Source organism: Camellia sinensis, chromosome 6, assembly GCF_055761805.1.
Source record: "Camellia sinensis isolate YWXY chromosome 6, ASM5576180v1, whole genome shotgun sequence".
In the NCBI taxonomy this organism is placed as follows: Eukaryota; Viridiplantae; Streptophyta; class Magnoliopsida; order Ericales; family Theaceae; genus Camellia; species Camellia sinensis.
In genome coordinates, this window is record NC_138966.1 from 67864442 (window position 1) to 67936530 (window position 72089).

General features: G+C 40.5%; 2 protein-coding genes across 2 annotated transcripts; both read right to left on the bottom strand.

Moving 5' to 3' along the window:
- Positions 1–24678: 24678 nt before the first annotated feature.
- Positions 24679–32432, bottom strand: LOC145793339 (uncharacterized). The gene is made up of 4 exons (XM_082876145.1): positions 32418–32432; positions 29125–29641; positions 25893–26260; positions 24679–25803 (listed from the first exon to the last, which is right to left on the bottom strand). The coding sequence occupies exons 1-4, from the start codon at positions 32430–32432 to the stop codon at positions 24679–24681; spliced, it is 2025 nt and encodes a 674-aa protein (XP_082732271.1).
- A 4437-nt stretch (positions 32433–36869) lies between these two features.
- Positions 36870–58488, bottom strand: LOC145793340 (uncharacterized). Its single transcript, XM_082876146.1, has 6 exons — positions 58299–58488; positions 57997–58062; positions 38749–40080; positions 38572–38684; positions 37632–38276; positions 36870–37406 (listed from the first exon to the last, which is right to left on the bottom strand). Exons 1-6 carry the CDS (start codon positions 58486–58488, stop codon positions 36870–36872), a joined length of 2883 nt encoding a protein of 960 aa, XP_082732272.1.
- Between the last annotated feature and the right edge of the window lie 13601 nt (positions 58489–72089).

Genomic DNA, 72089 nt, shown 5'->3' on the forward strand with positions numbered 1-72089 from the left:
AAAATACCCCTGAAGGCTCCCATTAATACAAACCGAAAAAGAAGGGCTCGTGATACAAGCCTTTATCCGAGTAATCATGCAAGGAGGGAAAGCCATAGCTGTAAGAGTATCAATAATAAATTCCCACCTCACAGTATCATAAGCCTTCATAATGTCCACTTTCATGGCACACTTAGGAGTAAGGGACTTCCTATAAGCTCTTGGGACAGGAAAATATTGTCCGAGATCCTTCTACCTTGGACAAAAGCAGATTGCACAGGATCAATCAGACCAGGGAGGGCCAATTTAAGTCTATTAGCTATGATCTTAGCAATGCATTTGTAGATGGTGTTACAACAAGAAATGGGTCTATAGTCACCAACATGCATAGGATTGGGAACTTTAGGAATGAGAGCAATGATGGTACTATTGACCTCAGAAAGAAGTTTACCAGTGTCAAAGAATGACTTGATGGCTAATGTGACATCCTTACCAGCGGAATACCCATCAGGACCGGGGGCTTTATTGGCTTTTAAAGACCAAAAAACCTCCTTGATTTCAGTCTCAGAAACAGGTTTAGACATCAAGTCATATTGAGAAGGAGAGACTTTTTTATGCACCAAAGATTGAATTCTCTCAAAGCCATTATACTGGTCCACAAAGGGAGTGCTAAATAACTTGGTATAGAAATTGACAAAGGAGGTGTGGATATCAGAACTGTTAGTAGACCTAGTACCATCACCCATGTCAACACTCAAAATTTTCCCTCTGTTGATATTGCTCTTCACAGACCTAAAAAAGAATTTGCTGTTTCTGTCCCCAAGCCCAAGCCATTGCACCCTGGATTTTTGAAGGGCAAGACTTTCTTCTAACTTACTAAGCTCAATGTATTTTTTCAGCTCCTCTCTCTCCTGAACTTGCAGCCCATTGTTCACAGGATCTTTATCCAGCTTATACTGGATCAGATCCAAATTAGCCTTAGCATTCTGAACACGAGTAGATATATCACTAAAATCCTTTTTGTTCAAAAGCTTAAGGCTAATTTTAAGATGCCTAAGTTTTTGACAGACTCTAAACATAGGAACGCCCCGGATATACTGCCCCCAAGTGTTAGACACCGTACTCAGAAAATCTGGGTGTTGAGACCAGAAATCAAAATATTTGAAGGGTTTCTTGAAGGAGCTCTTAGAATCATTTATATTGACCACAGCAGGGGAATGGTCAGATATGCCAGATGGAAGAAAGTTAGCAGTAGCCTCAGGAAATTTGTCCAGCCAAGTCTCATTAACCAGGACTCTATCAATTTTAGTAGCAATGTAAGCCCCTTCACTCCTTTTGTTAGCCCATGTGAATTAGCAACCACCATAAGATAAGTCAGCCAACTCAGAGGCATTCACATAAGAGTTAAATTCCTCATTTTCATTTGTCCAGTTAGAAGTCCCCCCAATTTTTTCCTGCTGGTATCTAATAGCATTAAAATCACCCAGAAAAACATAAGGAGCTTTGGATTTAACACGGGAAATATCATACATAGATTCAAAAAAAACCTTTCTCAGAGTGTGCTTATTTTCAGCATAGACAAAAGTTGCATAAAATATTTCATTGGAAGCCAATTCAACAACTTTACACAAAATATGCTGATCAGACATAGAAAGCATTTGAACATCACAAAAAACATTGTTCCAGCACACCCAGACTCTACCAGTTTTAGTTGGTTGTGAATTAGAGAGCATGGACCATTGACCAAAACATTTAACACAAATACTGCTCTCATTTAACTGTTTTATTTTAGTTTCCAAAACCCCCATGACATGAATATTTTCTTTAAGCACAAAGTTTTTAACTTCTTTTTGTTTAGAAGGATCATTCAATCCTCTAACATTCCAGGAAGCAATTTTGACATGCATAGGGACACAAAAAGAGAGAGTGACATAACCCACAACCAACTAAAACTGAATTACCTCTTCTTCTTCCTCTGGCTGCTACTACCTTTGCCAGAGGATTTATTCACCTGTTGGGATGGGGTAGCAGAACTAGCATGCACCTTTCCAGCCTTAGTTTCCTTTATTACTGTGTCCACCACTTCACCAGGAATTGGAGCCACTATTTTTGCAATCTCAAAGATCCTCTTTTGAAACATATCCACATCGCTGCTTTCAGAACTATGCTCTTCCCCGGATAAACTCTTATCACCCGAAGTCTCCTGAGTATCAAGGGATTGATCAGATGAGTCCACCCTTATAGTTGCAGGTTCAGTAGTTGGAATTTCTTGATTTGCCACCACTGCAGACAAAGGTACAGAAACTGGGTCTGGGTCTGCCTCCACTTCTGGAATAGTTTCCAACTCAGGTTCACCCACCTTCCTCTTCCCCTTAGCTTGAACAGTGGTCCAGCCTTCTTCCTGAACAGTGATGTTTTCCTCAGATGTCTTCTGGAGGGATATCAAATGAGCCACTTGTTTAGACACGCATTTTTCAGTGCTACGTCCAAATATTTGACAGTGTTGACACCGGGATGGAAGTCCCTGATATTCAGCTCTGATTAGAACAGCATCATCAGCATGCCTAATTTGGAAGTAGGTTGGCAGTTTTGAGGTGGCCTCAATTTCCACGCAGACTCTAGCAAATGCCACCCTACTACCCCGTGCCATAAGCTGGTCCATGAAAAGGGGGTTACCAATAGCACTGGCAATCCTACTCAAACCATCAGGATCCCAATATTCCAAAGGAATATTAAAAAATTTCACCCAGACAGGGATTTTGGTTGATTTATCTTTGGTTAGTTTCATCATCCTTTTCCACTGTTTCAGAATAAGGAGATAGCCACCTATATACCACGGGCCTCCTTCAAGAACTTCTCTGCAACAGTCAGGAGTGTCAAAAATGAAGAACATAAATCCATCCCCATTAGTTAAAACCTCCTTGAGGCCCTTAGCTTTCCACAGTCCAAAGGCACTATTACGCAGATAGTTGTAACCCACCCCTTTGTCAACAAAATAACCCACAAGGCAGGAGTCTCATTTCTCAAGCGGATCAGTACGCGAAGGCATATCACAACAACACTATCCTCAACAGTAGTAGGAGGGATATACCTGAGCTTGATATTTGAGCGGGTTGATGCAGCCGTGATATTTGCCCAAGAGCGTTGTTCTGGGCCCACATGCTCGATGGTCCTGTTCCCAGCGGCACCACCGCGACCTCCTCTCCCCCCACGATAACTTCCGCCCCCCCGAACGGCTCCTCCTTGGGAAGAAGAGGAATCCCTAATCAGAATTTGAACATCAGTAGCAAAAGCCTCTGGATCTGCTGATTCAACAAAGTTCTTGTTTTCCCCACGATTACGCGCTACAATCACACTATCTGGAAGATTTAGGAAGCTATTATACTCTTCCTCCACGATATCAGACCAGTTTGTGCTGATAGCATTTCCAATCGGCGTCGAAGGCTCACAGCTCAGAACAGGAGGCATCGCCTCTTTCAGTTTCTCCGCGGGCTCAGGAAAACGTATATCCTCTGCTACCAAATCAACCCCCAAACCATGCCGATTTGCCGCAGAAGCAGCAACCTGCGTTTGGATCTCCACATCGGACGGATTTTCCAACGTATTACCCATACCTGCACCATCACTAGGGTTTGATGGAACTTCCATCGCTATTTCGCTCAAAATCGCAAATCTATTTTCGGATAGCCCTAGATTTGGATCGATGACTCTAGGAATATTACCTCCCACGCCCTCACCAGTAGCACCCTTATTAATCTCACCCAGGTTAGCATTAACTCCAGACATCTGTAATCAATGAGGTATTGAACCCTAGAAAACCAGGTTTCCTAGAGAGATGTCAGAGCTTCTCTCACTAACCCATCAGAAAACTGAATAAACTAACATCGTTATGCTACAATTACTCAGAAAATTCTCTTTCCTAGAAGCTATTCAAGGTTAGTTTGAGTTAAACTTCCCAACTAAGCTAATGAATCAGTTGGTGAGCTAATCTAGTTAGTTCCTAGAACAAAATAGAGAAGTACGGCATGGACGAAGAAGGTCAGATAGAAACATTCTTCATGAGAGCTAGAAGAGAAAGTTAGAGAAAAGAAAGAGAAATAGGAAGAAAATCAAAGGGAATTCAAATTCATCCTTTTGGACTTGAGAATTGAACACTTTGGTGATTTAGAAAACCTTAAATGGTGTGGTTATATTAAATAGAGAAAGATGTAGAAGGACAGAGAAAGCTAGAGAGAAACGTTCTTCTTGAGATCTTGAAGAGAAAGTTAGAGAAAAGAAGGAGAAATAGGAAGGAAATCAAAGGGCATTCAAATTCATCCTTTTGTGCATGAGATTTGAACACTTAAGTAATTTAGAAAACCTTAAATGAGGTGCTTATGTTAAACTAATATCGTTAAGCTACAGTTACTGAGAAAATTATTTTTCCTAAACGCTGAGCAAGGGTAGTTTGAGTTAAACTTCCCACTTAAGCTAATGAATCATTTAGTGGCCTAAGCTAATTACTTCACAGAACAAAATAGAGAAGGATGGACAAGGACAGAGAAGGTTATCGTGAAACATTCTTCATGAGAGCTAGAAAAGAAAGTTCGAGAAAAGAAAGAGAAATGGGATGAAAATCAAAGGGAATTCAAATTCATCATTTTTGACTTGAGAATTGAACACTTTGGTGATTTTAGAACACATTAAACAATGTGCTTAAGTTAAACTAATGTCATTAAGCTCTAGTTAATCCGAAAATTCTCGTTCTAAGAGGAAAAGCAAGGTTGTTTTGAGTTAAACTTGGCCACCTAAGCTAATGAAACAATTAGTGGCCTAAGCTAATTAGTTCCTAGAACAAAATAGGGAAGGATTGAGAAGTATGGAGAAAGTTAGAGAGAAATATTCTTCTCGAGAGCAAGAAGAGAAACTTGGGGAAAGGAAAGAGATATAGGAAAAAAATCAAAGGGAATTGAAGTTTTTTTTTTGGGTGAATAAGAATAAATAAAACAAAACAAAAATTACACGATTACAAGGGGCATACCCCAGGCCCTACCACTACTACAACAAAAAACACCAAAAGGTGCAGCAACCAAGCTACATCAACAGCCACTTGACGAGCCAAAGAAACACCTCACAAGAACCCAATCGAACAGCCTAAACAAATAAACAGACCGCATAAAACCTGTTCAGGCGCCATGTCCATGATAAACAGGGGGCCTGCACAAGGCCACCATGAAAGGCAACGAGCAAGACCAAACAACATAAAAAAATAAAATAAAACTGCCCAATATGGGGCCCACACTAAATGGACTACAAACAACCAGGAAGTGTACAAATTACAACCAAAAGCAATACACCAAGAGGACACAAAATAATTTATACAGCCATAAGTAGACCAATTCTTTTACTTTTTGAGGACTCTAGACAAGGCGCATTTAGCTGCCATCGCCGAAACGGAATTCCAATCATCACGAAGCCACCAAGAAGGGCGCAAAATGCTGCCACCTCTCCACCACCAGTAAAACATTTTGGAAACAAAACTGCATCTTCCAGATTTGCACAGCTTGATGTCACAGAAACTCCCCCTGTACATGGAACTGTAATCATGAGCCAAAAATAGCCACATATAGAAGTTGAAACTGTTTTTATGATCAAATAGGAGCAAAAAAAGAACATAAATTATATAAATTCTCACTACACTCGGCCCACAATAAAATATGTCTCTCCTCTCCATATAGTGTCTCACATCACTCAACCCACCACTCGCAGATATAGACTCCATCTGGAATAGTAGCTGAGTTGAAAGAGCATCCCTGTCCTGCAAAATAGAAAATATACAACATATATACAAACTCATTAGAAAGCCAGCTTTGGTACTACTCACATCTCTCAACCCACATTTAGAGTGTATAATGTATTGGCTCACTTCACTCAACCCACAGTGAGTCTTGACCTGTCCATTCCTTAGATTAAACAACATAAAGAATCTGATTGTCAACTGTACCTGCAAAATAATAACCATTTAAGAAACACTCACTATATGCTACTTTCACTCAACCCTCAAAATATAGGTGAACTCACATCCCTCGTGCCTCTTCCAGCAGTAGGCAAACTCATGATTGTTGTTGGCAGATTCCATTGTGACAAGTACCAGCTATCACCTGTAGACAACATCACATTACTCAAAGAAATAATCCTACCCCTCACCATTTGGATAATTTGTTTGGTGACAATCTCAGCAGGAATACTAGTTTGACTAAAAACTCTACTATGACTCCCTCCAGATGTGATACACCGTACACATAAAGGACAACTTAGTAATAGCAGACTTCAGAGATCTACCTTTAGTAGAAGTCACAGCCAGCTCAACATTGTCAGCCCAGTTGAGGTTAGGCCAACTCACATTACATTTACCCTGAATAGCAGCCCAAATCTGTGATGAATAGGCACACCTAAAGAAAAGATGAGAATGACTCTCCGTAGGATCATCGCAGAGGGGACAACTAGGGTGAGTAACAAGCCCCAAAACTTGCAATCTATCCCTATTGTTCAATCTCTCATGAATAGCCAACCAAACAATGAAGCTAACCCTAGGAATATAGGGATGCCCCCAGAGCAATTTACTCCAAGAGACTTTAGGACCCTTATCCCTCCAGCAGTCCCAAGTAGACTGAATAGTGAAAAGACCATCACCAATTAGACTCCACCAAGGACAATCATGAGTGTTCACAGAGGGTTTAAAAGTGGAGGGAGTAGATGCAATCCACTCCCGGATCTCCCAAGAATTAGGGAAAGGCCACTTCCAAGCACCACTAGAGATGATGGAGCTAACTTTAGAGTTACAGTCAAAGACCAGAAGCATAGGCAATTCTGGGCCCAAACCTGCTCCACAACGGTCCAAGGGGATGCCAGTTATCAAACCATAGAAAAGCTTGCTCCCCATTACCAATTTTAAGCTTAATAAGGGGGATAAGGAGATGTCTAAGCTTCAGAATTTTCCTCCAGACCCAAGAGGGGTCACTAGGGACTTTAACATACCAGAAACTCCTACCTTTGAGTAAGTAGGACTTGACCCATTGGCACCACATAGAGCCCTCTCCACCAGAGAAGAGGAACCAAACATGTTTAGCTACAGCAGCCATATAGAGCTCCAAGCAATCTTAGCACTATGCTTCTTCAAATCAGACCCAGACCAAAGAAAGGCTCTAAGCAGGGTCTCAATATCTCTAATAACCTTCCTAGGAAGGATGAACATAGAGGACCAATACACTTGCATCGAAAAGAGGATGGTTTGAATGAGTTGAGCTCCCCCCGCATAGGATAGAAGTTTATTAGTCCAACTCCTAATACACTTCGTTATCCTATCGATCAGAATTTGGCAATCAAAAGCCTTGAGCTTAGTGGTAATTAAAGGAACTCCCAAGTATTTGGGAGAGTCCCCTCATTGAACTTAGCAATATGAAGAATCTCCTCTCTGAGGTGCCTGTTACAGCCAGAGAATAAAATATTACTCTTGTTAGGACTCGGAGTAAGGCCTGATAGCCTTCTGAATTCATCCAATCCTTGCATAATAAGGTTCACAGTCCCAGGATCACCTTTACTGAAAATCATCAGATCATCAGCAAAACAAAGGTTCACAATTTTGGTCTTATCGCACCTCCAATGGAACTTAAACATAGGACTCTTGGCTTTTTCAGCAAGGATTCTAGCAAGGATTTCCATAGCTAGCACAAACAGGTAAGGGGACATAGGGTCTCCCTGTCTAAGTCCTCTAGCACCTTTGAAGTACCCATGAAGACTACCATTAATGCAAATAGAGAAAGAGGGACTGGTCATACACGCCTTGATCCAATTAATCATATTTAGAGGGAAGTCCATAGCTTTGAGGATATCAAGGATAAACTCCCATCTAACATTGTCGTAGGCTTTCATGATGTCCACTTTCATAGCACACCTAGGGACCTTGGAGTCTCTATGGTAACCTCTCATGATCTCTTGGGACAGAAATATATTATCCGAGATCCTTCTACCAGGAACAAAGGCAGATTGAACAGGATCAATCAAACTCGGCAACACATGCTTAACTCTATTCGCTATGATTTTGGCAATACACTTATAAATAGTGTTACAACAGGAAATGGGTCTGTAATCACCCACCTTCATGGGATTGGGAATCTTGGGGATAAGGGCAATGATAGTGCTATTGACTTCCGAGAGAAGCTTGCCAGACTCAAAGAAAGACCTGATAGCAGTAGTCACCTCCTTACCCACAATATCCCAAGAGCTCTTAAAGAAGTCCGCTGAGTAGCCATCAGGGCCAGGGGCCTTATTGGCCTTGAGGGACCAAAAGACCTCCTTAATTTCACCATCAGTAACAGGCCTACTCAGCATAGCAGATTGATCATCAGAGACCTTGGAATGCACCAGGGATCTGATTCTCTCAAAGCCATGATACTCATCCTCAAAAGGGGAACCAAAAAGATTAGTGAAGTACTGAATGAAAGCACTGTGAATGTCACCACTTTCAGTGGATCTAAGGCCATTACCCATATCAACACTCAGAATCTTCCCCCTATTTATATTACTTTTGACAGTTCTAAAAAAGAAGCTACTATTCCTATCCCCAAGCCCGAGCCATTGGATTCTAGATTTCTGAAGGGCAAGACTCCCTTCCACCTGGCTAAGATCTAAATACTTCTTATGCTCCTCCCTCTCCTGACCTTGAAGCACAAAATTCAACGGGTCCTTATCTAATTTAAATTGGAGAAGGTCCAAATTGGTCTTAGATACTTGAACACGGAGCGATATATCGCTAAAGTCCTTTTTGTTTAAGAGTTTGAGTTTGACCTTGAGTTGCCTCAGTTTTTGATACACCCGAAACATAGGGACACCTCTAATATATTGATTCCAAGTAGAGGACACAGTAGAGATAAACTCCGGATGTTTAGACCAACAATCAAAGAACTTAAAAGGTTTTTTGAAAGAGGTCTTAGCAATAGAGGTGTTGACCACAGCAGGGGAGTGATCAGAGACCCCTGAAAGAAGACCTTAAATAAGGTGCTTAGGTTAAACTAATATCATTAAGCTACGATTGCTCATAAAATTCTCGTTCCTAGTGGCTATGCAAGGCTAGCTTGAGTTAAACTTTGCCACTTAAGCTTTTTTTTTTGGGTGAATATTTGCCACTTAAGCTAATGAAACAATTAGTGGCCTAGGCTAATTAGTTCCTAGAACAAAATAGAGAACGATGAAAAAGGACGAAGAAAGTTAGAGAGAAACATTCTTCTTGAGAGCAACAAGAGAAAGTTAGAGAAACAAAAGAGAAATAGGAAGAAAATTAAAGGGAAATCAAATTCATTCATTTGGACTTGAGAATTGAACACTTGGTGGTTTCGAAAACCTTAAATAAGGTGTTTAAGCTAAACTAAGATCGTTAAGCTTATATTACATTGAAAATTCTCCTTCTTAGAGTGTAAAGATGGTTAGTTTATTCACCCCAAAAAAAAAAGATGGTTAGTTTGAGCTAAACTTGGCCACTTAAGTTAATGAAACCATTAGTGGCCTATGCTAATTAGTTCCTAGAATAAAATAGAGAAGGATGTAGAAGGACGAAGAAAGTAACGGAGAAACTTTCTTCTTCAGAGCTAAAAAAGACAGTTATAGAAATAAAAGAGAATTATGAATAAGATCGAAGGGAATTCAAATTCATCCTTGCAGACTTAAGAATTCAACACTTTTTTGGGCAAATAAGAATTCAACAGTTAGGTGATTAAGAAACCTTGAATCTGGTTCATAAGTTAAACTCAAATTGTTAAGCTACAACTACACAGAAAATTCTCTTTCCTAGAGGCTGTTCAAGGTTAGTTTGAGTTAAACTTCCCACTTAAACTTCCCCAATTAATCCAGAAATTCTCGTTCTTAGAGGCTAAAGAAGGTTAGTTTGAGTTAAACAATGCCACTAAAGCTTACTACAGAAGCAATTAGTTGTCTAAGTTAATTAGTGCCTAAAACAAAATGGAGGATGGAGAAGGATGGAAAAAGTTAGATAGAAACTTTCTTCTTGAGAGCTAGAAGAGAAAGCTACAAAAAAGTATAAAATAAATAAATAAAGAGTAGAAAATCAAATGGAATTCAAATTCATCCTTATGGAGTTGAGAGTTCAACACTTAGGTGAGTGAGAAACCTTGAATGAGGTGCTTAAGTTAAACTAACATCGTTAAGCTACAATTACTCAGAAAATTCTCTTTCCTAGAAGCTATTCAAGGTTAGTTTGAGTTAAACTTCCCAACTAAGCTAATGAATCAGTTGGTGAGCTAATCTAGTTAGTTCCTAGAACAAAATAGAGAAGTACGGCATGGACGAAGAAGGTCAGATAGAAACATTCTTCATGAAAGCTAGAAGAGAAAGTTAGAGAAAAGAAAGAGAAATAGGAAGAAAATCAAAGGGAATTCAAATTCATCCTTTTGGACTTGAGAATTGAACACTTTGGTGATTTAGAAAACCTTAAATGGTGTGGTTATATTAAATAGAGAAAGATGTAGAAGGACAGAGAAAGCTAGAGAGAAACGTTCTTCTTGAGATCTTGAAGAGAAAGTTAGAGAAAAGAAGGAGAAATAGGAAAGAAATCAATGGGAATTCAAATTCATCCTTTTCTGCCTGAGATTTGAACACTTAAGTAATTTAGAAAACCTTAAATGAGGTGCTTATGTTAAACTAATATCGTTAAGCTACAGTTACTGAGAAAATTATTTTTCCTAAACGCTGAGCAAGGGTAGTTTGAGTTAAACTTCCCACTTAAGCTAATGAATCATTTTAGTGGCCTAAGCTAATTACTTCACAGAACAAAATAGAGAAGGATGGACAAGGACAGAGAAGGTTATCGTGAAACATTCTTCATGAGAGCTAGAAAAGAAAGTTCGAGAAAAGAAATAGAAATGGGATGAAAATCAAAGGGAATTCAAATTCATCATTTTTGACTTGAGAATTGAACACTTTGGTGATTTAGAACACATTAAACAATGTGCTTAAGTTAAACTAATGTCATTAAGCTCCAGTTAATCCGAAAATTCTTATTCTAAGAGGAAAAGCAAGGTTGTTTTGAGTTAAACTTGGCCACCTAAGCTAATGAAACAATTAGTGGCCTAAGCTAATTAGTTCCTAGAACAAAATAGGGAAGGATTGAGAAGTATGGAGAAAGTTAGAGAGAAACATTCTTCTCGAGAGCAAGAAGAGAAACTTGGGGAAAGGAAAGAGATATAGGAAAAAAATCAAAGGGAATTGAAGTTCATCCTTTTGGAATTTAGAATTGAACACTTGGGTGTTTAAGAAGACCTTAAATAAGGTGCTTAGGTTAAACTAATTTCATTAAGCTACGATTGCTCATAAAATTCTCGTTCCTAGTGGCAATGCAAGGCTAGCTTGAGTTAAACTTTGCCACTTCAGCTAATGAAACAATTAGTGGCCTAGGCTAATTAGTTCCTAGAACAAAATAGAGAACGATGAAGAAGGACGAAGAAAGTTAGAGAGAAACATTCTTCTTGAGAGCAACAAGAGAAAGTTAGAGAAAGAAAAGAGAAATAGGAAGAAAATTAAAGGGAAATCAAATTCATTCGTTTGGACTTGAGAATTGAACACTTGGTGGTTTCGAAAACCTTAAATAAGGTGTTTAAGCTAAACTAAGATCGATAAGCTTATATTACATCGAAAATTCTCCTTCTTAGAGTGTAAAGATGGTTAGTTTATTCACCCCAAAAAAAAAAAATGGTTAGTTTGAGCTAAACTTGGCCACTTAAGCTAATGAAACTTTCTTCTTCAGAGCCAAAAAAGACAGTTATAGAAATAAAAGAGAATTATGAATAAAATCGAAGGGAATTCAAATTCATGCTTGTGGACTTAAGAATTCAACACTTTTTTGGGCGAATAAGAATTCAACAGTTAGGTGATTAAGAAACCTTGAATCTGGTTCATAAGTTAAACTCAAATTGTTAAGCTACAACTACACAGAAAATTCTCTTTCCTAGAGGCTGTTCAAGGTTAGTTTGAGTTAAACTTCCTACTTAAGCTAATGAATCAGTTGGTGACGACCTTAGTTAATTAGTTCCATGTACAAAATAGAGAAGGATGGAGAATGACGGAGAAGGTTAGAGAGAAACATTCTTCATAAGAGCTAGAAGAGAAAGTTAGATAAAAGAAAGAGAAATTGGAAGAAAATCAAAAGGAATTCAAATTCACCCTTTTGCACTTGAGAATTGAACACTTAGGTGACTTAGAAAACCTTAAATGAGGTGCTTAAGTTAAAACTAATATCTTTAAGCCCCCAATTAATCTAGAAATTCTCGTTCTTAGAGGCTAAAGAAGGTTAGTTTGAGTTAAACAATGCCACTTATTGTTGTAGGGCGTACCTGGGGTATGCCCCTTTGTAAACTTGTACATTTTACTGTCTTTATTTTATGACTTACTTACCCAAAAAAAAAAAACAATGCCACTTAAGCTTACTACAGAAGCAATTAGTTGTCTAAGTTAATTAGTGCCTAAAACAAAATGGAGGATGGAGAAGGATGGAAAAAGTTCAGTCCAACGAAACCGAGGTTGTGGAGAAATCTTATAATCAGGGAGAACGAAGGGCGATGAAACCCTCAAACTTTCAACAATTGGCCGATCATATAGCGAGAATGAAAGACCCATCATCATCGATTATGACCTCGCCACCTATAGCGGGTTCATTATTTTCACCGCGATGGTCAGATCGTACGGATTTTGAAACCCCTTTGTTTCAAAATCTACCAGATAGTGTCCTGGTTGCTCGAAATAGGCTCGATGGTAAGAATCATGATGAGAATCTTCTAGATCGACCCACAGATCTAGGGCTGGAAGTGAATACTGTCTCAGTCGAGGAGGTCCAAACTACTGAAGAGATTCCAGTGCAGTCGCCGATCCTCGGAGATGTTGGTCGCGAAGAGACGGTTTCCCGAAGGGGTGGGCTTTCAAATGTCAGAGGAGGTAGAGGAGGTAGAGGGCAAGGAGGAGGCAGAGGTCAAGGCCCTTCGAAATCCTGGGCTGAAGTGGCTGCATCATCATCGCGATCCAATATCCCGTTGAGGTATGTTCCCCCTATTCGGAATGATGGCTTTGTTAGTGTGAGTCTCCCCCCAAGACCCAACCCCTTAGAGAAATGGGATTCATGTCTGGTAGGGTACTTCCTGGACAAAGGGGTGGCTTATAATTACTTGAAAAATAGTGCGTTTGCTTTATGGAAAAACAAGGGTTTGAAGGAAGTTCTAGCGAATGGAGAAGGCTTCAGTTTCTTCATTTTTGAAAGCCCTGAATGTTGTAGTGCGGTCCTTGAAGGAGGGCCATGGTACATAGGTGGATCCAACCTTTTTCTGAAAAAATGGACTCGGATGATGAAGCTTTCGAAGGAAAAAGCTACTACTGTTCCAGTCTGGGCTAAGTTCTTCAATGTGCCGTTTGAATATTGGGATAGTGATGGGCTGAGCCGGATTGCAAGTGCCGTAGGTACTCCTCTGTTTATGGATCAACTCACTGAACAGGGGAGTAGAGTGTCCTTTGCCAGAGTCTGTGTGGAGGTTGAAGCAACATCCAATCTTCCGTCGATGTTTAAAGTAAATTGTGAAGATGCAGAAGCTGTAGTAAAAGTCGAATATCAGGGTTTACCCCCTAAGTGTGACCACTGTGTTGTTTTTGGGCATGACACTACCAAATGTGTTAAGACCCAAGTGGCTGCCCTGTTAAACCTTCAGAAACAAACAGAAGACAACCCAGACCCGGGATGGGAAACTGTCAAAGCCAAGGGTAAGAGAAAGGTTGATGTACCTGAGACAGATACTCCTGCAACTTCAAAGGAGGATGGCCTACCGAAAACTGATGTAAGGCAGAGTATACAGCTAGAGCACATTCAGGAAGAGTCAGTGGAGATCGAAGGGGAAATTGTGGCTCAGGAAACTATCCCAGTACCATCGGCAGTGTCTACTTCAACTGAAGGGGAAATTGAGGTCCAAGAGATAGATGGCTTGAAGGCTTTGAAGAACAGTCTGATGGAGATTACCAGTTTGGTTCTTCCCAATGATGTAGAATTGCGGGCTAAAGTGGAAAATCTAGTGGAAACCACCCCTGGTAGTTCGGCCACTAAGAAGGCTCAAGGTGGCACTAAGGCAAAAGGGAGCTCCTCTGGCAAAGGCAACAAGAGCCAGAGGAAGAAACGCAGGTAAATCCCAGTTTATCTGGTTGTGGGTTCATAATTTTTGTGATTTCCTATGTCTTTAAAAATTGCATCTTGGAATGTTAGAGGATTTAATAATCCTCATCGACTGAAGGAGGTTAAAAATTTTTTGTTAAATGAAGACATTAAAATCTTGGGCATTTTGGAAACGAAAATAAAAGCCTTAAATGAACAGCAGATTTTTTCTGGTGTAAACAATTGGCCCTTTTTGACAAACTCACAACCTACTAAAACTGGGAGGATTTGCGTCTGCTGGGACCCAGATTTTTGTAAAGTTACACTGTTATCAGCTTTTGACCAATATATTTTTTGCGAAGTTCATGAATTTTCGTCTGATAACGTGTTTAAAATCTGTTTTGTTTATGCTGATAATAAGCCTGACATTCGAAAAGAGTTTTTTGAATTTATGGCTACGACTTCCCATTTGCTGTCCAATACTCCTATCATGTTTCTGGGGGACTTCAATGCTATAAGGTACCCATATGAGAAATCTGGGGGCTCTATTAGCTGGTCTAGGGTCAAAGAGGAGTTTAATACATACATTCTGAAATCTGAATTGATTGATCTCTCTTACGGGGGTTGCCAATTTACATGGGCCAATAAGAGAACTAGTGGGGATTACATCGCAACCAAAATTGATAGAGTGCTGGCTAATGAGGCTTGGTTGGATACCTTTCCTGCCTCTTTTGCCACATTTTTACCCTCTGGCATATCTGACCACTCTCCTGCTGTGGTTAATGTCTCTGACAAGAAATCTTCTTTTAAGAAACCTTTTAAATATTTTGACTTTTGGGCCAACCATGAGGACTTCAATACTGTGGTCTCTAGAGTTTGGAATCAGTATATTTATGGTGTTCCTATGTATAGGGTGTGCCAAAAATTGAGATATTTGAAGCCTGAACTTAAGGCTCTGAACAAGAGAGACTTTAGTGACATATCTACTAGAGTCCAAACCTCTAAGGGTGAGCTCTTCTCTGCTCAACGTAAGCTGGATAAGGATCCGAGTAATTGTGAGTTGCAGAAAATTGAGCGCACCATCTTTAAGCAGCATGTTGACCTCTTGGCTGTTGAAGAGAGTTTGGCTCTCCAGAAATCTCGTGTCCAGTGGCTTAGCCAAGGGGACAGAAATAGTAGCTTCTTCTTTAAAACCATAAAGGGGAATATCAATAGGGGTAAGATTTTGAATCTGGAGTTGATGGATGGCCAAAAATCTTCTAAAATAGAGGACATCCAGAATGCTTTTACAAATTTTTTTGCTGGCTTGTTTGGTACCCCGTTTGATGACCAGTATAATGGTTCTGCTAGAATTCAGTCCCTGGTTACGACCTGTGTTTCTCCTGATCAATCTATTATGCTTGCGAGCCCGGTTACTGACCAAGAGATCAAGGATACTTTTTGGTCTCTTAAGACCAATAAGGCTCCCGGTCCTGATGGTTTCTCTGCAGGCTTCTTTAAGACATCCTGGGCTATTGTTGGGAAAGATGTTACCCAAGCCATTAGAACGTTCTTTGAGTCTGGCAAACTTCTGAATAAAGTTAATAGCACTATCATAGCTCTCATTCCCAAAGTCCCCAACCCAGCGAAAGTGGGTGACTTCAGGCCTATTTCTTGTTGCAACACCATCTATAAGTGCATTGCCAAGATCATAGCCAATAGGATTAAGTCCGTTCTCCCTGATCTTATTGACCCTGTTCAATCAGCTTTTGTTCAGGGTCGGAGAATTTCTGATAATATTTTCCTGTCTCAAGAGCTTATGAGGGGGTATCACAGGCACTCCCCTACTCCGAAGTGTGCTATGAAGGTGGATATAATGAAAGCTTATGATAGTGTGAGATGGGAGTTTATACTTGATATTCTTAAGGCTATGGCCTTTCCTCCTGTCATGATTTCTTGGATCAAGGCCTGCATTACTAGCCCTTCCTTTTCAATCTGCATCAATGGTAGCCTTCATGGCTACTTTAAAGGTGCTAGAGGCCTCAGACAAGGTGACCCCATGTCCCCTTACTTATTTGTTTTGGCCATGGAAATCCTTGCCAAAATCTTGGCGGAGAAAGCAAAGCACCCTCTTTTTAAGTTTCATTGGAAGTGCGACAAGACTAAAATCATTAATCTTTGCTTCGCTGATGATCTTATGAGCTTTAGTAGGGGTGATGCCTCTACTGTTAAGCTCATTATGGAAGGCCTTGAGGAGTTTTCATCCTTATCTGGCCTAATTCCTAATCCCAGCAAAAGTAACATCTACTTTTCTGGTTGTGATTTGGAGTTGAGAGGTTCTATTCTTGAGATTGCTAAGTTTAATGTTGGGACTCTTCCTGTTAGGTACCTTGGAGTCCCCTTAATTACCACTAAGTTGAGGGCTGCTGATTGTGGTTCTCTCATTGATAGGATCACCAAAAGAGTGAAGAGTTGGACCAATAAAGCTTTGTCTTACGCTGGTAGAAGCCAGCTCATTCAATCCATTCTCTTCTCTATGCAAGTGTACTGGTCCTCCCTTTTCATCCTTCCCAAGAAGGTCATCCGGGAGATTGAGAGTATTTTTAGAGCTTTCCTTTGGTCTGGTACTGATCTTAAAACTCATAGTGCCAAAATTGCCTGGGATTCTGTGTGTGCTCCGAAAAACGAGGGAGGTTTGGGCTTTAAATCATTAGAAATTTGGAATAGAGCGGCCATAGCTAAACACATTTGGTTTTTGTTTTCTGGTGGTGAGGGATCGATGTGGTGTCAGTGGGTCAAATCCTATTTATTAAAGGGAAAGAGTTTCTGGATAGTTAAGATTCCAAATGATCCCTCTTAGGTGTGGCGGAAATTATTGTCTCTTAGGAAGTGGGTTTCCCCACTGATTAAGCATAAGATTGGGTGTGGGGACACCACCTTCCTTTGGTTTGATAATTGGCACCCCATTGGTCCTCTTTGGAACAAATTCGGGGACAGAATTATTTACGATTCTGCCCTTAACAGTGATACAAAAGTCAGTAAAATCATTGAGGGGTCTTCTTGGAAATGGCCTTTTCCCAACTCATGGGAAATTCAGGAGCTAATCTCCTCTACTCCTGAGTGCTTTCATCCTAATCCTTCCAATACTGATCAAGCTATTTGGAATCTTACCACTGATGGTAAGTTTTCCATTCAATCAGCTTGGAACCATTGGAGAAAGAAATTCGATAAAGTGGTTTGGCATAAGCTTGTGTGGGGCCCTCACAGAATCCCTAAAGTCAGCTTCATTGTTTGGGTGGCTCTCCACAATAGACTTTACACTGGTGATAGACTCCGTATGTTTGGCCTGTCTACTTGTTCTCAATGCCCCTTTTGCCTCCACCTGGAGGAAAGCCACTCCCATCTATTCTTTGATTGCATATTCTCTAGTAGAGTTTGGTGTGCCATTGAAGCTGCTTGTAACATTAAGTGGCCTGTCCTTGGCTGGCCTGAGAGTGTTATCTTTGCTTCTAAGGAGACTAGAGGTTACTCTTTGAGGGCGAATATCATTAGTAATGCATTCTTGTGTACTGTTTACATGATCTGGATTGAGAGAAATAACAGAATCTTTAACAAAGAGCTAAAACCTGAAGAGGTGGTCATTAAATCTGTTATCCAAATGGTTAGAAATAGAATGCTGTCACTTAAGAATATTCCTAGATCCAATGGTGACAAATGGTTTCTAGACAAATGGAGTCTGTCGGAGACAATTCTGAAGCCCCATAGCATCAGAAATGGGAGGGCTGCTGAGTGATGTGAGTTCACTAAATGTGGGTCGAGAGATGGTGAGCTTATATGAGAGTTTATGTACTTAAATTTTTTTTTCTTTTGCAGGTATTCTCGGGTGTCCCAAGTGGATCTATCTATCTTTGAGGGTCGAGTGATGAAAGTTACTTTATATGTTCTCCAATTACTTGTGGGTCGAGTGATGGTAGCCATAAACAAATTTTTACTAATGACTATATATACTGTAAATTTTTATGTGCAGGATAAGGAAGCTAATTTCGAGTGGTGTGAGCCCCTAAACTGTGGGCCGAGTGTTGAGAGATCCTACATTGAGTGTGCTGTTACTATGATTGGTCCTTGGTATCACTGGATATACTCACTTCTGACTTCTTCTACAGGGTCTATTACAATGTTTGAGCAATATGGTGGCTGCCTGGATGGGGATACGTGCTACGCGTCTGAAGGATGTAGCTGTTACGCAACTCCTATGCTGGGCAGATCAGGCTGCTGTGAGTACACTAAAATGTTTGAGTTCTGTTGGGGCTGTATGAACTGTTTTGGGTTCGATGGCACTATGGGTGGTCGTGTCTTCTGGCAAATGTTGATGGCTGCTTATAGCGCCTTTGTGGGTACTTGTCTTTCGTTTACTTTTATTTTATTTGAATGTGTATGGACTATGAGTGTTTTGCTTGGTTGTCACTCCTTTTGGCCTAACCGTGTGGGCTGTACATGGTTTAGCATGAGTGTCTTTCTTTCCTGTTATTTTAACTCATTACGGTTGGACATTATAAATGGTCTGCTGTGTTTAATTCCTTTTGGCCTATCCGTGCGGGATGTGCACGGCATTTCTGGTTTGTTGTTTTGTGGGTTTCGTACTGTGGACTTTGGTATGCCTGGTTGCTGTGCTTGGTATTCTCTCGACAGGTTCCTCTTTTGCATAGGACCAATATCTGTGGATGGCATCCTAGGTTCTCTGATAAATGGGACAGCCACGGGTTGGACTTCTGTTCCTTTGCTTACTGTGACCGCTGGAAATGTCCAGAATGGGAGGAACCTTTTGCTTCTTATTTATTTGACTATTTGGTTGTCAAAGCCTGATGAATGCTTGTTTATTTTTAGGTCTTATGCTTTAACTGCGGGATGTGCATGTTTAAGCTGGTCTGTTTGGTCCCGAACCTGTCTGATTGTGTTCATCTTTCCCATATGTTTATTATGGGACACATGAACATTTTTGTATGTTCGGGTCTGTGTCGGCGTTGATCTAGGTTTTTTTTTGTTTTTTGTTTTTTCGTTTTGTTGTTTTTGTTTTGTTTTTGGTTAGGGCCTGGGGCATGCCCCTTGTAAATGTGTAATCTTCTTGTTTTTATTTATGTCTTATTCACCCAAAAAAAAAAAAAAAAGGATGGAAAAAGTTAGATAGAAACTTTCTTCTTGAGAGCTAGAAGAGAAAGCTACAAAAAAGTATAAAATAAATAAATAAAGAGTAGAAAATCAAATGGAATTCAAATTCATCCTTATGGAGTTGAGAGTTCAACACTTAGGTGAGTGAGAAACCTTGAATGAGGTGCTTAAGTTAAACTAATATCGTTAAGCTACAATTACTCAGAAAATTCTCTTTCCTAGAAGCTATTCAAGGTTAGTTTGAGTTAAACTTCCCAACTAAGCTAATGAATCAGTTGGTGAGCTAATCTAGTTAGTTCCTAGAACAAAATAGAGAAGTACGGGCATGGACGAAGAAGGTCAGATAGAAACATTCTTCATGAAAGCTAGAAGAGAAAGTTAGAGAAAAGAAAGAGAAATAGGAAGAAAATCAAAGGGAATTCAAATTCATCCTTTTGGACTTGAGAATTGAACACTTTGGTGATTTAGAAAACCTTAAATGGTGTGGTTATATTAAATAGAGAAAGATGTAGAAGGACAGAGAAAGCTAGAGAGAAACGTTCTTCTTGAGATCTTGAAGAGAAAGTTAGAGAAAAGAAGGAGAAATAGGAAGGAAATCAATGGGAATTCAAATTCATCCTTTTCTGCCTGAGATTTGAACACTTAAGTAATTTAGAAAACCTTAAATGAGGTGCTTATGTTAAACTAATATCGTTAAGCTACAGTTACTGAGAAAATTATTTTTCCTAAACGCTGAACAAGGGTAGTTTGAGTTAAACTTCCCACTTAAATGGCCTGTTTTGGATTGGCCGGACATTGTTACATATGCTACGAAGGAGACCAAGGGTAACTCTCTTAGAGCTAATATTCTTAGCAATGCTTTCTTGTGTTCTATTTACCACATCTGGATTGAGAGAAATAATCGTGTTTTTAACAAAGAATTTAAACCTGAAGAGGTGATTATCAAATCTATAATCCAGATGGTGAGAAGTAGAATGTTGTCCATTAAGAACTTGCCTAGCTCTGCTAGTGACAGCTGGTTTCTTGCCCAATGGAACCTGCCAATAACAATACTGAAGCCCCATATTATCAGATATGGGAGGGCTGCTGAGTGATGTGAGTTCCATATATGTGGGTTGAGTGTTGGTGAGCAACATTGTGTGTTTGCGTAATGGTTTGTTTTTGTGCAGGATCTGGTCAGAATTCTCTGTGGATGCATCTGTGTACTTGAGGGTTGAGTGTTGAGAGAAATCAAAAATCACTTCACATGAGGGTTGAGTGTATTCAGTCACTATATTTATTAATGTTAATATATATTATATATCTTTATTTGCAGGGTAAGGAAGCACAAGTCGAGTGGTGTGAGCCCCTAAATTGTGGGCCGAGTGATGTGAGATCCTATAATGAGGGCACTGTTGTTGTTTCAATTTCTAGTGGATTGTATCTTATCTGCTGGAGGTACTTACTTATGGCTGTTCTTACAGGGTCTATTATAATGTATGAGCAGGCCTTGGGTTGTATGGGTCGTAAGAGGTGGCCAGGTTTTGGAGACTGCATACCTGCTGTTTCGGTAGCTCTTGGCATTTCTGGTTTCATTACAATGACTAAGTTCTGTTGGAGTTGCATGGAGAGGATGACTTCTACTTCTCCTATTGAATGCTGGTTTATTGATTCTCAGTTGTTTGGCAGATTGCACGCCAAAGGTTACTGTTCTGGGATGATGGCTGCTTGTAGCGCCTTGGTGGTCACTTGTCTTTTCTTAATCTTTTATTTCTGTATTGAACTTCTGTTTTGAATGTTAGACGGTATTGATGTGATGATATTTTTGGCTTACCCGTGCGGGTTGTGCCGGGTTTTTATTTCAGTGGTTGTTTTGTTTGTGTTGTCAGTGGGACTGTTTCTTTTATTTTCAGCTTTGGGTTATCGATTGGATGTGTTCATGGGACTCATTCGTCAGTATGCGGCTTATGCACATATCCCTGGGGGGTTTTCTTCTATGTATTGCTTTTCTTATCCTTAATTTTGGCAGCCGGTTTTGATCCTTGTTAGTCGACTGGTTTTTTTTTTTTTTTTTTTTTTTTTGTTCTCTCATCAGTTGTATAGTTATTTGTTAGGTCCTGGGGTATGCCCCTTGTAGTTGTGTAGTTCTCTGTCTTTTTTATTTTAAGTCTTATTCACCCAAAAAAAAAAAACTTCCCACTTAAGCTAATGAATCATTTTAGTGGCCTAAGCTAATTACTTCACAGAACAAAATAGAGAAGGATGGACAAGGACAGAGAAGGTTATCGTGAAACATTCTTCATGAGAGCTAGAAAAGAAAGTTCGAGAAAAGAAATAGAAATGGGATGAAAATCAAATGGAATTCAAATTCATCATTTTTGACTTGAGAATTGAACACTTTGGTGATTTAGAACACATTAAACAATGTGCTTAAGTTAAACTAATGTCATTAAGCTCTAGTTAATCCGAAAGTTCTCGTTCTAAGAGGAAAAGCAAGGTTGTTTTGAGTTAAACTTGGCCACCTAAGCTAATGAAACAATTAGTGGCCTAAGCTAATTAGTTCCTAGAACAAAATAGGGAAGGATTGAGAAGTATGGAGAAAGTTAGAGAGAAACATTCTTCTCGAGAGCAAGAAGAGAAACTTGGGGAAAGGAAAGAGATATAGGAAAAAAATTAAAGGGAATTGAAATTCATCCTTTTGGAATTTAGAATTGAACACTTGGGTGTTTAAGAAGACCTTAAATAAGGTGCTTAGGTTAAACTAATATCATTAAGCTACGATTGCTCATAAAATTCTCGTTCCTAGCGGCTACGCAAGGCTAGCTTGAGTTAAACTTTGCCACTTAAGCTAATGAAACAATTAGTGGCCTAGGCTAATTAGTTCCTAGAACAAAATAGAGAACGATGAAGAAGGACGAAGAAAGTTAGAGAGAAAATTCTTCTTGAGAGCAACAAGAGAAAGTTAGAGAAAGAAAAGAGAAATAGGAAGATAATTAAAGGGAAATCAAATTCATTCGTTTGGACTTGAGAATTGAACACTTGGTGGTTTCGAAAACCTTAAATAAGGTGTTCAAGCTAAACTAAGATCGTTAAGCTTATATTACATTGAAAATTCTCCTTCTTAGAGTGTAAAGATGGTTAGTTTATTCACCCCCAAAAAAAGATGGTTAGTTTGAGCTAAACTTGGCCACTTAAGCTAATGAAACCATTAGTGGCCTATGCTAATTAGTTCCTAGAATAAAATAGAGAAGGATGTAGAAGGATGAAGAAAGTAAGGGAGAAGCTTTCTTCTTCAGACCTAAAAAAGACAGTTATAGAAATAAAAGAGAATTATGAATAAAATCGAAGGGAATTCAAATTCATGCTTGTGGACTTAAGAATTCAACGCTTTTTTGGGTGAATAAGAATTCAACACTTAGGTGATTGAGAAACCTTGAATCTGGTTCATAAGTTAGACTCAAATCGTTAAGCTGCAATTACACAGAAAATTCTCTTTCCTAGAGGCTGTTCAAGGTTAGTTTGAGTTAAACTTCCCACTTAAGCTAATGAATCAGTTGGTGACCTAAGTTAATTAGTTCCTTGTACAAAATAGAGAAGGATGGAGAATGACGGAGAAGGTTAGAGAGAAACATTCTTCACGAGAGCTAGAAGGGAAAGTTAGATGAAAGAAAAGAGAAATTAGAAGAAAATCAAAAGGAATTCAAATTCACCCTTTTGCACTTGAGAATTGAACACTTAGGTGACTTTGAAAACCTTAAAAAAGGTGCTCAAGTTAAAACTAATATCTTTAAGCCCCAATTAATCCAGTAATTCTCGTTCTTAGAGGCTAAAGATGGTTAGTTTGAGTTAAACAGGGCCACTTAAGCTTACTACAGAAACAATTAGTTGTCTAAGTTAATTAGTGCCTAAAACCAAATGGAGGATGGAGAAGGATGGAAAAAGTTAGATAGAAACTTTCTTCTTGAGAGCTAGAAGAGAAAGTTAAAAAAAAATATAAAAAAAATAAATAAAGAGTAGAAAATCAAATGGAATTCAAATTCATCCTTATGGACTTGAGAGTTCAACACTTGGGTGAGTGAGAAGGATTGAATGAGGTGCTTAAGTTAAACTAATATCATTAAGCTACAATTACTCAGAAAATTCTCTTTCCTAGAAGCTATTCAAGTTAAACTTCCCAACTAAGCTAATGAATCAGTTGGTGACCTAATCTAGTTAGTTGTTAGAACAAAATAGAGAAGTATGGACATGGACGAAGAAGGTCAGATAGAAACATTCTTCATGAGAGCTAGAAGAGAAAGTTAGAGAAAAGAAAGAGAAATAGGAAGAAAATCAAAGGGAATTCAAATTCATCTTCTTTTTTTTTTGGGTGAATAAGACATAAATAAAAGACAGAATATACAAGATTACAAGGGGAATACCCCAGGCCCTAAATCTGCTATACAGCAAAACAGACACCATAAAAACAATGTTCAGGTTCCATATCTAAGAAAATAGGGAAAATGAACATTGCGAAACCAAATAGGTGAAACTATAGACATGACAAACCCACAGAACCACAAACCAGTAGCACCTAAGCCGAATGCACACAACCAGAGACGAAATAGCAAAACCAGCGCAGCAGTAGTTCATGTGCAATCCAGAAACTAATGTAACGGCATGAGGCCGAGACATATCTACGAAAGACCTAGTACATCCCACTAGGGTAGGCTTAACAAAATATTGTGCAATGTAAATTAAAAACAACATAAAGGAAGACAGTAATATAAAGGAAGACAACTTGTAAACAATGAGGCGCATCCAGCAGCCATCGGCACTTGACAGCCACTTGTAACTCAAATGCAGCAGACCAAATTCCATATTATCAACCCAGCAGGTAGCAGCAGCTATCAGGTAAGCAGCAGCAAACACTAAAGCAGCGGACAACAAGGGGATCACCAGCAACACCAACACCACAGCAAGGCAGTCCAAGGTTTGGTGAAGATGGCAGACATTCTCTAAACATAGTAGGATTTCCTGCCAGTTACAAGAAACAACAACCCAAATCACAAAAGCCCAATAAAATCCAATAAGAAGGGTAATACACACATTATTTAAACTGTCATCACTCGGCCCACAGTATAGGACCTCACTACACTCGAAAATTGCTTCCTTATCCTGCAAATAAAGAGATAATATATATATAACGGTTAGCATATAAAACACATGTAGGCTATTTTCACTCAACCCTTAAACATTCCATAGATGCTGCTGAAATGACTAAACAGAGTTAAAAGTTTTATGTCTCACTTCACTCAACCCACTTTCCGAGGAAATAGACACCACCAGCTGCACAGGACACAAACAATTAGAAAACCCACATTATATAGCTCACCAACACTCAACTCTCATGTGAGAAACTCCCATCACTCAACAGCCCTCCCAATACGAACAGTACGGGGCTTCAGAATGGAATCAGTCAAATTCCGTTGCTTTAAGAACCATTCATCACCTGCAGATCTAGGTAAATTGTTTAATGACATTAGCCAACCTCTAATCATTTGAACAATTGACTTGATAACAACTTCTTCAGGTTTCATTTCCTTTTTAAAAATTCTGTTATTTCTTTCAATCCATACTTGATAAACTGTACACAGCAGAGCCAGTCTAGTAGTAATGGCTCTCAGAGATTTACCCATACTCTCCCTAATAGCAACATGAATAATATCAGGCCAAAAAATGTCAGGCCACTTTACATTACACTTAACTTTAATAGCATCCCAAACCTTAAGAGAGAAAATGCAATTAAAGAAAAGGTGGGAGTGGCTTTCAGTGTGGTGATTGCAAAAGGAGCATTTGAAGTCATCCCTCAGACCAAAAGATTCTAACCTGTCCCCAGTGTTAAGCCTTCCATGTAAGGCAATCCAGACAATGAAACTAACTCTAGGGATAGTGAACGGACCCCACAACAGTTTATACCAAGCCACCTTATCATATTTATCTCTCCAGTGGTTCCAAGCAGATTGGATGGAGAATTTACCATCTTGAGTAAGAGTCCAAATAGGAATATCATTACTCGAAGATCTGGGTTTAAAAGATGGGGGGGTCAAAGATATAAGGTCTCTAATCTCCCAAGAGTTGGGAAAAGGCCAGTTCCAGGAATCCCCATTAACAATATTGCTCACTTTAGCCTCCCCAGAGAGCCCAGAATCATAGATAATCCTATTCCCAAATTTGTCCCAGATAGAGCCCACCGGATGCCAATTATCATGCCACAAAAAAGTGGCATTACCATTCCCAATTTTGTGTAAGATGAGAGGAAATATAGACTTTCTAAGAGAAAGAATCTTCCTCCAGACCCAAGAAGGGTCACTAGGAACAGAGACTTTCCAAAAACTTTTGCCTTTGAGTAAGTAAGATTTAACCCATTGGCACCACATCGACTTCTCACCCCCCGAGAAAAGGAACCAAATATGTTTGGCAATAGCAGCTCTATTCCAAACCTCCAGAGATTTAAAACCCAGACCACCTTCATACTTGGGAGCGCAAACCTTGTCCCAAGCAATTTTCGCACTATGCTTTTCAGATCAACCCCGGACCAGAGAAAGGCTTTAAGTAAATTTTCAATTTCTCTAACAACCTTCTTAGGGAGGATGAACAATGAGGACCAATAGACTTGCATGGAGAACAGAATGGTTTGGATAAGCTGAGCTCTACCAACATAAGAAAGGGCCTTATTGGTCCAACTCTTAATACGGCTAGTGATTCTGTCAATAAGCTGCTGGCAATCAAAGGCTCTCAACTTAGTGGTGATTAAGGGAACACCCAAGTACTTGACAGGGAGGGTACCTTCATTGAACTTTACAATCTTAAGAATTTCCTCCCTAAGACTAGGACCACAGCCGCAGAAAAAGATATTACTCTTGCCAGCACTAGGAGTAAGCCCCGAAAGACTCTTGAACTCCTTAAGCCCATGCATAATCAATTTGCACAGTAGACCCCCCTTTGCTGAATATCATAAGATCATCAGCAAAGCACAAATTAACAATCTTAGTCTTCTCACATTTCCAATGGAATTTAAAAAGAGGATGCTTGGATTTCTCAGCAAGGATCCTGGCCAGGATTTCCATAGCCAAGACAAACAGGTAAGGAGACATTGGGTCTCCCTGCCTAAGGCCTCTAGCGCCCTTGAAATAGCCATGTAGGCTACCATTGATACAAATGGAAAACGACGGACTAGTGATACAAGCCTTAATCCAGGAAATCATAGAGAGTGGAAAGGCTATGGGACATCAATAACAAACTCCCTGTCATGACCCGAACCCGCCCCTATGGGTTAAGGACATAACCGGCCAGTAATCCTGAGATCACCTACGGCCTCAAAACAAAACATGATGACTTGTCAGAGTAAAGGGGCCAAACAGAAGCAATAATTAAAAACTTTTTCCATAGAGCCGTGCTTATATGCACATCAAACAAACCATATTCAGATACGTTAATAACCCACATCAAAGGTACAGTTTCACAAAATTCATTATAGATAGGATCATTCAAAACGAGCCATCCTATAACAGACTATTTACAGATATACACAAGGCCCTTGCCAACAAGACAAAACATAAGTACGTAGCAAAAAGGCAAGGTAGGTCTCAAGAGTGAGACACAAGGCTGACTTCCTCAAAACTCGGATTTTCCTAGCAGTCTTCACTGGGGCTGGGTTTGGACTTCCCTTGGCTCACCTACAAACACATGAATGAGCGTGAGCGATAGCCCAGTGAATAATATCAAACATGACAGTTACATAACAATTTGTAGAACAACATGCTCCAAATGGCCTTGGGCCCAATTTATACTTCTATTTAACAAAGATATATGACTATACGAAATGCAAATCAAGTAACTCTAAACATTCTGGCCTTTGGCCCATTCGGGTTTCCATTCATGGCAAAACGGCCTTCAGCCCATTCATTCATGTCAAAACGGCCTTTGGCCCACTCTTTCATGTCAAAACGGCCTTCGGCCCACTCATTCATGTTAAAACGACCTTTGGTCCATTCATTTATATCGAAATGACCTTTTTTTTTTGGGTAAGTAAGTCATAAAATAAAGACAGTAAAATGTACAAGTTTACAAGGGGCATACCCCAATCGAAATGACCTTTGGTCCATTCATTCTTATCAAAACGACCCTTGGTCCATTCATTTACATCAAAACGACCTTTGATCCATTCATTCTTATCAAAACGACCCTTGGTCCATTCATTTACATCAAAACGGCTTTTAGCCTATTCATTCATATCAAAACGGCTTTTCGCCTATTCATTCATATCAAAACGGCTTTTAGCCACAATCCCAATTAACAACTCATAAGGTTTATAAGGGAATAAACAATTAGACATTGACAAGCTTTCGAATGTTGATATTACTCACAGTGATCGACTTGTTGATTTGCCCTGGGGCTTGACCCTACACGTTTCATGAACACAAAAGGGTCATTAACAGTTCAATCCGTTCCTTAATTCACATATTCCTCTTTAGGCTTTATTCTTATGTTATCAACTCATTTACAATGCTTAACATATGCCTAAGAGTGTAGACTTCCCCGCTCGAAAACAGGGTCCCCGCTCGAGCGTAGACTTCCCCGCTCGAGCGGACACTATAGGCCTGCAAAAGTACTGGTTGCCTGAAAATTACGCTCGAGCGTTAAATAGGTCGCTCGAGCGGAAGGCCCGTCAAAATAGCTCCCACGCTTGAGCGTCAACTTTCCCGCTCGAGCGGAAACCATGTCTGCAGGAAATGCTGGGAGCTCGATTTCTCCGCTCGAGCGTAACTTCACCCGCTCGAGCGGACATCGAAAATCTGGGTTTTCCAGATTGAGTTCTTGAGCTTCATCTTGACATTCAAAGGCTCTAAATGCATGATTTCGGTCCAAACTTCACAAAATTATATACTATCATGGTACAAACATAGGATTACAACATATTGAAGCTCAATTTCATAATTTATCTACATGCATGTCCCAAAATGTGTCAAACTCAATCATTAACATAACAAATTCATGCTTATATCTTCTCAATTTGTGCATGCATGTCAATTCTTAACTCCATCAATGCAAATGGTGTTCATACTCATGGAACACAACAAAACATGCTTGCATGTAGGATTTAACACTCATGTTTCCATATTCATCCCAATACATGCTTGATTATGCAAAAACATGGTGATCCTATACATGCATGTGCATTTTAACTTCAAATTCATCAAGTAGAGTACAACTCTTGTTCTTGATCACCAATTAACCTTTAATTCACAAAATCACCAGTTCAAACTCATGAATTCATAAACAATCACTTACCTAGAAGCTCAATCTATGGTCAGTTCTTGAGTTGGACTTCAAATTCATAACCTTGGGCCAAAAATTACACAACTTTCTCCCTCACTCTCTCTCTAACAGCCGACCTCCTCCCTTTCTTAGAGTTTGATCAGCCAAAAATGAAGGATATATGAGAGAATGAGGAGTGTAGTGCTCAAATACAAGAAGCCCCACTAGCCACATTTAAGATATTAAACAATTTGAGCACAATGCCATTAAATAATTCAATTTAATCTGGCCCGAATCAATTTTTCGATTAAATTTCACCGTAGGCTCTAAAAATTATGGCAATCATAATGGCGTAATCAATTTCGGGTTCTGTGGCCGATAAGGCCCTCAATTATATTTCCAAAGCTGATTATTCAAACAGATATTCCTACGGTGAACAGATAAAATTTCAAAATCACATATATTCACATAATGGCACATAAAATCATAGTAAACACGTAATCATACTCAATTTAAGGACCAATTGGCATACTACGGAACAGGGGTATTACACTCCCATCTAACAGTATCGTAGGCTTTCATAATGTCAACTTTCATAGCACATTTAGGAGTAACGGACCGACGATGATAACCTCTCATGAGCTGTTGGGACAAAAAAATATTATCAGAGATCCTCCTACCTTGCACAAAAGCAGATTGAACAGGGTCAATCAAATCAGGGAGGACAACCTTAATTCTGTTAGCAATAATCTTGGGTATGCACTTATAGATTGTGTTGCAACAAGAAATAGGCCTAAAGTCACCCACTCTCAAAGGATTAGGAACCTTAGGGATGAGAGCAATAATAGTGCTGTTAACCTCAGAGAGAAGTTTACCAGACTGGAAAAAGGTTCTAATTGCTTGAGTAACCTCCTTCCCAACAATGTCCCACGAGGCCTTAAAAAAACTACCCGTAAAACCATCCGGGCCAGGGGCTTTATTAGCCTTAAGAGACCAAACAACATCCTTAATCTCTTTATCAGAGACAAGACTACCAAGCTTTATAGATTGTTCCACAGAGACTCTAGACTGGACCAGAGAATTAATCCTTTCAAAACCATTGTACTGGTCCTTGAGCGGGGTACCAAAAAGATTTGTGAAAAAACTAATGAAGGATTGATGAATGTCTTCAGGCTTAGATGATTTACTACCATCATCCAACTCAATGCTAAGGATTTTGCTTATGTTAATATTGAACCTTAGTTCAGTACTGAACCTTAGTTCTGTTCCCATAGCTTCCTGCAAACTTTTCCACAATCTAGATACAAATTTCGGATCCCTATCTGACACAATGGACACCGGAACTCTGTGTAACCGGACAATTTCATCAACATAAATAGTAGCCAATCTATAGGCAGTAAATGTAGTTTTGGCAGGCAGAAAATGTGCAGATTTGGTCAGTCTGTCGACTACAACCCAAACAGAGTCCATACCTCGGGAAGTCCGAGGTAGGCCAACAACGAAATCCATAGTCACGTGTTCCCACTTCCATTCAGGAATAGGGAGAGGTTGAAGTAGACCGCCTGGTTTCTGATGTTCAGCCTTAACTTGCTGACACTGGAGGCACTTGGACACATATTCTGCAATCTCTTTCTTCATTTTGGGCCACCAATAGGTTTGTTTCAAATCCCGATACATTTTATTATTACTCGGATGCATAGCAAATACAGATCTGTGGGCTTCATCTAAAACCCTCTTCCTCAGCTCCGGAACATCTGGGACACATATTCGGTTTCGAGATTTCAACATTCCATTCTCGACACTGTACTCTGCTTTTGGGCTTACTTCAAATTCATCAATTACCTTTCTGAGGGACTCATCTTCTTTCTGTTTCTGCTTGATCTCATCAACAATTGCCGGTTCGGCTGTAATAGCGGCTATCAATCCGCCCTGTTCACATACCACCACTTCAATTTCAGACTTTTCAAAGTCGTGCAAAATCTCCCTTTGTTCAGTAAGCAAACAAGCCATACTCCCTGTTGATTTTCTACTCAAGGCATCAGCCACTGTATTAGCTTTCCCGGGGTGATACTGAATTTCTAGGTCGTAATCTTTTATCAATTCTAGCCATCTTCTCTGACGCATATTCAACTCTTTCTGTGTGAAGAAGTATTTTAGGCTTTTATGATCTGTGTAGACTTCACACTTTGCCCCATACAAATAATGCCGCCAGATTTTCAAAGCAAAAACAACTGCGGCCAGTTCCAGGTCATGTGTTGGATAATTCTTCTCATGTGGCCTCAACTGTCGGGAGGCGTAAGCAATAACCTTTCCGTTCTGCATTAACACACAACCCAAACCCTTATAAGATGCATCACTGAAAATCACAAAATTTTTCGTACCTGAAGGTAGTGTCAAAATTGGTGCAGTGGTCAATCTTCTCTTTAATTCATGAAAGGCTGATTCTCTTTCACTATTCCACTCAAATGGTTGTCCCTTACGTGTCAATTGGGTAAGAGGCACAGCTAATTTCGAAAAGTCTTTTACAAACCTTCTGTAGTACCCAGCTAAGCCCATGAAACTGCGAACTTCCGTCACATTAGTTGGTGTCGGCCAATTCACAATTGCTTCTATTTTCTGCGGGTCCACTGAGATTCCTTCCTTGTTGATCACGTCCCTAAGAAAATAACCTCATCCAACCAAAACTCACATTTCTTTAACTTAGCAAATAGTTTCCTTTCCAGAAGTATTTGTAAAACAGTCCTCAAATGATGTTCGTGTTCAAGTCTATCTTTAGAGTATATCAAAATATCATCGATGAAGACAACAAGAAACTCATCAAGGTAGATTTTAAAAATTCTATTCATTAAGTCCATAAATGCTGCCGGAGCATTAGTCACTCCAAATGGCATAACAAGAAACTCAAAATGACCATACCTCGTTCTGAATGCGGTTTTCTCAACATCCTCTGCTTTAACCTTCAGCTGATGATACCCGGATCTCAAATCGATCTTAGAAAACACCTGTGATCCCTGCAACTGGTCAAATAAGTCATCAATACGGGGTAAAGGATATTTGTTCTTTATCGTTACCTTGTTCAGTTCCCGGTAATCAATACACAGGCGCAAAGTACCATCCTTCTTATTTACAAATAACACTGGTGCACCCCAAGGCGAGGTGCTAGGCCGGATAAACCCTTTATCAAGAAGGTCTTGCAACTGTTCCTTCAATTCTTTCATTTCGGCGGTAGCCATTCTGTAGGGAGTTTTAGAAATAGGCTGGGTGCCCGGCACGGTCTCAATAGTAAACTCTATCTCACTATCTACCAATTCCCCTGGTAATTCATTTGGAAACACATCTGGGAACTCTCTAACAATGGGAATATCATTCAATTCAATATTCACGGATTGTTCAGTCAATACATAACACAAATAACCCTGGCACCCTTTCCTGATCAATTTACATGCTTTCATTGCAGATATCAAATATGGTGGAGGCACTACCCCATTTCCCACAAACACAATCTCTTTTTGTTCTGGGGGTTTAAACACGACCCTCTTTGTCACACAATCTATAGTGGCACAATATTTGGTCAACCAATCCATGCCCAAAATTACATCGAAGTGTCTAAAGTTTAAGGGCAACAAATCTACATATAGGGTAGCATCCTCAATATGCATGTCACAAAACCGATATATATAGTCACATAACACAGATTCCCCCGACGGAGCAGACACACATAACAAATATGGCAACAGTTCTAGGGGTCTTTTCAGTCTAGATGCAAATGCATATGTCACAAATGAGTGCGTCGATCCAGAATCAATTAACACAAAAGCATCCTGATTACATATTGAGATAGTACCTGAGACAACGGCATTGGCGTTCCGCGTATCGCCCGGAACGAGTGCAAAAACTCTCCCTTGTCGCACTGTATCCCCAGTAGTAGCAGATCTCAAAGTGTTTCCCGGCTTTGGGATCGATGCAGTGGAGCTAGCAGCTATCTTTCCACTATTCTGATTACAATCTCGGGCTATATGCCCCTGTTTCCCACACTTAAAACAGGCTCCCGATGCACGGTAACAGACTCCACGGTGCCTTTTGCCACAAGTGTTGCACATGGGAGCTGTGTCTCGGGAAGAACTTGAAGTAGTTGAGGAGCCCGTGTTTTGCTTTTTTAGAAATTTCTTCTTTGAAAAGAAGCCTTGTCTTTTGTTGCCTTTCCATGCTGTTGTTGGCTTAGCTTGTCTAGCTATGTTAGCCTCTGATATGATGGCCCGGTCAAGCACCCCAATGTAGGTTTCCAACTTCAGGACATTCACTCGCTCTAGGATGTCGCTTCGGAGCCCACCTTCAAAATGCCTTGCCTTCTTATAATCAGTTTCAATTACGTGTGGTGCAAACCTGGCCAACTCAGTAAATTTGGCCTCATACTCAGCTACAGTCATGCTGTCTTGTTTGAGTTCCATGAACTCTGCCACTTTCCTATCCCGGACACACTGCGGGAAGTACTTGTCATAGAAGATTTCCAAGAACTTCGCCCAATCAACATCTCTGTCGTTTTCCCTCATCAACATCCACCATCTTCTCGCTTCATCTTCTAGCATAAAGGTGGCTAGAAGCACTTTCTGTGTATCCGAGCACGGAAACACCTCAAACAGTTTTTCGATCCCAAGAACCCAAGCCTCAGCTTTCAAAGGATCCAGTCCGCCATGGAACTGTGGTGGTTTCATTTTCTTGAATTCCTTGGTGAGAGCGATTATTCGATCATCATTTTGATTATCTGGCACAGGTGGTGCCGGAGGTGGAGGTGGCGGGTGTGGTTGCTGCCACTGTTGTTGCCACTCCTGTTGCTGTCTCAAGGCTTCTGCCATTTCTTGGATCAGTCTTTCCATTCTGTCCAGTCTGGCAGTAGAGGATTCCTCTAACTCATCACCTCTGGTCCTCACCATCTGATTAAACTTGCATTATATTTCATACAAAAGGTACACAAGCACGCATACACTAAGGAGCACATATTTCCAGATAATTTGCAATGCAAGTAGTTCACAACTTACACATATAATTATTTATAACAAAACATTTAAACATATAATCAATTCTTCCAAACTCGTACTTATCACATGAACGCATCCTAGATCTTATCTAGACGCTTATTGCTCTTTTTGGACAAGTGTGTGAGTTATTAACTCGTGCTCTGATACCACTCTGTCATGACCCGAACCCGCCCCTATGGGTTAAGGACATAACCGGCCAGTAATCCTGAGATCACCTACGGCCTCAAAACAAAAACATGATGACTTGTCAAAGTAAAGAGGCCAAACGGAAGCAATAATTAAAAACTTTGTCCATAGAGCCGTGCTTATATGCACATCAAACAAACCATATTCAGATACGTTAATAACCCACATCAAAGGTACAGTTTCACAAAATTCATTACAGACAGGATCATTCAAAATGAGCCATCCTATAACAGACTATTTACAGATATACACAAGGCCCTTGCCAACAGGACAAAACATAAGTAGGTAGCAAAAAGGCAAGGTAGGTCTCAAGAGTGAGACACAAGGCTGACTTCCTCAAAACTCGGATTTTCCTAGCAGACTTCACTGGGGCTGGGTTTGGACTTCCCTTGGCTCACCTACAAACACATGAATGAGCGTGAGCGATAGCCCAGTGAATAATATCAAACATGACAGTTACATAACAATTTGTAGAATAACATGCTCCAAACGGCCTTGGGCCCAATTTATACTTCTATTTAACAAAGATATATGACTATACGAAATGCAAATCAAGTAACTCTAAACATTCTGGCCTTTGGCCCATTCGGGTTTCCATTCATGGCAAAACGGCCTTCGGGCCCATTCACTTATATCGAAACGGCCTTCGGCCCATTCATTCATGTCAAAACGGCCTTTGGCCCACTCTTTCATGTCAAAACGGCCTTCGGCCCACTCATTCATGTTAAAATGACCTTTGGTCCATTCATTTATATCGAAACGACCTTTGGTCCATTCATTCTTATCAAAACGACCTTTGGTCCATTCATTCTTATCAAAACGACCCTTGGTCCATTCATTTACATCAAAACGACCTTTGGTCCATTCATTCTTATCAAAACGACCCTTGGTCCATTCATTTACATCAAAACGGCTTTTAGCCTATTCATTCATATCAAAACGGCTTTTCGCCTATTCATTCATATCAAAACGGCTTTTAGCCACAATCCCAATTAACAACTCATAAGGTTTATAAGGGAATAAACAATTAGACATTGACAAGCTTTCGAATGTTGATATTACTCACAGTGATCGGCTTGTTGATTTGCCCTGGAGCTTGACCCTACACGTTTCATGAACACAAAAGGGTCATTAACAGTTCAATCCATTCCTTAATTCACATATTCCTCTTTAGGCTTTATTCTTATCTTATCAACTCATTTACAATGCTTAACATATGCCTAAGAGTGCTTATAAGTGAAAGAGAAAGAGAATGTGCTAGCTTCATGTGACTCTGCTGGGATTTCTCTTGGGGTAGATCTTATCCTCCGTTATGGCTTGGGTTAAGTGGCTTGGATGTCACGGCTGTGAGGAGTGTGTTGCTTATTGGATTCCATGTTTTATCTGCAGTAGAGACTGGGGGCTTGTGAGGTTGATTATTATCTTTGACTCGGCTTGAGGGTTGTTGTTTGGTCTGTGTCTGTTTTGTTTATAAGCTTAGTGGTGTTATTTTGTGTGTATCTCTGCCCATATATCCACCTCAAGTTCCCATCTATTATCTCTGATGGTAGGGATTACTTGAGGACAAAGAGGATATATGGGCAGAATTGGGTTTTTTCTGTATTTCTGTTGTTCTTGCTTGTCCCCTCTATTTTTAGGGGTTGCAGTGATAGTTTATGTTGGTTATATCTGTTTGTTTTTTTTATTATTTGTTGTTGGGCGTGCCTGGGGTATGCCCCTTGTAAACGTGTAAATTTTATTGTCTTTATTTTATGACTTACTTACCCAAAAAAAAAAAAAAAAGTGAAAGAGAATGGAAAACGAAACACAGAACGCATGAACAAAATTTCAGAAAACAGGGTCCCCGCTCGAGCGTAGACTTCCCCGCTCGAGCGGACACTATAGGCCTGCAAAAGTACTGGTTGCCTGAAAATTACGCTCGAGCGTTAAATAGGTCGCTCGAGCGGAAGGCCCGTCAAAATAGCTCCCACGCTCGAGCGTCAACTTTCCCGCTCGAGCGGAAACCATGTGTGCAGGAAATGCTGGGAGCTCGATTTCTCCGCTCGAGCGTAACTTCACCCGCTCGAGCGGACATCGAAAATCTGGGTTTTCCAGATTGAGGTCTTGAGCTTCATCTTGACATTCAAAGGCTCTAAATGCATGATTTCAGTCCAAACTTCACAAAATTATATACTATCATGGTACAAACATAGGATTACAACATATTGAAGCTCAATTTCATAATTTATCTACATGCATGTCCCAAAATGTGTCAAACTCAATCATTAACATAACAAATTCATGCTTATATCTTCTCAATTTGTGCATGCATGTCAATTCTTAACTCCATCAATGCAAATGGTGTTCATTCTCATGGAACACAACAAAACATGCTTGCATGTAGGATTTAACACTCATATTTCCATATTCATCCCAATACATGCTTGATTATGCAAAAACATGGTGATCCTATACATGCATGTGCATTTTAACTTCAAATTCATCAAGTAGAGTACAACTCTTGTTCTTGATCACCAATTAACCTTTAATTCACAAAATCACCAGTTCAAACTCATGAATTCATAAACAATCACTTACCTAGAAGCTCAATCTATGGTCAGTTCTTGAGTTGGACTTCAAATTCATAACCTTGGGCCAAAAATTACACAACTTTCTCCCTCACTCTCTCTCTAACAGCCGACCTCCTCCCTTTCTTAGAGTTTGATCAGCCAAAAATGAAGGATATATGAGAGAATGAGGAGTGTAGTGCTCAAATACAAGAAGCCCCACTAGCCACATTTAAGATATTAAACAATTTGAGCACAATGCCATTAAATAATTCAATTTAATCTGGCCCGAATCAATTTTTCGATTAAATTTCACCGTAGGCTCTAAAAATTATGGCAATCATAATGGCGTAATCAATTTTGGGTTCTGTGGCCGATAAGGCCCTCAATTATATTTCCAAAGCTGATTATTCAAACAGATATTCCTACGGTGAACAGATAAAATTTCAAAATCACATATATTCACATAATGGCACATAAAATGTGGTAAACACGTAATCATACTCAATTTAAGGACCAATTGGCATACTACGGAACAGGGGTATTACACTCCCATCTAACAGTATCGTAGGCTTTCATAATGTCAACTTTCATAGCACATTTAGGAGTAACGGACCGACGATGATAACCTCTCATGAGCTGTTGGGACAAAAAAATATTATCAGAGATCCTCCTACCTTGCACAAAAGCAGATTGAACAGGGTCAATCAAATCAGGGAGGACAACCTTAATTCTGTTAGCAATAATCTTGGGTATGCACTTATAGATTGTGTTGCAACAAGAAATAGGCCTAAAGTCACCCACTCTCAAAGGATTAGGAACCTTAGGGATGAGAGCAATAATAGTGCTGTTAACCTCAGAGAGAAGTTTACCAGACTGGAAAAAGGTTCTAATTGCTTGAGTAACGTCCTTCCCAACAATGTCCCACGAGGCCTTAAAAAAACTACCCGTAAAACCATCCGGGCCAGGGGCTTTATTAGCCTTAAGAGACCAAACAACATCCTTAATCTCTTTATCAGAGACAAGACTACCAAGCTTTATAGATTGTTCCACAGAGACTCTAGACTGGACCAGAGAATTAATCCTTTCAAAACCATTGTACTAGTCCTTGAGCGGGGTACCAAAAAGATTTGTGAAAAAACTAATGAAGGATTGATGAATGTCTTCAGGCTTAGATGATTTACTACCATCATCCAACTCAATGCTAAGGATTTTGCTTATGTTAATATTGCTCTTAACAGATCTAAAAAAGAATTTGGTATTCCTATCCCCCAGACCCAACCAATCAACCCTGGATTTTTGATGAGCAAAACTCTCCTCCACAGCACATAAATCCACATAATGCCTGTGGTTAGTTCTCTCAAGATTCTGCAAAATCAGATTGCTCGGATCCTTGTCCAATTTACATTGAACAGATTCAAGGTCTGACTTACCAACAAGGACTCTAGTAGATATGTCACTAAAATCTTTCTTGTTTAGGTCTCTTAACCCAGGTTTCAAATTTCTAAGCTTTTGACAGACCCTAAACATGGGAACACCCTGAATGTATTGACTCCACTCATTAGAAGCCAGGGAAAGAAAGTCCTTTTGTTTGGACCAGAAATTAAAGAACTTAAAAGGTTTCTTATAAGAGGTGACAGCATCAAAAACAGTCACAACAGCAGAAGAGTGGTCAGAAATAGTAGAAGGCAGAAAAATAGCAGTAGAGTTGGGAAATTTATCCAGCCAAGACTCATTAACCAAAACTCTATAAATTTTAGTAGCAATATACTCCCCCACAATCCCTCTTGTTAGCCCAAGTAAATTGGCAGCCAGAATATGACAAATCGTCAAGCTCAGAGGCAAGAATATAAGAATTAAATTCCTCCTTCGAAGAATTCCAAATCTGAGAGCCTCCAAATTTCTCATGACTGTATCTAGTAGCATTAAAATCCCCTAAGAAGGCAATGGGACATTTGGACTGAGAGTGGGATAATCTAACCATGGTTTCACAAAAGACCCTTCTCAAAGAGTAGTTATTGTCAGCATACACAAAACAGGCAAGGAAAGTAGAGGCCTGAGTAAGATCAGTAATCTTACAAAAAATATGTTGATCAGAGGCAGATAGCTAGTCAGCCATACAAAAATTGAAGTCCCAAGAAACACAAATTCTACCAGTTTGATTAGGTTATGAGTTTGACAAAAAAGACCAGTTATTTAAACAGGAAGAGAAAATTTTCTTTTCATTTACAGCTCTTATTTTGGTCTCCAAAATACCCATGACTTTAATATCTTCTTTAACCACAAAATTTTTTAACTCTCTATGTTTAGAAGGATCATTCAACCATCTAATATTCCAAGCAGCTATTTTAAAAGTCATAGAAAACAAAAGACAAACAAAACCCACAACTAAGAAACTGAGAATTACCTCTTCTTTTTCCTCTGGCTACTGCTGCTCTTGCCAGAGGATTTACCTTTTGCTGGAGTTGGTTGATTTGGCACAGGAATAGCATTAGGACTACCAGGAGTTGAATCCTTGAACTTCTGTACTTCCTCCAGCAATGCTGGGTCTTGAGGATGATAAGGCTTATCATATCTGCCAAGTTGCTCTTCATCTCTTGCAGGCCCTCAATGTAGGGAACATCTTCCCCGGTGTCAGCAGAAGAACCAGCAAGAATCTGAGAAGCAACAGGCCTGTTGTCCTCTGTTACTGAGTCAGAATTTTTTGCTTGATCTGTAAAAGGCACTTCCCTATTCAACAGTAATTCCTCATCAGTAGCTTCAATTTGGTCAGGTAGTGAAACCTCCCCTTGCAAATTAGAAGTCAGACCTTCCTCTTCATTTGTTCCATGAGTTCCCTGAGGAACAGGAATTGCCTCATCTCCAGCAATAACTCCAACTTGCATCTTCCCTTTAGCCATAATAGTGGTCCAGCCAGGCTCAGTAGGATTCTCTTCTGTTTCTTTCTGGAGAGACACCAGTTTAGCCACTTGAGTAGTAACACATCTAGTTGTCTCATGGCCAAAAGCTACACAATGTTCACATTTAGCAGGAAGACCTTGGTATTCAACATTCACAACAATTGTTTCACCATCACAATTTACAGGGAAAGAGGGTGGTTGTTTGGAAGAAGCATCAACTTCTACACAAACTCTGGCGAAAGCAACCCTACCCCCACTAGCAGTGAGCTGATCCGTGAACAACGGGTTACCAACAGCACTAGCAATCCTACCAAGGCCATCATCATCCCAATATTCTAAAGGAATATTATAGAACCTAACCCAGACTGGTACTTTAGTCACCTTCTCCTTCGATAATTTCATCATACGTTTCCATTTTTTCAGAATAATATTGAAGCCCCCAATGTACCAAGGACCTCCCTCCAGGACTTCAAAGCAACACTCAAGGTTATCAAAAATGAAGAAAATGAAGCCTTCACCATTAGCTAAAACTTTTTTAAGACCCTTATTCTTCCACATGCTAAATGCACTATTCTTCATGTAGTTGAAGTTAACCCCTTTCCATAAGAAATAACCCACCAAACAGGAATCCCACTTTTGAAGGGGATTAGGTCTTGGGGGCAAATCAACACTGATAAAGTCGTCTTTAACAGTAGGAGGGAAGTACCTGAGAGAGACTTGCAATCTTGTAGACGAATTTGTGATTTCAGCCCACGATTTCCCCGAGTGATTTCCAGATCCCCTACCTCCACCACGTCCTCTGTTTTCTCTACCTCCTCGAGTATTAGCCCCACCACGATCTAGATTATGTTAAACTAATATCGTTAAGCTACAGTTACTGAGAAAATTATTTTTCCTAAACGCTGAGCAAGAGTAGTTTGAGTATAGAAAATAAAGTCCGAGAAAAGAAAGAGAAATAGGATGAAAATCAAAGGGAAATTCAAATTCATCATTTTTGACTTGAGAATTGAACGCTTTGGTGATTTAGAACACATTAAACAATGTGCTTAAGTTAAACTAATGTCATTAAGCTCTAGTTAATCCGAAAATTCTCGTTCTTAGAGGAAAAGCAAGGTTGTTTTGAGTTAAACTTGGCCACCTAAGCTAATGAAACAATTAGTGGCCTAAGCTAAGTAGTTCCTAGAACAAAATAGGGAAGGATGGAGAAGTATGGAGAAAGTTAGAGAGAAACATTATTCCTGAGAGCAGGAAGAGAAACTTGGGGAAAGGAAAGAGATATAGGAAAAAAATCAAAGGGAATTGAAGTTCATCCTTTTGGAATTTAGAATTGAACACTTGGGTGTTTAAGAAGACCTTAAATAAGGTGCTTAGGTTGAACTAATATCATTAAGCTACGATCACTCATAAAATTCTCGTTCCTAGCGGCTATGCAAGGCTAGCTTGAGTTAAACTTTGCCACTTAAGCTAATGAAACAATTAGTGGCCTAGGCTAATTAGTTCCTAGAACAAAATAGAGAACGATGAAGAAGGACGAAGAAAGTTAGAGAGAAACATTCTTCTTGAGAGCAACAAGAGAAAGTTAGAGAAACAAAAGAGAAATAGGAAGAAAATTAAAGGGAAATTGAACACTTGGTGGTTTCGAAAACCTTAAATAAGGTGTTTAAGCTAAACCAAGATCGTTAAGCTTATATTACATTGAAAATTCTCCTTCTTAGAGTGTAAAGATGGTTAGTTTATTCACCCCAAAAAAAAGATGGTTAGTTTGAGCTAAACTTGGCCACTTAAGCTAATGAAACCATTAGTGGCCTATGCTAATTAGTTCCTAGAATAAAATAGAGAAGGATGTAGAAGGACGAAGAAAGTAAGGGAGAAACTTTCTTCTTCAGAGCTAAAAAAGACAGTTATAGAAATAAAAGAGAATTATGAATAAAATCGAAGGGAATTCAAATTCATGCTTGTGGACTTAAGAATTCAACACTTTTTTGGGTGAATAAGAATTCAACACTTAGGTGATTAATTAACCTTGAATCTGGTTCATAAGTTAAACTCAAATCGTTAAGCTACAATTACACAGAAAATTCTCTTTCCTACAGGCTGTTCAAGGTTAGTTTGAGTTAAACTTCCCACTTAAGCTAATGAATCAGTTGGTGACCTAAGTTAATTAGTTCCTTGTACAAAATAGAGAAGGATGGAGAATGACGGAGAAGGTTAGAGAGAAACATTCTTCACGAGAGCTAGAAGGGAAAGTTAGATGAAAGAAAAGAGAAATTGGAAAAAAATCAAAAGGAATTCAAATTCACCCTTTTGCACTTGAGAATTGAACACTTAGGTGACTTTGAAAACCTTAAATAAGGTGCTTAAGTTAAAACTAATATCTTTAAGCCCCAGTTAATCCAGAAATTCTCGTTCTTAGAGGCTAAAGAAGGTTAGTTTGAGTTAAACAGGGCCACTTAAGCTTACTACAGAAAAAATTAGTTGTCTAAGTTAATTAGTGCCTAAAACCAAATGGAGGATGGAGAAGGATGGAAAAAGTTAGATAGAAACTTTCTTCTTGAGAGCTAGAAGAGAAAGTTACAAAAAAAAATAAAAAAAATAAATGAAGAGTAGAAAATCAAATGGAATTCAAATTCATCCTTATGGACTTGAGAGTTCAACACTTGGGTGAGTGAGAAGGATTGAATGAGGTGCTTAAGTTAAACTAATATCGTTAAGCTACAATTACTCAGAAAATTCTCTTTCCTAGAAGCTATTCAAGGTTAGTTTGAGTTAAACTTCCCAACTAAGCTAATGAATCAGTTGGTGACCTAACCTAGTTACTTGCTAGAACAAAATAGAGAAGTACGGACATGGACGAAGAAGGTCAGATAGAAACATTCTTCATGAGAGCTAGAAGACAAAGTTAGAGAAAAGAAAGAGAAATAGGAAGAAAATCAAAGGGAATTCAAATTCATCCTTTTGGACTTGAGAATTGAACACTTTGGTGATTTAGAAAACCGTAAATGTGGTGGTTATATTAAATAGAGAAAGATGTAGAAGGACAGAGAAAGCTAGAGAGAAACGTTCTTCTTGAGATCTTGAAGAGAAAGTTAGAGAAAAGAAGGAGAAATAGGAAGGAAATCAAAGGGAATTTGAATTCATCCTTTTGTGCCTGAGATTTGAACACTTAAGTAATTTAGAAAACCTTAAATGAGGTGCTTATGTTAAACTAATATCGTTAAGCTACAGTTACTGAGAAAATTATTTTTCCTAAACGCTGAGCAAGGGTAGTTTGTGTTAAACTTCCCACCTAAGCTAATGAATCATTTAGTGGCCTAAGCTAATTACTTCATAGAACAAAATAGAGAAGGATGGACAAGGACAGAGAAGGTTATCGTGGAACATTCTTCATGAGAGCTAGAAAATAAAGTCCGAGAAAAGAAAGAGAAATAGGATGAAAATCAAAGGGAATTCAAATTCATCATTTTTGACTTGAGAATTGAACACTTTGGTGATTTAGAACACATTAAACAATGTGCTTAAGTTAAACTAATGTCATTAAGCTCCAGTTAATCCGAAAATTCTCCTTCTTACCTAAGCTAATGAAACAATTAGTGGCCTAAGCTAATTAGTTCCTAGAACAAAATAGGGAAGGATGGAGAAGTATGGAGAAAGTTAGAGAGAAAGATTCTTCTTGAGAGTAGGAAGAGAAACTTGGGGAAAGGAAAGAGATATAGGAAAAAAATCAAAGGGAATTGAAGTTCATCCTTTTGGACTTTAGAATTGAACACTTGGGTGTTTAAGAAGATCTTAAATAAGGTGCTTAGGTTGAACTAATATCATTAAGCTACGATCACTCATAAAATTCTCGTTCCTAGCGGCTATGCAAGGCTAGCTTGAGTTAAACTTTGCCACTTAAGCTCATGAAACAATTAGTGGCCTAGGCTAATTAGTTCCTAGAACAAAATAGAGAACGATGAAGAAGGACGAAGAAAGTTAGAGAGAAACATTCTTCTTGAGAGCAACAAGAGAAAGTTAGAGAAACAAAAGAGAAATAGGAAGAAAATTAAAGGGAAATCAAATTCATTCGTTTGGACTTGAGAATTGAACACTTGGTGGTTTCGAAAACCTTAAATAAGGTGTTTAAGCTAAACCAAGATCGTTAAGCTCATATTACATTGAAAATTCTCCTTCTTAGAGTGTAAAGATGGTTAGTTTATTCACCCCAAAAAAAAGATGGTTAGTTTGAGCTAAACTTGGCCACTTAAGCTAATGAAACCATTAGTGGCCTATGCTAATTAGTTCCTAGAATAAAATAGAGAAGGATGTAGAAGGACGAAGAAAGTAAGGGAGAAACTTTCTTCTTCAGAGCTAAAAAAGACAGTTATAGAAATAAAAGAGAATTATGAATAAAATCGAAGGGAATTCAAATTCATGCTTGTGGACTTAAGAATTCAACACTTTTTTGGGTGAATAAGAATTCAACACTTAGGTGATTAATTAACCTTGAATCTGGTTCATAAGTTAAACTCAAATCGTTAAGCTACAATTACACAGAAAATTCTCTTTCCTAGAGGCTGTTCAAGGTTAGTTTGAGTTAAACTTCCCACTTAAGCTAATGAATCAGTTGGTGACCTAAGTTAATTAGTTCCTTGTACAAAATAGAGAATGATGGAGAATGACGGAGAAGGTTAGAGAGAAACATTCTTCACGAGAGCTAGAAGGGAAAGTTAGATGAAAGAAAAGAGAAATTGGAAGAAAATCAAAAGGAATTCAAATTCACCCTTTTGCACTTGAGAATTGAACACTTAGGTGACTTTGAAAACCTTAAATAAGGTGCTTAAGTTAAAACTAATATCTTTAAGCCCCAGTTAATCCAGAAATTCTCGTTCTTAGAGGCTAAAGAAGGTTAGTTTGAGTTAAACAGGGCCACTTAAGCTTACTACAGAAACAATTAGTTGTCTAAGTTAATTAGTGCCTAAAACCAAATGGTGGATGGAGAAGGATGGAAAAAGTTAGATAGAAACTTTCTTCTTGAGAGCTAGAAGAGAAAGTTACAAAAAAAAATAAAAAAATAAAGGAAGAGTAGAAAATCAAATGGAATTCAAATTCATCCTTATGGACTTGAGAGTTCAACACTTGGATGAGTGAGAAGGATTGAATGAGGTGCTTAAGTTAAACTAATATCGTTAAGCTACAATTACTCAGAAAATTCTCTTTCCTAGAAGCTATTCAAGGTTAGTTTGAGTTAAACTTCCCAACTAAGCTAATGAATCAGTTGGTGACCTAACCTAGTTAGTTGCTAGAACAAAATAGAGAAGTACGGACATGGACGAAGAAGGTCAGATAGAAACATTCTTCATGAGAGCTAGAAGACAAAGTTAGAGAAAAGAAAGAGAAATAGGAAGAAAATCAAAGGGAATTCAAATTCATCCTTTTGGACTTGAGAATTGAACACTTTGGTGATTTAGAAAACCATAAATGTTGTGGTTATATTAAATAGAGAAAGATGTAGAAGGACAGAGAAAGCTAGAGAGAAACGTTCTTCTTGAGATCTTGAAGAGAAAGTTAGAGAAAAGAAGGAGAAATAGGAAGGAAATCAAAGGGAATTTGAATTCATCCTTTTGTGCCTGAGATTTGAACACTTAAGTAATTTAGAAAACCTTAAATGAGGTGCTTATGTTAAACTAATATCGTTAAGCTACAGTTACTGAGAAAATTATTTTTCCTAAACGCTGAGCAAGGGTAGTTTGAGTTAAACTTCCCACCTAAGCTAATGAATCATTTAGTGGCCTAAGCTAATTACTTCATAGAACAAAATAGAGAAGGATGGACAAGGACAGAGAAGGTTATCGTGGAACATTCTTCATGAGAGCTAGAAAATAAAGTCCGAGAAAAGAAAGAGAAATAGGATGAAAATCAAAGGGAATTCAAATTCATCATTTTTGACTTGAGAATTGAACACTTTGGTGATTTAGAACACATTAAACAATGTGCTTAAGTTAAACTAATGTCATTAAGCTCCAGTTAATCCGAAAATTCTCGTTCTTAGAGGAAAAGCAAGGTTGTTTTGAGTTAAACTTGGCCACCTAAGCTAATGAAACAATTAGTGGCCTAAGCTAAGTAGTTCCTAGAACAAAATAGGGAAGGATGGAGAAGTATGGAGAAAGTTAGAGAGAAAGATTCTTCTTGAGAGCAGGAAGAGAAACTTGGGGAAAGGAAAGAGATATAGGAAAAAAATCAAAGGGAATTGAAGTTCATCCTTTTGGACTTTAGAATTGAACACTTGGGTGTTTAAGAAGACCTTAGATAAGGTGCTTAGGTTGAACTAATATCATTAAGCTACGATCACTCATAAAATTCTCGTTCCTAGCGGCTATGCAAGGCTAGCTTGAGTTAAACTTTGCCACTTAAGCTAATGAAACAATTAGTGGCCTAGGCTAATTAGTTCCTAGAACAAAATAGAGAACGATGAAGAAGGACGAAGAAAGTTAGAGAGAAACATTCTTCTTGAGAGCAACAAGAGAAAGTTAGAGAAACAAAAGAGAAATAGGAAGAAAATTAAAGGGAAATCAAATTCATTCGTTTGGACTTGAGAATTGAACACTTGGTGGTTTCGAAAACCTTAAATAAGGTGGTTTAGCTAAACCAAGATCGTTAAGCTTATATTACATTGAAAATTCTCCTTCTTAGAGTGTAAAGATGGTTAGTTTATTCACCCCAAAAAAAAGATGGTTAGTTTGAGCTAAACTTGGCCACTTAAGCTAATGAAACCATTAGTGGCCTATGCTAATTAGTTCCTAGAATAAAATAGAGAAGGATGTAGAAGGACGAAGAAAGTAAGGGAGAAACTTTCTTCTTCAGAGCTAAAAAAGACAGTTATAGAAATAAAAGAGAATTATGAATAAAATCGAAGGGAATTCAAATTCATGCTTGTGGACTTAAGAATTCAACACTTTTTTGGGTGAATAAGAATTCAACACTTAGGTGATTAATTAACCTTGAATCTGGTTCATAAGTTAAACTCAAATCGTTAAGCTACAATTACACAGAAAATTCTCTTTCCTAGAGGCTGTTCAAGGTTTGTTTGAGTTAAACTTCCCACTTAAGCTAATGAATCAGTTGGTGACCTAAGTTAATTAGTTCCTTGTACAAAATAGAGAAGGATGGAGAATGACGGAGAAGGTTAGAGAGAAACATTCTTCACGAGAGCTAGAAGGGAAAGTTAGATGAAAGAAAAGAGAAATTGGAAGAAAATCAAAAGGAATTCAAATTCACCCTTTTGCACTTGAGAATTGAACACTTAGGTGACTTTGAAAACCTTAAATAAGGTGCTTAAGTTAAAACTAATATCTTTAAGCCCCAGTTAATCCAGAAATTCTCGTTCTTAGAGGCTAAAGAAGGTTAGTTTGAGTTAAACAGGGCCACTTAAGCTTACTACAGAAACAATTAGTTGTCTAAGTTAATTAGTGCCTAAAACCAAATGGAGGATGCAGAAGGATGGAAAAAGTTAGATAGAAACTTTCTTCTTGAGAGCTAGAAGAGAAAGTTACAAAAAAATATAAAAAAAATAAATGAAGAGTAGAAAATCAAATGGAATTCAAATTCATCCTTATGGACTTGAGAGTTCAACACTTGGGTGAGTGAGAAGGATTGAATGAGGTGCTTAAGTTAAACTAATATCGTTAAGCTACAATTACTCAGAAAATTCTCTTTCCTAGAAGCTATTCAAGGTTAGTTTGAGTTAAACTTCCCAACTAAGCTAATGAATCAGCTGGTGACCTAACCTAGTTAGTTGCTAGAACAAAATAGAGAAGTACGGACATGGACGAAGAAGGTCAGATAGAAACATTCTTCATGAGAGCTAGAAGACAAAGTTAGAGAAAAGAAAGAGAAATAGGAAGAAAAATCAAAGGGAATTCAAATTCATCCTTTTGGACTTGAGAATTGAACACTTTGGTGATTTAGAAAACCTTAAATGTTGTGGTTATATTAAATAGAGAAAGATGTAGAAGGACAGAGAAAGCTAGAGAGAAACGTTCCTCTTGAGATCTTGAAGAGAAAGTTAGAGAAAAGAAGGAGAAATAGGAAGGAAATCGAAGGGAATTCGAATTCATCCTTTTGTGCCTGAGATTTGAACACTTAAGTAATTTAGAAAACCTTAAATGAGGTGCTTATGTTAAACTAATATCGTTAAGCTACAGTTACTGAGAAAATTATTTTTCCTAAACGCTGAGCAAGGGTAGTTTGAGTTAAACTTCCCACCTAAGCTAATGAATCATTTAGTGGCCTAAGCTAATTACTTCATAGAACAAAATAGAGAAGGATGGACAAGGACAGAGAAGGTTATCGTGGAACATTCTTCATGAGAGCTAGAAAATAAAGTCCGAGAAAAGAAAGAGAAATAGGATGAAAATCAAAGGGAATTCAAATTCATCATTTTTTTTTTTTTTGGGTAAGTAAGTCATAAAATAAAGACAATGAAATATACAAGTTTACAAGGGGCATACCCCAGGTACACCCAACAACAAATAAATAAAAATTACATAACCAACATAAACTACTAAAGTACCCCCATAAAGATGGGGGGAAAGCACAAGAACAACAGAAAACTAAAAAAAACCCCAACTTTGCCCATATATCTTTTTGTCCCCCAGTAACCCCTACCATCAAAGATAATATATGGAAACTAGGGATGGATATATGGGCAAAGGTACAAACAACACCACAAAGCTATTTAACAAAACAAACACACAAGGCTGCAACCCAAAAGCCCGGTCCAAACGGTTAGTCACCCCCACAAGCCGCCAGTCTCTACCGAAGATGAGCACATGGTGTCCAGTAAGCCTTCCACTCTTCACAGCCGTGACATCCTAGCCACTTAACCAAAGCCATGACAGAGGAAAAAATCTACCCCACGACACATCCCGACAAAGTCACATGAAGCTAGCACGAGTAGTAGCCGTAATCAACGGTCTTAGGAGTTGTAGCGCAAAAACAATAGCCCCACAGCAACAGCCCAATACATAGTCAAAAAACACATAAGATCAAACATCACATCCCCCAGTCCCTTCCTTGGTAGATCGTAAGCCTCAAACCCCACGGCAGTGTGCCCTTCACTCCATGTCAGGCGTGGCAATACAATCAAATAGAATGGGTCACATGAAGACAAGAAGCTACCATAAACCGGTAGCTATCCTCCCGCTCATCTCCCAGTCTCTGACTCAGCAAGTCATCAAACCACTATTCCCCAAAGCAGTGACCCCTCAATCACTCTTGGCGGAGATGGCTCAAAACTCACCTTGTATCGAGTCACATGAGGATCACACGATCAATCAAAATGAAAAAATCAACTATGAATAGTCCGCTGTAATGTGGCTAAACAGAAATAAATGGGCACACCAAACCCGCTTAGACAAACCCAATATAGCAAATAGCTCAAACTGCTGAGAATAATAAACTGGGTCACTAAAAAATAACCGAAGATTCAAAAGTCTAAGGTGGGCAAAAGAAACCCACGGCCAAATAGCAAAAAACCCATGGCCTATACAAAAACCCATGGGCACCCACGTGATTCCCTCAAAAGCAAACAAATGGGACCCACCTTCCACTCTTCACAATATCACCAATATAATAGAAACTACTTCAGCAAAAGCAAAACAAGTGGGCCCCAAAGCCAGCCATTACCCGAATATATATATATATAAACTACATATATTATAACCAAAATAAAAAGCATGATCACCTATCAAATGGCTGGCCCCACCTTGAGTCAAAACCAGCAGCAAAACCATGTGCTGATTGTAACAAAACCGTGGGCTATCCTCTCTCCCATGTGATGCCATCCAATCAACTCAGATTACTACCTTCCTGTCATACATTGGCGGGAAAGTTGAAATCAACAAATAATCAGATACAACTCAATTCACGACACTTCAATGCTGCGCGTGGACCCCACTCATCTCCTCCAAAATTCAATTTACAGAGCTAACGGCACCGGAGCAAAACCCAGCCCGTAGAGAAGCTCATATTATAGCAACGGACAAAGAACCATCCGCCAGCAACACCACCCTACAGCAACAACGACACCGGCACGTAGTACCTAAAAATAGATACCCACACCATGATAATCAGAGTAAAACCCAGAGACCATGACCCCACCGGCAGCAAGCTTGCCATGGTAGAAGCCATCTTCGAAACACGGAAAAACGTTGGACATCAACCCAACAAACCCATCATGACGACGATGTTGGACATCAACCCAACGCTAGTGGACACAGCACCATCTGAAACAAAGCTTGGTTTGCACGTTAATCCAGATCAAAACCCAGACCAATGCTCATAACCAAACCTCTGCAACTAAGGCACACACTTACAAACACACCAAACCCACAGAGAGACGTTCAGCAGTCCGTTGGCATTACAAGGCCCTACCTTACAGCAACCAGCTTACACAAGAACAGAAAGCCACCATCACAACTGACAGATGAGGCCAACCGCAACTTAATATAAACCATGGAGGCCGAAGTAAGCTGGGACAAGAATACCTCTAGAAATAACCGAAGAACTCCAAACAAAATTAATAAACAAGAACATAGATCATCAAACACCCAAACCAGGGCTTAATAGATCTGAAACAACACTCACTCACCCGCAGAATCTGGGTAGAGGAGCTAAACAAGCTGGCCAGAACAGCACCAGTCCTTCACCACCGTTATACACCACCGGGGGGAGCTTTCTCTCTCTAGAATCTAGAGAGAGAAGCTCTGCTTTCTTCCCCCATTTGGAAAATTTAAATTCATCATTTTTGACTTGAGAATTGAACACTTTGGTGATTTAGAACACATTAAACAATGTGCTTAAGTTAAACTAATGTCATTAAGCTCCAGTTAATCCGAAAATTCTCGTTCTTACCTAAGCTGATGAAACAATTAGTGGCCTAAGCTAATTAGTTCCTAGAACAAAATAGGGAAGGATGGAGAAGTATGGAGAAAGTTAGAGAGAAACATTCTTCTTGAGAGCAGGAAGAGAAACTTGGGGAAAGGAAAGAGATATAGGAAAAAAATCAAAGGGAATTGAAGTTCATCCTTTTGGACTTTAGAATTGAACACTTGGGTGTTTAAGAAGACCTTAAATAAGGTGCTTAGGTTGAACTAATATCATTAAGCTACGATCACTCATAAAATTCTCGTTCCTAGCGGCTATGCAAGGCTAGCTTGAGTTAAACTTTGCCACTTAAGCTAATGAAACAATTAGTGGCCTAGGCTAATTAGTTCCTAGAACAAAATAGAGAACGATGAAGAAGGACGAAGAAAGTTAGAGAGAAACATTCTTCTTGAGAGCAACAAGAGAAAGTTAGAGAAACAAAAGAGAAATAGGATGAAAATTAAAGGGAAATCAAATTCATTCGTTTGGACTTGAGAATTGAACACTTGGTGGTTTCGAAAACCTTAAATAAGGTGTTTAAGCTAAACCAAGATCGTTAAGCTTATATTACATTGAAAATTCTCCTTCTTAGAGTGTAAAGATGGTTAGTTTATTCACCCCAAAAAAAAGATGGTTAGTTTGAGCTAAACTTGGCCACTTAAGCTAATGAAACCATGAGTGGCCTATGCTAATTAGTTCCTAGAATAAAATAGAGAAGGATGTAGAAGGACGAAGAAAGTAAGGGAGAAACTTTCTTCTTCAGAGCTAAAAAGACAGTTATAGAAATAAAAGAGAATTATGAATAAAATCGAAGGGAATTCAAATTCATGCTTGTGGACTTAAGAATTCAACACTTTTTTGGGTGAATAATTAACCTTGAATCTGGTTCATAAGTTAAACTCAAATCGTTAAGCTACAATTACACAGAAAATTCTCTTTCCTAGAGGCTGTTCAAGGTTAGTTTGAGTTAAACTTCCCACTTAAGCTAATGAATCAGTTGGTGACCTAAGTTAATTAGTTCCTTGTACAAAATAGAGATGGATGGAGAAAGACGGAGAAGGTTAGAGAGAAACATTCTTCACGAGAGCTAGAAGGGAAAGTTAGATGAAAGAAAAGAGGGTAGACTGTAGGAACCCACATTTTATGTCCTCATCATGTTCATGAGCATCGGTATGATTATGACTTGTTAAGCTTGCATGTGTATGTTCGTGACTTGTTTCGCTTGAGCGGATGTGATCCATGCCTTGTTTTGAAGCCTTGTGATTTGTCTAAGTGTAGTGTGCTTGTCTTGTTCCTTCCTTGATGTGAAACTTAGGTCACGCCTTGCCTGAGTTATACTAGCCGATGTTATTCCAAGCCTAGGTTACGTTACGCCTAGATCATTCCAAGCCGAGGTCATCCTCAGTCTAGAAGTATCTTGGAACCCCTTGTTGACCTCCGTCCTTGCCTTGACACATTAGCCGAGATGTTACCTTGCACCCAAGTGATCTCGTCCTAGAGTGGTATGACCTAGACCGAGGTGTGGCGCATCTAGGCCAAGATGTGGCACAGCTTAGTCAAGTGTTGTCCTACCTAGCTGAGGTCATTGTCACCTTAGTTGCCGAAGTCCTTTTGTTAGCCGATGTCACCCCTTGCCGGAGTGCCATTCCGTGTAGCTTGTTAAATACGCCTTGTTATTAGCCGATGTCTTTGCCTCGTCAGAGAGCCCATACCGCTTTACTTGTTGAACACCCTTCCACCATGCTTTGTCTGATCTGTCAGCCACCTTTTCAGGGAAAAACCCAACCAGTCGCCGCCACGTGTCTCAGTAGAGGGTTAACCCCAGAACCGGGTAAAGAAAACTATCATTTGGTATCATAACCTTGCCTTGTAGAGAGAGAAGCTCTAGGAGGAAGAAGGAGTTTTAGAGTGAGGAAGTAGATCTTCAAGCTTGATTCCTAGAGATCGAACCGTTAGATCCGTGTTCTAAGGTTAGATTCTTGATCTGCTCATGATGTTCTCTATGTTCATGTTATTGCATTGCATGATCGGATATGATTTGTAAGCCATGCATTGTTTTGAAGTTCGATTTTAGAAAGAGAAAATGAGATTCATGTGTTCTTCAAGAAAGTCTTGTTTTGATCCGAAAGCTTGCATAAAGAATCATGTTTTTGTGTTTATTTCCGCAAGAATTCCAAGTACGGGTACCCAGGTCCATGTTTTCAAACTCGTGGCATGAAAATCCCAGATTTGTGATAACAGATTGTGATCGAACATTCATATTTTTCATGTTTTCACACTCATGTTCTCCATGTTCATTAGCAGAGGGAAACCCAGAGTTTCCCGACCTCTTTTCCTTGCATGTGGCCCTCGGGAACATACCTCGGTGAGGAGGTGTGGAACCTCGGCCTAGACCTGGTTAGTGCCCAGCATGCTTTCCGAGATCATTTGCATACATAAGAGACTTGTTTGAAAGTGCATTCAATAGGCTTTGCCATGTGTTTGTAGGACTTGGGCTTGTCTCGACCCCGACGTTTGAAGAACTATGTGAGTGGTATTTTTAATAAAGCTATGTTACACTTGCTTTCATAAATCTCGTCTTGCCTTGTTTTGAAAAGTACTTGATCTAGCATGAATGACTATCCCTACTTGTATATTAAGCACTATCTTGTTTTGATGACATTTCTTGAAAGTCCTTAGTTGCAGGGGACTATAATGCAACTGCACTCTTGTCTTGAAAGTCCTTAGCTGCAGGGGACTATAATGCAACTGCACTCTTGTCTTGAAAGTCCTTAGCTGCAGGGGACTATAATGCAACTGCACTCTTGTCTTGAAAGTCCTTAGCTGCAGGGGTAATGCAACTGCACTCTTGTCTTGGAATTGTCATCACCCCCTTGTATTAAGTAGATGTAATAATTATCCACCCAAAAAAAAAGTAGATGTAATAACATCCAAAGAACTTGATAGGCCGGCAATGAACTTGATTTCCCCCTTGATTGTAAAGTATGCTATGTATTGTTTTGGAAGAAATCTTGGATATCAATCATGCAAAACCTTTATTTCTAATATCATTCACTGAGTACCCAAGCTCACCCTCTCTATATATATGTAGGTGATGAGCAAGAAGGCAATGAGGCCTAGACGTGTAGCCGATGTGTTTTTGGGTGCATTGCCGACGTGTTTTGGATTAGCATTTTGCACCATCTTGAAGATCATGCTTCTTAGCTTGTATTTCTTGTGCACTTGTATATGTCGGCTCGAGAAGCCTTTTGGTCAAGATGTATTTTGTATCTCATCCCCTTATTGTATCTAAGTTGTAAGACTTTGTAAAAAAAAAAATGTATGTCATTTCATTGGACTTAAGCACGGCTCTCATGGACTATTTAGATTCTATATATATATATGTTGCTTCCGCACTTGTAAGCCCCATATTTTATACTCTGATTGTGTGTGATTCTTGTAAGTCGGCCTTCGGTAATCTCGGATTACTGGCCATCATGGCACCAAACTACTAGGGGCGGTTTGGGGGCGTGACAGAATGGTATCAGAGCACGCGTTCCTTATAGTACGTTAATCACCCACCTTGAGTCCTAAAGAGCATAGGATTTTCCTTAGAATGATGTTAGGATTGCATCATATTACTTGCTACTTGACTACGTGTGCATCATTTCGGCATAGACATTTGTTACTTGTATACGTATTATCTGTTCAGTTATTTTTAAAGTTCATCTTGCATCCTCCTAGCATCATGAGGAGAGGTAGACCTCCAGTTGGCCGAGATCGTTCAGAAGATAGATTGGAGAGGTTGGAAAGGTTAGTCGAAGGCTTGGTTCGTGAGCAGAGACAACCTAGGCCACAGGATACTGGTACGACTTCCGCGCAGGCTGAGCGGACGAATGGCCGTTATACAGCTCCACCCCCTCCAGTGCCACAAGTGCCTCTACAGCAGGCTTTGTATGGGAACGACACGATAACCCTGATCAGAGAGTTCAAGAAAATGAAACCGCCGAGATTTCAAGGAGGTATAGAACCAATGAAAGCCGAGGCATGGGTTTTAGAGATGGAGAAGTTGTTTGAGATCTTCCCCAGTACAGACGCCCATAAGGTATCTCTGGCAGCATTCACATTAGACGACGATGCTCGTAGGTGGTGGATGATGGTCCGAGAAAGCAATCCGGGTCTGACTTGGGCAAAATTTTTGGAGTTGTTCTACAACAAGCATTTCCCCCTTAGCGTCCGAGACCGAAAGACCACGGAGTTTCAGAATCTGATGCAAGGGAACAAGACAGTCGCAGAATACGATCGTGCCTTTACCGAACTGGCGAGATATGCGCCTCATATGGTTGACGACGAATACCGAAAGGCGAGGAAGTTCGAAAGTGGGTTACGTGGACCGATACAAGATCGGGTCAATATGCTCAATATGCCGACATACGCTGGAGTACTGGACAAGGCCATCCTGGCCGAAGCTAATTTAAACCGATACCAGAGATCAGGTGAGGGTCAGAGGAAGAGACAGAATTATGATAACCGCTGAGTTCCGTTCAATGCCAAGAAGAGAATGAGCGCAGAGAGTTCCAGCAACTCAAATCAGGAAGGTAACGCCAAGCCGGTGTGCGCGAGTTGTGGAAAGCTACATTTTGGGGTTTGTCATTGGGCAACAGGAGCTTGCTATGAGTGCGGCGAGATAGGTCATCGTGTGAAGGACTGCCCGAAGGCAGGGACTGACAATGGAAAGAGGAATGGAAGCACCTCGGGCTCTGCACAGAACAACAACGTCGGGAGAATACAGGCAAGGCAAGGCAGAGTTTTTGCATTGGTGCCCGGAGACGCCCAGAATGCCGAGGCGGTAGTGTCAGGTACCCTTTCAATTTGTTCTCAAGATGCAAACGTATTGATTGATTCGGGTTCTACGCATTCATTTGTGTCCACTATATTCGCCGAGAAGTTGAGTAGAGAATTAGAACCCCTTGATTACGTATTATCTGTGTCTACTCCATCTGGGAGAAATATGATTGTTACATCCATTTATAGGAAGTGTATTGTTATGATTGAGAATGTAGAGTTGTTAGTTGATTTGATGCCATTAAGCATGACCCATTTCGATGTCATATTGGGAATGGATTGGTTAGTAGCGAACCATGCATCCATTAATTGTGTTACTAAGAGCGTCACATTGAAGACCCCAAGTCAAGCTGAGGCCATTTTCCAAGGTAAAGGAGTAGTACCCCCACCTTACTTAATCTCATCCATGAAGGCCTACAGGTTGATCCAAAAAGGATGTCAGGGTTATTTATGCAGTATACTAAGTGATTTGAATGGAAGTGTTGAGTTAGCCGACATACCCGTTGTTGAGGAATTCCCCGATGTCTTTCCGAATGAGTTGCCTGGCCACCTTGTCGATAGGGAAATAGAGTTTACCGTGGACATCCTGTCAGGAACACAACCCATCTCCAAAACGCCCTACAGAATGGGCCCAGCCGAACTCAGAGAACTGAAATTGCAATTACAAGAATTGTTGGACAAAGGATTTGTTAGGCCGAGCACTTCACCGTGGGGAGCACCCGTTCTATTTGTTAAGAAAAAGGATGGCACACTTCGTCTTTGCATTGACTACAGAGAACTTAATAAGGTGACCATTAAGAATAAGTACCCATTGCCTAGAATCGATGATTTGCTTGATCAACTACGAGGAGCACGAGTCTTTTCCAAGATTGACCTTAGGTCAGGCTACCACCAGTTGAAGGTTAAAGCCGAGGACATCGAGAAAACTACTTTTCGGACAGATATGGCCACTACGAATTTTTGGTAATGCCCTTCGGAGTAACCAACGCCCCAGCAGCATTCATGGACTTGATGAACAGAGTCTTTAAGCCATACCTAGATGAGTTTGTCATTATTTTTATCGACGACGTATTGATCTATTCCGGGAGTACGAGCGAGCACGAGAATCATCTGAGACTTGCCCTGCAGACCTTGAGGGATAAAAAGTTGTACGCCAAGTTAAGTAAATGCGAGTTTTGGCTTTCCAGCATTTCATTTCTAGGGCATGTGATTAATGAAGACGGTATATCAGTTGACCCCAGTAAGATCGAAGCCATTGTGAATTGGCCGACGCCGACCAACGTGTCCGAGGTTCGTAGTTTTCTGGGTTTGGCAGGTTATTACAGGAAGTTTGTGAAGGATTTCTCGAGGATTGCAGTGCCATTGACACAACTAACTAGGAAGGGAGCAGCTTATGAATGGACCAATGAAAGAGAATCAGCCCTCCAGGAGCTGAAGACGAGGTTAGTTACAGCGCCAGTTCTGGTACTACCATCGGCTAATGAAGAATTTCAGATTTACAGTGATGCGTCATATAAGGGTTTGGGTTGCGTGTTAATGCAAGAAGGTAAAGTCATAGCGTACGCGTCTCGTCAGTTGAAGCCCAATGAAAAGAATTATCCTACCCACGATCTGGAACTAGCTGCCGTGGTTTTTGCTTTGAAGATATGGCGTCATTAGTTCCTAGAATAAAATACAGAATTATGTAGAAGGACGAAGAAAGTAAGGGAGAAACTTTCTTCTTCAGAGCTAAAAAAGACAGTTATAGAAATAAAAGAGAATTATGAATAAAATCGAAGGGAATTCAAATTCATGCTTGTGGACTTAAGAATTCAACACTTTTTTGGGTGAATAAGAATTCAACACTTAGGTGATTAATTAACCTTGAATCTGGTTCATAAGTTAAACTCAAATCGTTAAGCTACAATTACACAAAACATTCTCTTTCCTAGAGGCTGTTCAAGGTTAGTTTGAGTTAAACTTCCCACTTAAGCTAATGAATCAGTTCGTGACCTAAGTTAATTAGTTCCTTGTACAAAATAGAGAAGGATGGAGAATGACAGAGAAGGTTAGAGAGAAACATTGTTCACGAGCGCTAGAAGGGAAAGTTAGATGAAAGAAAAGAGAAATTGGAAGAAAATCAAAAGGAATTCAAATTCACCCTTTTGCACTTGAGAATTGAACACTTAGGTGAGTTTTCTCCTGGTATCTGGTCTGTCCCGGCCAGTTTGTTAGCTCCTCCACCCTTGACTTTTTGTGTGAGTGAGTTTGTTGGTTTCTGATCATGTTTTATAGTGTCTATGGTATTGAATTTTAATTTATTTTTATGGTGTTTTTACGTTGAGTAATTATTCCACTTGGCCTGAGTTGCCTCTTTCCGACGTGTATTGCTTGGAGTGACAAGGGCCCCCTCGTGATATATTCTACTCTAGTTATGTTCTCTTCCGGCGTTGTGCTCGCCGGCGTGATTGTGCGATGTGTTGCTGCCTCGGTCTACTCCGGTAGTCTCACGTGAGTACGCACTTTAGTGCTATTCTGCGGGTTCATACCTAGAAGGAGGATTTGGTTGCGGTTTGGGGTTCTAATCTACTCCGACAATGGTTTGGCAAAGAGGTGCTTTTGTTTCCAGTTCGTCCAGGAGTGTGGGCTGGGTCCCAGGTTGTTTTGTTTGATGGTGGGGTGTCACCAACGCTGGGTGTCTATCCTCGGTGCTGGTTCTGTTTCAGCGAAGGCCTGGTTGTTCGTCACTGGGCGACGGGCTTTTCCGGTGGATCTGTGGTGGGTTCTCTTCTCCGGTTTTCCGAGGGAGGTGATGCTACAGACCTGGTTATTGTTGATTTTGGTTTCCCAGCTACATTTGTTATCCAGTTTCGGTTTAGCCGCCGTCGTCGGGGATGAGGTGTAAGCTGGGCATGACTTTTTCGGTACACTCGGTATGTTTTGTGCCGAAGGTGATGTTGTGTCGCTGGCGGTGCTGGTTTTCTTTTTTTTTTGGGTAAGTAAGTCATAAAATATAGACAATGAAATTTACACGTTTACAAGGGGCATACCCCAGGCACCACGCCCAATAACAAATAAAAAACAGATATAACCAACATAAACTATCACTGCAACCCCTAAAAATAGAAGGGACAAGCAAGAACAATAGAAATACAGAAAAAACCCAATTCTGCCCATATATCCTCTTTGTCCTCAAGTAACCCCTACCATCAGAGATAATAGATGGGAACTTGAGGTGGATATATGGGCAGAGATACACACAAAATAACACCACTAAGCTAATAAACAAAACAGACACAGACCAAACAACAACCCTCAAGCCGAGTCAAAGATAATAATCAACCTCACAAGCCCCCAGTCTCTACTGCAGATAAAACATGGAATCCAATAAGCAACACACTCCTCACAGCCGTGACATCCAAGCCACTTAACCCAAGGCATAACGAAGGATAAGATCTACCCCAAGAGAAATCCCAAGTGCTGGTTTTCTTTGTTGATGGACAATTTGAAGCTTCCTTAATGCCAGAAGGGTCTTCCGGCATTGTGGTCTGTGACCGTGACAGTGCAGGTTTGTTTGACTGTGCATTGTCGTGTCGGCGTTGGGCCGTTTTCCTGGCGTCGTTTGGTTTCTGTGTGTGTGAAGTTGCTGCTGTTTGTTGCTGCGGGGATGTTACATTGCAGTGGCCTGTTTGCCGCCTGGTTTCTAAGGTGGTTTTTCCGCCGGTGAGGTCGTCGCCGTTTTGGATTCGGATGTGTATATGTGTTGTCGTCTCTGTATGGAAACTGGGACCATGCGCTGTCCACTCTTTGGGCTGTTCTGCGTTGTATTGTAGTATGTCTCCATTTCAATCTTCCCACCTGTAACACTGGTTGGTTGAAAGGAGCTGTCACTGATGTTACTACATGGGAAAGTGGATCTATGTGGTTGTACTTTAGCCCACAGTTTTGCGTCAAAACCATCTCATGGTTTTGGTTTTATTTTGATTTGTGGTGGGCCAGCCATTTTTTGGCCTGGTGTTTCAAACGTGGGGCCGTGGTATAAATAATGTATTATATATACTTTTTGTTATTATGGGTCAATCGGGTAAATGTTGAGTGGTACAGTGGACTATTCGTGGATTGTGGCCATGTGGGCTTTTATTTAATATGTGTATGGGCCAATCCTTCATTTTGGTCCCACCGCCTGACTTCTATTTGGGAGATAATTTGGATGGCTAAACCGTGGGTTCTTCAGCACATGGTTTTGGTATTATTTTGAGATGGGGCCTCTGTCTTTTGTTGTTCAGCCATGGGTTTTCATGAGCTGAGGTGATTAGTTCCTTTGTATTTGCCCATATATTTTTTCAAATTTCCATCTTTTTGGATGGTAAGGGTTATTTGAAAAATATATGGGCAATTTTAAAATTTTAAAACCTTTTTGCTTTATATGTTGGGTACCTGTAGACACCCCATTTTTGACCGACCTTGAGACTCAGACGTCACCAGTTGAGCACTTGGTGATATTGCATAATGTGCTCGTTCAGAAGTTTCAGAGTCTTGGCTGCGAGCCCTGCCTCCGGACTTCCGAACCCTCTTCTGTGCCTTGCCTCGGTTTGCGAACCAGACTCGATTTTCTTTGTTTCTTTTCCTATGGGGAGGGAGAGGTCTCGTGGACCATCTCTCAATGGCCGTGGGCTATATTTTGTGGCCGCAGGCCATTTTGCCCATTTCGGAGTCCGGTTTCCGATTTTTCGGGACCGTTAGCCGTGTGCCTCGGTTCGGGACCGCTTAACCATCTCCGTTTGCTCTAAATTTTGGCATACATCTTATTTTCTCCCTTTTGAGGGACACTGGGGTCTCAGAAACCCACTTCGTGGCCGAATGCCACTTTCGGTGCTTGACGACTCATTTTCGGGATCCCGAACTGCGTGTTTTGGTCCCCGAACATTCGTTTTGCATCAGTTTTTGTTCATTTTTGGCAGGTACCTATGTTTTATCACCGAGAAGGTCACTGAAGGGTGGGAGGCCAGTAATTGTTGCAGCAACCAGTTATATATCCTCCGACGCCCTCCGACGCCCGTTTTTCACACTTCCGGGCTAATGTTGAACACCTTGGGGCCATTTTCTTGAACTTTGAACCACATATCTGTGATGTACACACTTGGGAGGATCCTAAAAGTTGGTGGCCGGCCAGTAATGTTTCCTGACCCTTTTGAACCCCTCCTTCCGGGCTAATGTTGAACACCTTGGGGCCACTTTCTTGAACTTTGAACCACATATCTGTGATGTACACACATGGGAGGACCTTAAAAAGTGGTGGCCGGCCACTATTTCAACTTGACCGTTTTGATCCCTAGCCGGCCGGCCACCTAGAGCTCCAAAAAGGGGCCGGCCATGTTCCTCTCAAACATCCACTTTACAGCTGTATAGCTGTTTTCCCCAGAAAATATCCCAATCCGGGGGATATTTTGTGGGGGAAAACTTGCCTAATTTTCCCCCACCTTTGCCCCTCCTTTACTCCCTCTTTTTTGTCCTTATAACCAGCAGGTGATATCACATGTAGGGGTTAGAAAAATTGTCTTCAAGTCTTGCATCCAAATCTCCCTCTATCTCTCTCATTTTCTCAAAAACATCCAAGTTCTACACCTCATTTCTTCATCAACACCAAACACCATCACCACCATTCCATTTCCAGCATCAAGGAGGGTTTCTCAGAGGCAAAAGGTGCTGCAACTTGGTCCAAGAAGCAACCAAAGAGTGGTCTACAAGGGTGAGTTGCCATTTCCCCTTTTTGAGCTTATTTTTGGCAACATTTCTTAACCATATATGCTTTTTGCTTTGAGCTCCGGCCATAACTGAAAGTGGCCTTCTTTTGAGCTCTTTTTCACTTTTTCTTAAGGGCTCAACCCTGTTTGAGCCCCCCATCTTGCACTTGCTTCATATCTTCCTTGAATGCTATTTTCTTGCATGCTTTGGCAGCCTATTATGCTTCCATTTTTGGGCATTTTACAGAACTAAAAATAGTCTTATTTTGAGCCCCTCTTCAACATTGAAGAAGAGCTCATCAGTGTTTGGGACTTCCATGTGCCACTTCATGTTATATCCCCTCTTTGATCCCCATTTTTGCATGCTTTGGCAGCCTATCATGCTTCTGTTTTTGGTCATTTTACAGTACTGAAAATAGTCTTATTTTGGCCCATTCTACATGTTTTATTAAGGGTCTTTGGCTGTTTGATGAATATTTTGTATACTTCATGTTATAGCCTCTTTTGAGCCTCATTTTGCATTGCATTTCTAGCATGTTTGTATACTGTTTTGGAGTTTTTACAGTTCTGTAAATATGCATATTTTTAGTCCCTCTTCAATGTTGTAGAAGGGAATTTTTCAGTTTGGGCTTTGCATATACCACTTGCCTCTTTGGCCACCTCTTGGCCCTTTTTCTTGCATAAGAGCTTAGCCATATCTATGTTTGTTTTTAGGTTTTTTACAGTTCTGTAAAGTGGCTTATTTTTGGCCCCTCTTCAATGTTGTTGAAGGGCCCTAACCTATTTGGAGTTAGCAGCTGTGAGTTGCTTCATAATCTCATGTTTAGGGCCATTTTTGCATGCCATTGTTGCCCTATCTTTGCTTGCTGTTTGGCCATGATTTGTACTGTAAAAATGCTTATTTTGTGGCTGCCTTGCTTCTGTCTTTTCATCTTGTGTACCAATTATGCATGCTTTGTATAGCTGTAGTTCATTCTATGCGCCTAATTTGCATTTCGGGAGAGATTCCATGCATCGGGTGTGTTTTCGCCTCATTTCGGGGCTGTTTTCCCCCACTTTTCATTGCTGAAAATCCATTAACGTGTTTGCATGTAATGTTCCATGCATTTGCATTGCATATGCCATTGCCTCGGTTTGCGTGCCCGTGTGCACGCATTTCGAGGCACTTCATTTTCATCTACCGGCCTCTTATGTGAGTGTGGCTGAGGCTCTCTCATGTTAGTATAAGTCCATGTTGCATTCTATATGCCATTTTTGCCATATTGCATTGCATATGCCATTGCCTCGGTTTGCGTGCCCGTGTGCACGCATTTCGAGGCACTTCATTTTCATCTACCGGCCTCTTATGTGAGTATGGCTAAGGCTCTCTCATGTTAGTGTAAGCCCATATCATATTTCCATGTCATTTACATTACGTCTGTCATTTCCTTGGTTTGCGTGCCCGTGTGCACGCATCTCGAGACATCTCATTTTCACAGCATAGTGCATACTAGGTTGTATCTTAGATCGCATTCATGCATTTCCTCGATTTGCGTGCCCGTGTGCACGCACCTCGAGGCATCTCATTTTCACAGCATAGTGCATACTAGGTTGTATCTTAGATCGCATTCTGTCATTTTCTCGGTTTGCGTGCCCATGTGCACGCATTTCGAGGCATGTCATTCCATAGCATTGTGTATGTTAGGATTGTATCTTAGTTGTATTTCATGCATGTCATGCATATTGCATCGTGTTCGGGATAGGAGTTAGCCCGGGCACGGGAAACGAGGTGCGTTTCGTACTCCGAGTGACGGAACGTGTCTCAATTCCCACTCACCGACACTCCGGATTACCCATGATGGAGTTAGGTTATTGTTGTGTTTACACGTGCATTCATTCTATATTGAGTTGCACATTTCGACTCCTCTGCCATCATGCATCGATATGCGTGATTGGTGGCACGAGGATCGAGGCATGCATATATCTGTGAAAATACATTGCCATGCCCCTTTCCTGCTCTCTGTTGCAGCAAAATGAAGAATCAGTAACTTTTTGGAGTTTGGCGCGCATTTCAAGAAAAGGTGTAAACAGAGGCTAATTGGGGCATCCCAGTGGATTTCCGCGCAAGGCAGCCCAAACATACATCATTCATCAGAAGCAAGGCAGTCCCTGGCTTGCACGCCAGTTTTGCAGTTTTCTTAGTTAATTTGATTAATTAATTAGGAATTTGTATATTATTTGGACTGTAATATTATTTTATTCGGGACTGTATATTTATTTGGACTCTCCACGCGAGGGCACAACTGTAATAAGTGTGCGTGTGCGTGTTGTATGTCTTCCAACCCCACGTCTTTCTCCCTTTTATTTATCCGCTTATGGTGTTTAGATTAGGGCATATTTCAATTAGCATACAGTATGACAGCATGTTTGCATCATTCATATGTTTTGCATGCACCGGGCTCGGCGCATCATACTAACTGCATTTGTATTTCAATTCCAAATTGAATACATGTTAGCTGTAGCATTCCATATGCCATGTTTAGAATAGCCGAGCCTGCTATAGTTTGCATTTTTGCATGTGTTGCATTAGGCATTTCTGTATACTTAGGATTCATGCATGATTTCTAATGAGTTTTTGTTTCGGCTTGGAGTACCCGGTGAGCTTTATGCTTTAGCATCCTTGCATGCGTGTGAGTGAATGCCATGATAGCATGCTTACCATGAGGCAATATGCTTATCTGATATAACTGCCTGAATGCCTGTGGGTGAAGGTTGGTTTGTTTAAATTGGAACAAATCATTGACTGTGAGTTTTAAGCCCACTAGATAGTGGCAAAACCATCTTTACTAAGCCCACCCGAGGGTGGCAAAATCTGCATTTTAAACCTACTTGCGAGTAGCAAACCATCTTTCAAATAAACAAGCAGGAAATGTTTTGTTCCAATTCGAGCGACCCAGTCTATACTTATATGCTGTGTGCATCACATAGTAACCTAGGCTAATAACCAGAATAAAGTTTTCAAAAATAGATATCATGGTTAGTAGAGGCCGATCTTTGATCGGGCGAGTGGGGGTGCTCACGAAGTGACCTTCCCCAATCGTACCCAAGTTCCCGAGCTGAGGCAACTTTGGTAATGACGGACACGTGGCCTTTGGCACCGAGTCAGGGTTTCCTAAATTTCCCATTAAAAAAAAAAAACATTTAGGTGGCGACTCTGTATCTGGCAAAGCAGTCCATGTTTGGCACTTCTTTTCAAAAATCTGTTTCTCAAAACGATTTGCCGGATTTGGACTCTTTGGTTCAGATTTAGAACCGTGACAAATTTGAGAGTCCTGAGCTGTAGTGACCCCAATATGAACGGAACGGGAGCTCGTTCCTCCCGGGGCGTTCGGGGACGTCTACAGTTTCTGGCGACTCTGCTGGGGATTTAGAGAACTTGACTCGAACTCTTGATATCTGTTTTTGACTACACTTGTGTGTTTCTTTGCATTGCATTTGCATTGGTGCGCCTAGGACATCGTGTTTGCCATCTGCTATTCCTGAACGGTTTGCCGGAGGCTTGTCTTGTCAAGGCATGACCATAAGGCTGACCGGTTGTGGGCTCTGCCAGTATGGGAACACAAACCCCGGTTTTACCGGGGCACCCTCTTTGACCATTCGACCTAGTGCATATTCGGATCGATAGTGACCATTCCAAACTAGGACAGGTTGCTTACCCGTTTATAGGTTGTTTGAAACCGCTGTGTGTGTAGTGAAACCCTAACTCCTGACAAAATAGGACAGGGAAACCCTACCCCAACATAGGGGTGTTTTTGCTCTCACTTATCTGTTATGTGCTTTAGAGTGCGTCTCTACAGGAATGCATGTATCAGTTTGCAAGTTTGGGCATCAGGCCTGCGGGCATTACTATCAGTATTCGGGAGTCAGCTTTACCTGTGGGTATCAGACTCAGATTTTGAGGCCGAATTTTGGGGCAGAATTCAGTAGAGGTCATTCAACTATGCTCGTATCTGTTCAGATGGAATCAGGCTGAGATGCTGTCTGTTTTCTCTTTTGCAAGATAGTCTGGGAACCATAGCTTCAGAAGGCTCCGATATCCCCCGAGGTTCATCAAACTTGTGCTGATAGACTTTGCTAGGTCAGAGATTCAGTTCAAGGGCAATCAGTGTTCCTTCGCCAGAGGCAAGGTAAAAAGGGCTAGTCAGGCACAAATCACCAGTTCAGCAGTTACCAGGTCAGCGGCCCTTATCCACCCCACCAGTGAACAGTCAGGCTGAGGTCTCAGTTTCTACTGCAGGGATAGATACCAACCAGTCAGATGGATCAGCAGAACACGTCAGGGATGGAGGCATTGATGCGCCAGATGCAAGAAAGTATGAAACTCATGCAGCAGGATGCTGCTCGTCAGGAGGAATTTGCCAAACAGCAGGCTGTGATCATGGCTCAGCAGGCCGAGCTCATCACCAAGCTACAACAGCAAAGCGGCGCGTCCGCTTCACAACAAGTTCCTCCCCCAGCAGGAGCTCCAGCACCTGGGGAGATGCCAAATGTCCAGGAAGGTACGGACATTCCGGTAGGGCCAGCTCCGCCCCCAATTTTACCTCAACTATCCAAAACACCTACCAATCTACCGAACTCTCCCTTCGAGGTCGAGGTCGACCCCACAGCATTGAAGTTGAGCAAGCTTGAAAAGTTGTTCAAGAAATCCCAGGGGGTGAAGTCCATCCCGGGCATCAAGGACGGGTACACCGACGCAGCTGTAACTCTGCCGGACAAGTTCAAGATGCCTCACATCGACCGTTTTGATGGGTCAGGAGATCCCATGGTCCACCTGAGCTTGTTTTCAGATGTTTTGCGCCCGATGGGCTTGACAATATTACAGAAGCTCTCCCTTTTTGGCAGAACCCTGTCAGGTATTGCGGTCACCTGGTATGCCAAATTGGAGGATTCAGTAAAACGAAGCTGGGAGGAGATGGCTGAGGCCTTCGTCGCGCAATATTCATACAATACCCAAATTGAGATTACGACCCGTGATCTTGAGACGACGAGACAGGAGCCTAAGGAGAACTTCTCAGAATTCGTGGCCCGCTAGAGAGCCAAAGCCTCAATGATGACCATTAGGCCAACGGATAAGGATCAAATACGGATGGTTGTGCGCATCCTCCAGCCCAAGCTAATGCAGAAAATGATTGTGATCCCCTTCCCTACCTTTTCAGATTTGCATGAGATGGGAGTACAGATCGAGGACGCTATGAAGCAGGGCCTTTTTGACCAGGAGAAGGAGCAGCCCAGGAGGGCGTTTTCCCGCAGTTCGAATGCGACCACCAGTGGTGATGCAGCTGCAAGATCTTCTGATGTGGGCATGGTGGCTACCACCGTATCAAAAACAGCTACCTCATTCACCGGTGCGTCCGGAAGTAGCTCACAAGGAACCAAATATCCACCCCGAGTCAAGAGGGTTTTCACGCCGCTTTATATGCCTTTGTCAAAAGCTCTAGAGGCCTTAATCCGAAAAGGACATCTGAAGCCATTGGAACAACGGCCTTTACCTGATCCTATCCCTGCAAAGCATGATCAGACTAAATACTGCGCCTGCCATCAACAAACCGGTCATGACACTGACAGTTGCTTTCGTCTGCGCCATGATGTACAAGATCTGTTTGACAACAGGGTTATCCCCGCGCCAGTCCAGCAAAGTCTATCGGCACTCGATCAGTGAATTTGTGGGGGGATAATGTGATCTGATCAGAGATTGAACCGGCTGCGGGTGGCACTCGATTTACTCCAGATGGGGGAAGGACAGGCACTGTTTTAAGCATTTGTGAATGCCAGTTTCTGACTTGGGTATTGGGTCAGTCTTGTTGTTTTATTTTGAGTCTGTCTTTTTGTTTTGAGTCAGTCTCTTTTTGTTTTGGGTCTATCTTGTTGTATCAAGTCAGTCATGTTGTATAGGAGTCGGGTGATTCCGGGGGGTGTTACCTCGGGCATCACCATTTTGTTTTGTGTTTGTCTTTTCGTTTTGTTTTGAGTCTGTTTCTGCCAGGGAGCCAATTGTGCCGACAGATTTGAATGGAACAGCGGTAATTTTCACGCTCTTGTGTTTGCCTCGGCCGTGTGCCAATTGTGCCAGAAAGTTTGAATGAAACGGTGGTACTTTTCGCCTACTCTTTTGCACCCCAAAATCATTGCATTGACCTAAGTTTTTCAAAACTTTTTGAACACTGCGGTGAAAACGAAGAGGAAGGAATTCCTCGGGATTTGCAAAACTTTGATCATTTGAGAGAAAGAGAGGCGTGCTAAGCCCTTAATGAATGAAATCATGCTTGTTAGCGTGAGTACTGAGAAGGACCCTGGCTTGATCCAGACTGGTTTCACACTATCTTCAGCACGAGTGATTTGTCGCTTTCTTAAAAACTTTCAAAAATAAAATATTTTGCGCGGTCCCGCGAAGACCTGTGTGGAATCGCTCTTGAGATTGTGCAGCTTAGGATCGCTCTCAGCCTCGAGACTTGAGTCCTTGCTTCCAAACCTTGAAACTTGAATTCAGAAGATTCAACGGTCAACTATGATGTGAGGCCTGTGTGGCCGGATTTGAAGCAGCCCTCGAACAAGAGGCCAGGAAAGTCAGGTCAAGAAGATCAGATCTCATCAGAAGAAGCTTACAAAGCAAAACAGCAGCCATTCTCCTGGATTCAGATGACTTCAGGATCTCAAAACCATCTGACATGGACAAAGCTACACTTTTACCCTTGAGAGGCTCGTTGGGCCGAAAACCCGGAAGGGCGACCCAGGCAAAAGTTAGAGCAAGAGAAAAATACAAAAAAGAAGCAAAAAATGCAAAAGAAAAGAAAAAAAAAGAGAACAAAAAGAAATATGCAAAGAAAAGAACAAAAAAGAAAATAAAAAAAAAAGAAGGAAAAGAAATGAGAAGAATTGAAAAGAAAAAAAAAGAACAAAGCTCGCAAGGTCGAAAACCCGCAACGGGCGCCTTGGCAAAAGTTAGAGCCTAAAAAGGAGAGGTTAATACCCGAGTGTACCTTAACCCCGAACTACGTAAGGCTTGATTCCCATGTTTGGGATACGTAGGCAACTTCATTCTGAAGTCCAGCCGTAAAAACACTTCAAACTCAACTATGTCCATGTGATGGTTCTGGTCATATTTGTCTTTTTTGTATCCGGGAGTTCGATTGTGATCGTCACTCTGAGGATTGATTGCAATGCGCTGCAGTGCTATTCAGACAAGGGGCAACTTTCCGTTGCCATACCACGCGCTGTGGCGTCGTTCAAACAAGGGGCAACTTTCCGTTGCCATGCAGCTCCCTTCAAGTAAGGGGCAATTTTCCTTCGAATCTAAGGTTGTGCATCTCGAGAGTGGGTTCTATGCTCGTTGAGCAGTGGCCGTTTGCAAAAATAGTTTTTGAGAATTTTTACTAAGGTTGACTGAGTTTCTCTCAAAAACTATTCTATTTTTCCAAAACTGGACCTTTTTCTTGGACCCAAAAAAAAGAAAAATTTTCAGTGCTCATAACCTAACTTGCATGATTTCAAATCAGAAAATCGAACAAGCGTGTTAATCTAACTCTCATGTTGGTCAAAACTGTTTTAGTAGAAAGCAAAAATAAAAAATGGTCAAAATGATGAACTAGGGGCACAGTTGAGTCAAGTGTTCTGTCTTTCCCCTTTGTCAAAATACTTGCCAGAAAGGGCACTCTACTTGTCGGAAAGGGCACTATATTCGCCAGAAAAGGGCACAACAAAGGGCAGAAAGCTCTCACATCCTCCAAGCAACGAGGTATCAAGCAAAGTGCGAAGCACGAACTAGAATGGGGCAAGATATTCCATTCCGTCATCTGGACAGATCTTATCACGTCCAAACTCCCTAGCAAAGCATCATCAACTGGTGTTAGCCCCAAATTTGCTACACACCCAGTTGTAGCGCAACCTTTCTGTGGGAGGCATTCACTAGCTGTGAGCGGAAGAAAGAGAATCTAGCAGAATGCTAGGGGCACGAGCCCACAATTTGCTGTTTATCCATTAACCACCCAGGAGAGGGATGAAAAATGAGAGATTGAAGAATAGAGAGATGTGCGATGAGAGGAAAAGTGAGAAGAGGGCTTTTTCAGAAAAACAGAGCTTGAGGGTCGAGTGATGTGAGAATCACAAATGAGAAAGGGTGGGAAACACTACCCGGTGAAACAGGCTCCCTGTGCACGCCTGAGTGTCGTGTCTTTTTGTTTTATCTTGATTCTTGTTTCGAGTCGTTTCGAGTGTTACTCGATGTGTCTAGGTTGTGTGCCTTTTATTTCCTTGTTGAGTCGTTTTGCTGTGTTCAGTCGTAGGCTCAATACTTGGTCAAAAACTCATCTCCCAATTTCAAAAATAAAATCGTTTTGTGCTCCGAGTGCCGTGCCGTTCTCCACATTTGTACAAAACAGAATTTGTTCTTTCATAAAATCGCAGGATTCAACCCAGGTCATGTGAGAACAATAAAACCAGGACCTATCTGAAGCTATATGGGTTCTAGACTGCAAAGCAAAAGAAAAGAGGAAATGTCAGGTATCTGAGTTTGTTTCAACTTCAGTAAGTTCCGAGACTACATTCCGTGATGTACCTCTTCAAGTCTTGCCAAAGCTCCGAAGTATGAGTGTGCCTCTATCTCAAGCTCCAGATCAAGTCTGCTTCAAGCCAAAATGGCGATCAAAAGTGCTCTCCCTGAGTACCATTCCCTGCTAGAGGCATCTTGGCTGTGTTCGCAATGAGTTCCTAGGAGACCAACTGCGACGGTGGAAACTAGAGTTCGAATGGCTGATGCCTAGAACGTAAAGGTTCGGGATTTCCGGGACTAAAGTCTGGTTTAAATACCCAGAGGCGTGTCCTCGGCTTGAAATCTGTATGGAAGCCCCATAGGTTGAGATAGCGTGTATGCACCTCAATTCTGGATACTGAACCAACCTAGTCTGTCACCCCGTTGGAGAATAGGGAAAGTTGTGAATATGATCAGGAAGAAAGGCGACGTCCAAAGTGTTCTACGTGAAGGATCCTTGTCAGTATTTCAGAGCCTTTGTACTGTGAGTTGAAGGTAAGTGTTCGAAGAGCACGAGGGGAGGTCCCCGTCAGAGTAAAGCGGTTCATCGCCACTCACCCCATGAGGTGCTTTCTAAAAGCGCCGCTACGCTTGTTCATTGTGTTCCTTAAACATCATGCATTGTATTGCATTGTACCTATCAGGTTTCTTTTCCATTCATGCACGATATTGTATGTACGGTTCATTCAAACAAGTTCCGTTTAAGATCATTTCTTTAGTGTATCTATCCCACTTTCTTCATTCACTTTTGTGTATCTATCACACACATTCTCATTTGGTGTATCTACCATACAGATATTCACTTTAGTGTATCTATCACATATATTCTCGTTTAGTGTATCAATCACACTTCATTCATTTAGTATATCAATCATACTTTGCTTTATTCACCCAAAAAAAAAAAAAAAAAATCATACTTTGCTCACATTGTGTGTATCACACTTTGTGTTCACATTTAGTATATCAATCATACTTTGCTTACATTGTGCATCTATCACACTTTGTGTTCATTTTCAGTATATCAATCATACTTTGCTCACATTGTGCATCTATCACACTTTGTGTTCGCTTTTAATATATCCATCATACTTGTTCACATTGTGCATCTATCACACTTTGTGTTCACATTCAGTATATCAATCATACTTTGCTCACATTGTGCATCTATCACACTTTGTGTTCACTTTCAGTATATCAATCATACTTGGCTCACATTGTGCATCTATCACACTTTGTGTTCACTTTCAGTATATCAATCATACTTGGCTCACATTGTGCATCTATCACACTTTGTGCGAAGGTAGTTTGGGACTCCTCTACTTTCCACAGTCCAAAAATCCAGAACTTTGTTGAATCTGCTGATGTACAAATTCCGATTAGGGACTCATCTTCTTTCCAAGGAGGAGCCGTTCGGGGGGGCGGAAGTTATCGTGGGGGGAGAGGAGGTCGCGGTGGTGCCGCTGGGAACAGGACCATCGAGCATGTGGGCCCAGAACAATGCTCTTGGGCAAATATCACGGCTGCATCAACCCGCTCAAATATCAAGCTCAGGTATATCCCTCCTACTACTGTTGAGGATATGCCTGCGCGTACTGATCCGCTTGAGAAATGGGACTCCTGCCTTGTGGGTTATTTTGTTGACAAGGGGTGGGTTACAACTATCTGCGTAATAGTGCTTTTGGACTGTGGAAAGCTAAGGGCCTCAAGGAGGTTTTAACTAATGGGGATGGATTTATGTTCTTCATTTTCGACACTCCTGATTGTTGCAGAGAAGTTCTTGAAGGAGCCCCGTGGTATATAGGTGGCTATCTCCTTATTCTGAAACAGTGGGAAAGGATGATGAAACTAACAAAAGATAAATCAACCAAAATCCCTGTCTGGGTGAAATTTTTTTTTTTTTGGGTAAGTAAACTGGGTGAAATTTTTTAATATTCCTTTGGAATATTGGGATCCTGATGGTTTGAGTAGGATTGCTAGTGCTATTGGTAACCCCCTTTTCATGGACCAGCTTACGGCACGGGGTAGTAGGGTGGCATTTGCTAGAGTCTGCGTGGAAATTGAGGCCACCTCAAAACTGCCAACCTACTTCCAAATTAGGCATGCTGATGATGCTGTTCTAATCCGAGCTGAATATCAGGGATTGCCATCCCGGTGTCAACACTGTCAAATATTTGGACATAGCACTGAAAAGTGCGTGTCTAAACAAGTGGCTCATTTGATATCCCTCCAGAAGACATCTGAGGAAAACATCACTGTTCAGGAAGAAGGCTGGACCACTGTTCAAGCTAAGGGGAAGAGGAAGGTGGGTGAACCTGAGTTGGAAACTATTCCAGAAGTGGAGGCAGACCCAGACCCAGTTTCTGTACCTTTGTCTGCAGTGGTGGAAAATCAAGTATCTCCAACTACTGAACCTGCAACTATAAGGGTGGACTCATCTGATCAATCCCTTGATTCTCAGGAGACTTCGGGTGGTAAGAGCTTATCCGGGGAAGAGCATAGTTCTGAAAGCAACGATGTGGATAGGTTTCAAAAGAGGATCTTTGAGATTGCAAAAATAGTGGCTCCAATTTCTGCTGAAGTGGTGGACACAGTAATAAAGGAAACTAAGGCTGGAAAGGTGCATGCTAGCTCTGCTGCCCCATCCCAGCAGGTGAATAAATCCTCTGGCAAAGGTAGTAGCAGCCAGAGGAAGAAGAAGAGGTAATTCAGTTTTCGTTGGTTGTGGATTATGTCACTCTCTCTTTTTGTGTCCCTATGCATGTCAAAATTGCTTCCTGGAATGTTAGAGGATTTTTTTTTGGGTAAGTAAGAAATAAATAAAACAAGAAAATTTACA

Bases quoted from the DNA above. Each gene is read 5' to 3' on its own strand.
- LOC145793339 (XM_082876145.1), bottom strand. The intron at 26,261-29,124 runs GTAATACCCCTG...TATGATATTCAG, and splicing joins CGATACTGTTAGATGGGAGT to CAAAGGGGGGTCTACTGTGC. The intron at 25,804-25,892 runs GTTGTTAGAGAA...GCTTGGGACAAG, and splicing joins TGTTCATCCTCCCTAAGAAG to GTTTGCGCTCCCAAGTATGA.
- LOC145793340 (XM_082876146.1), bottom strand. From the start codon at position 58,488: ATGCCGGAAGACCCTTCTGGCATTAAGGAAGCTTCAAATTGTCCATCA. The intron at 40,081-57,996 runs GTATGCCCCTTG...AACATAATCTAG, and splicing joins TATTGGGCGTGGTGCCTGGG to ATCGTGGTGGGGCTAATACT. The intron at 37,407-37,631 runs GTTGATTGGTTG...TCTCTGGTCCAG, and splicing joins TTGCTCATCAAAAATCCAGG to TCTAGAGTCTCTGTGGAACA.